Source organism: Lissotriton helveticus, chromosome 9 (genome assembly GCF_964261635.1).
Source record: "Lissotriton helveticus chromosome 9, aLisHel1.1, whole genome shotgun sequence".
Classification (NCBI taxonomy): Eukaryota; Metazoa; Chordata; class Amphibia; order Caudata; family Salamandridae; genus Lissotriton; species Lissotriton helveticus.
The window spans coordinates 993,020,869-993,081,816 of record NC_136070.1 but is presented as its reverse complement, the minus strand read 5'-3'; the positions used below and the strand labels follow the sequence as shown (position 1 = coordinate 993,081,816).

The following is a 60,948-nucleotide window of genomic DNA, read 5'->3' as shown; positions in this document are numbered from 1 at the left end:
TCACCATTAAATCATAGATTAATGCTGTCTCCTCTGCCTGCTTTCTCACTCTGTGCATGCTACATAAGATCTTCAAGTGGCTACCCCTACACACGAGATGTACCCCTGACACAGGCTCTCATCACCAGTCAATTGGACTATGGCAACACCCTCTATGTAGGAATCACCACAGACCTCCCACAGAGACTTCAGGCCATACAGTACACCGCAGCCAGAATCATATTTAGCCTTCCCCAATGAACACACATCACATCCCACCTCAGACAACTTTACAGGCTCCCCGTACAGAAGAGATGCCAATTCAAGCTGCTGACCCACGCACACAAGGCTCTACAAAGCCAAGGACCTGCATACATTAACCAACGCTGAACTTCCACCAACTTTCGAGAAGCCTACGCTCTGCCTCCCTTTCACTAGCCAATACTCTTCGCATCTACCGAAGCAAAAGTGGAGGACGCTCCTTCTCACACCACAACAAAGACCCAAAAAAGCCTCCCCATGTATCTCTGGGCCATCACCTCACTTCTGGAATTCAGAATGGCCCTCAAGACCTGGCTGTTCGAATAAGCCTCCAGGACCTGCAAGCACCAGGATACCCTATCGGGTGATTAGCTGTGCTTTATAAATCCTGATTGATTGATTGATTGATTGTACACGGGAAACATCCTGGAAGGAGGCTAAGGTTGGCAAGTTAATTTTGAGTGGCAATTTGTGACATTAGCACAGGTATATGTAATAACAGATACAAGCAGAGCAAAGGTATAGCACTGGCTTCGTGACCAATTTTCAGACAAGAGAAATCTGGTTTCATGAGATGGCAGAGGAGCTTACAAGTACAGGTAAAACACAGAAAAACACAATTGACTGACATCAAATAAAATAACCAACAAAATACTGCTGCGTTGTATCTGTCTGTGACCTCTTGCAGCTCTAGGAAAGTTGCTATAGTATTTAAGTGACGCTCACTTGGTCAGGGCCACTGACGGAAGTCTAGAGGTGCAGACATCAATTACTGTGTTCCTCTGTCAGGAGATGCAGTTATGGGTGAGGTAAGCTGATGTAACTCAGAAGATGCAGCTGCAGATGGTAAAGTCTGACAAAGATCAAGAGGTGTAGCTGTTTGTCAGGATATACTATGTTATGCCAGGAGATGCCACTGTGTGTCAAGAAAAGCTCGGGGAGGTGAAGAGGTGCTGTTGTAGGTCTGAAGATAGTTCCAAGGATAAAGAGGTGATGATGTCATTCATTAGGAGATCCCACTACTTACCCGGAGTGAGTGTTGGAAGTCTGAATTTACTACACATTGATGATCACCACAAAAATCTTTCATTTTGAATTTTCTTTAGCAATCACCAAATCATAATTTTTCTGTTTTTGTCGAGCATAGTTCATAAGTTCTCATTTACCTAATTTGTCATTCTCTGTCGCATATATGACAATGAAAAGCATAGTCTATATCTCTGCAAATATGAGTGTAAATGACTTCTACGTTTATGGCTTGGAATATGATTTCCACCTGTTACACTAACTGTAATTTTCACCAAAACCACCAGAAAAGCATGTAATTGAGACTGAGGAGGAGTAATTTATTTTATTTATTTATTTATTTATGCAACTTTTATAGCGCAACAAATACCCTAAGGTGTCTCGGCGCTGTGGAGCTACTGAATCAGCCGTCCTATTACTGGTTGAACAACCACGTTTTTAAGAGCCTACGGAAGCTCATCAGGTTCGGAGCGGATTTGATGGCAGGTGGCAAGAGGTTCCACAACTTTGGCGTAGCCACAAGAAAACGCCTGTCTCCCCAAGTGGCCGTTCTTGTGCGGGGCACAGAGAGGAGACAGGTGTTGGCCGATCGCAATTGCCTTCTAGGGACATAAAGTATGAGTAATGTATGAGTATAAGAAAATCTCCAAGCAGAGGTATTACCTCTGCAGTGTTCTGTCATTGAGTGTTGTGAGCACCCATTCATGAACTCATAGGTTGCATTATCCTACATAAATTTAGTTTACAGCCAAACAAAACAGAGATCAGCCCTAAGGCATGTCCACATTCCAAGAAACAGTTCCAGCCAGATGCCTCCCGATGACAAGCCCATGTTACGATGATTGAATCAGACTGGTTGTTGACGCAGTGATAGTTGCATGTATGCGTAACTCAAAGTAAATTGGTAGTGCTGACAGTGATGGGTTCTCCCGCAGCTATAAGTACACATACCTCTATTTCCAAGCAACATATCACAAGGTAAGTCTACCATTTATGGATTGATGTCTCCTTACTAATGTTGATCTTTGAAACTTCCAGTATCTGGCCAAAGTGTCTCAATATCAGGGCTGGAGAGCAGTTCAAGCATTGATGGCATTTGCAACGTCGGTGAAGACGAGGCGGCTGGGCCTCTGCAGCGGACCCTGGCTTGTAAGCAGGATCTGTAAAAAGGTAAGTGGAGAGCATGAGAATGCATATAAATAATGAATCAAATTATATCGACTTACAGCTCAAGTCCTCAAAGTGTGTTTACGATGAATCCTCAGGAAGTCTCACTTTTGTGATCACACCTGCTGCAACACATACCAAAGCAACCAGACACAGCATCACGCCACTATGCTCATCTACAAATCCACGGGTGGCACATGCTCCTTGAGAAAGGCCTAAAGATACCAGGTCTCATGCATACCTTAGAAACACGCGTTCATATGTAGCCAGGTAAATGAGTCATTCACTGCCACAAAAACCTTGAAAGTTTGATCTAATTGTCCTGCCAAAATGCCACTACTTGTAAAAAGGCCACCTCTTCCAAAAAATTTACAACAAGGGGTGGTGATGGACAGAGTCTCTGAATTAAGCAGAATACTCTCACCCAGTCAAGAGATCAGGGCTAGATCCAACACCGTTTTTTAGCTCATTGCACCATCCCAGTTTCAGAACCTGGCTGTATGCAAATTAGTCTGTCCCTGGCCCAGTGCCTCATGGGAACAGGGCAGACCAGACTACAAAAGCCAATTCTTACACTGGGAAGGAAACAAGCTTCCGGGGACCGGTTTCTGGCATTTCAGCCGTCTTCGGCCCGGCTTGCTTGAATCCTGATGGTGCAATGAGCAAGGGACTCACATCTGAGTATACCCTTCCACGCTTAGGGTGGACAAAATTATTTACAACAAGGGGTGGTGATGGACAGAGTCTCTGAATTAAGCAGAATACTCTCACCCAGTCAAGAGATCAGGGCTAGATCCAACACCGTTTTTTAGCTCATTGCACCATCCCAGTTTCAGAACCTGGCTGTATGCAAATTAGTCTGTCCCTGGCCCAGTGCCTCATGGGAACAGGGCAGACCAGACTACAAAAGCCAATTCTTACACTGGGAAGGAAACAAGCTTCCGGGGACCGGTTTCTGGCATTTCAGCCGTCTTCGGCCCGGCTTGCTTGAATCCTGATGGTGCAATGAGCAAGGGACTCACATCTGAGTATACCCTTCCACGCTTAGGGTGGACAAAATTATTTACAACAAGGGGTGGTGATGGACAGAGTCTCTGAATTAAGCAGAATACTCTCACCCAGTCAAGAGATCAGGGCTAGATCCAACACCGTTTTTTAGCTCATTGCACCATCCCAGTTTCAGAACCTGGCTGTATGCAAATTAGTCTGTCCCTGGCCCAGTGCCTCATGGGAACAGGGCAGACCAGACTACAAAAGCCAATTCTTACACTGGGAAGGAAACAAGCTTCCGGGGACCGGTTTCTGGCATTTCAGCCGTCTTCGGCCCGGCTTGCTTGAATCCTGATGGTGCAATGAGCAAGGGACTCACATCTGAGTATACCCTTCCACGCTTAGGGTGGACAAAATTATTTACAACAAGGGGTTGTGATGGACAGAGTCTCTGAATTAAGCAGAATACTCTCACCCAGTCAAGAGATCAGGGCTAGATCCAACACCGTTTTTTAGCTCATTGCACCATCCCAGTTTCAGAACCTGGCTGTATGCAAATTAGTCTGTCCCTGGCCCAGTGCCTCATGGGAACAGGGCAGACCAGACTACAAAAGCCAATTCTTACACTGGGAAGGAAACAAGCTTCCGGGGACCGGTTTCTGGCATTTCAGCCGTCTTCCGCCCGGCTTGCTTGAATCCTGATGGTGCAATGAGCAAGAGCAAGGGACTCACATCTGAGTATACCCTTCCACGCTTAGGGTGGACAAAATTATTTACAACAAGGGGTGGTGATGGACAGAGTCTCTGAATTAAGCAGAATACTCTCACCCAGTCAAGAGATCAGGGCTAGATCCAACACCGTTTTTTAGCTCATTGCACCATCCCAGTTTCAGAACCTGGCTGTATGCAAATTAGTCTGTCCCTGGCCCAGTGCCTCATGGGAACAGGGCAGACCAGACTACAAAAGCCAATTCTTACACTGGGAAGGAAACAAGCTTCCGGGGACCGGTTTCTGGCATTTCAGCCGTCTTCGGCCCGGCTTGCTTGAATCCTGATGGTGCAATGAGCAAGGGACTCACATCTGAGTATACCCTTCCACGCTTAGGGTGGACAAAATTATTTACAACAAGGGGTGGTGATGGACAGAGTCTCTGAATTAAGCAGAATACTCTCACCCAGTCAAGAGATCAGGGCTAGATCCAACACCGTTTTTTAGCTCATTGCACCATCCCAGTTTCAGAACCTGGCTGTATGCAAATTAGTCTGTCCCTGGCCCAGTGCCTCATGGGAACAGGGCAGACCAGACTACAAAAGCCAATTCTTACACTGGGAAGGAAACAAGCTTCCGGGGACCGGTTTCTGGCATTTCAGCCGTCTTCGGCCCGGCTTGCTTGAATCCTGATGGTGCAATGAGCAAGGGACTCACATCTGAGTATACCCTTCCACGCTTAGGGTGGACAAAATTATTTACAACAAGGGGTGGTGATGGCAGAGTCTCTGAATTAAGCAGAATACTCTCACCCAGTCAAGAGATCAGGGCTAGATCCAACACCGCTTTTTAGCTCATTGCACCATCCCAGTTTCAGAACCTGGCTGTATGCAAATTAGTCTGTCCCTGGCCCAGTGCCTCATGGGAACAGGGCAGACCAGACTACAAAAGCCAATTCTTACACTGGGAAGGAAACGAGCTTCCGGGGACCGGTTTCTGGCATTTCAGCCGTCTTCGGCCCGGCTTGCTTGAATCCTGATGGTGCAATGAGCAAGGGACTCACATCTGAGTATACCCTTCCACGCTTAGGGTGGACAAAATTATTTACAACAAGGGGTGGTGATGGACAGAGTCTCTGAATTAAGCAGAATACTCTCACCCAGTCAAGAGATCAGGGCTAGATCCAACACCGTTTTTTAGCTCATTGCACCATCCCAGTTTCAGAACCTGGCTGTATGCAAATTAGTCTGTCCCTGGCCCAGTGCCTCATGGAAACAGGGCAGACCAGACTACAAAAGCCAATTCTTACACTGGGAAGGAAACAAGCTTCCGGGGACCGGTTTCTGGCATTTCAGCCGTCTTCGGCCCGGCTTGCTTGAATCCTGATGGTGCAATGAGCAAGGGACTCACATCTGAGTATACCCTTCCACGCTTAGGGTGGACAAAATTATTTACAACAAGGGGTGGTGATGGCAGAGTCTCTGAATTAAGCAGAATACTCTCACCCAGTCAAGAGATCAGGGCTAGATCCAACACCGCTTTTTAGCTCATTGCACCATCCCAGTTTCAGAACCTGGCTGTATGCAAATTAGTCTGTCCCTGGCCCAGTGCCTCATGGGAACAGGGCAGACCAGACTACAAAAGCCAATTCTTACACTGGGAAGGAAACGAGCTTCCGGGGACCGGTTTCTGGCATTTCAGCCGTCTTCGGCCCGGCTTGCTTGAATCCTGATGGTGCAATGAGCAAGGGACTCACATCTGAGTATACCCTTCCACGCTTAGGGTGGACAAAATTATTTACAACAAGGGGTGGTGATGGACAGAGTCTCTGAATTAAGCAGAATACTCTCACCCAGTCAAGAGATCAGGGCTAGATCCAACACCGTTTTTTAGCTCATTGCACCATCCCAGTTTCAGAACCTGGCTGTATGCAAATTAGTCTGTCCCTGGCCCAGTGCCTCATGGGAACAGGGCAGACCAGACTACAAAAGCCAATTCTTACACTGGGAAGGAAACAAGCTTCCGGGGACCGGTTTCTGGCATTTCAGCCGTCTTCGGCCCGGCTTGCTTGAATCCTGATGGTGCAATGAGCAAGGGACTCACATCTGAGTATACCCTTCCACGCTTAGGGTGGACAAAATTATTTACAACAAGGGGTGGTGATGGACAGAGTCTCTGAATTAAGCAGAATACTCTCACCCAGTCAAGAGATCAGGGCTAGATCCAACACCGTTTTTTAGCTCATTGCACCATCCCAGTTTCAGAACCTGGCTGTATGCAAATTAGTCTGTCTCACTTACACTTAGGAAATATACACTAGTTCATTCTTCAAATCAAGTGGAGCAAGGCAGCAACATGCCCAATTTGTACTGAGAAAATGGCACCGCTTCTGCTTAACATACCTTTTGCTTCGAAAGCAAATAGCCTTGCAAATAGCCTTGCAAGAGGTTGTGCAACTCTGCATGACTTTACATCAGCTCAAAGTCTTAGAACATGTCACCAAGTCTGCCCCCCAATGGTTGTAAGATTGGAGTGAGAATAATAAATATGACCCACTTTTATTTTTTTTATTGTTTTGTTTTTACACTTTTTAAAAAATGTTTATGGTTTACTAATTATATCGTTCATTTTTCAATTGTATTGAGAAATTATTATTCATATTATTGCGTTCCAATACATAATAAAAATTATTTTTTTTAGTAATATGTACTTAATATATGTGTTTTAATTAATCACTTAAGTTCAACAAATATTTAAATATTTTAAAGGTATTTTAAAGTTACATGTATCTGTAGGAATATAATTTCTTTAAAGGTATTAAATAAATGTTAACATGTTTTTAATATATAATATACATATATTACTTTTTTTCCAAGTAATTTAGCTTCGTTTAAAGTTACAATAATGTTAAATGCCTTTAAATGCACTGGAATGGAGTTAAAGTGCAAATGGGGACCTGGGTAAATAGAACTCCTCGTCTATCCACACATGCTCACTTTAAATTCACCTAGATTGGTGACAGAGAGCTGAGAGCACAAGGCTGTCCTACATAATGCGAGAGGCCATGTCTTCTTCGCCATGAGAAGCTGAAGAACAGTGGCATGTAAAGGGATACTGGAAGATAGCAGTTTAAATTAGTTTTCCGCAAGTGTTTCAAAAGATGATTCTGGGTAAATACATATAAAACACACAATGTACTATGATAACTGTCAGGAGGTTGGGCACTTCTTGAAACTTCTGCTAACTATCTGGCATTGACTCTTCTCCTAAGCTTTTTAGAACCCATGCACCTTCTTTTTAAATGTTTCATTGTTTGTCCTAATAACTAAAATACATTTTTCAAACTTTTTTTGCTATGGTAACTGTGAAATAAATTACCAATGAGGCTTTACATCACAACTTATTATTTATTGAGAATTTTTAGTTTTACGTTCTTTATGGTGTCAACCTTTTATAACGGTGTCCTAGCAAGGAATGCCTGGACTACTGGGTTTTAATCTATATAGAAATCCAAAAACAATCTTCAACAGGAGTCAAACAGGGCAAAAACAGATGGCAAGATTCTGCCTCAACATTTTAAAACATGAGCATTGGATACCCTCAGTTCAGCACTCAACTGGCCCCAATTACAGCTGAAAATGAAGTTTGGAATATTACACACAATGTAAAGGGCAGTCTGGATTAGCGTTGAAGGACTGTTACAGAAACTGGTGTCCACCATATCTCGAACTAGAACCTGAGGTTGTGCAACACACTGACAATATGACAAAGTCGAAAGATAAAAAGGAAACAGAAGATTGGAGTGAATGCCCACATCCATGCACACATATTTCTTAAATCATACCTGAATTCTATACCTTTGAAGAACTCCTGAAAATGTTATGGCTCTTACCTGCCTTTAACAAACATTAAGGGGCCGCTTTCGATGTCGGACTGACCTGAGTCCATCCGACATCGATTAAGTTCTGGGACCGGCTGACTTCCTGTCGGGGGTTCCCAAACCAGCCATTGGAATGCAACTGAACACTGTTCGGTTGCACTCCTGTTCTTTACAATGGGAGCACGACCGGAATGCATGCTCTCATTGTAAAAATGTGAGGTGCAGTTCATCCATGCACCCCGTGGCAGCCACCTAAAGGTGCCTGTCTGGGGTGCAGGGATCAACATAGGTACCCCCTCGGCCGCCACCTATGCTAGGGGCCCCCAAAGACGACTTCCGATAGCATTTTTTGTGTCGGAAGAGCTGGAACAGAAAGGCTGTTGGAATCTGAAATTGTAATCCCTCAGGTGGAAAAAGCCCTTGGGATTACTCCCTCATCCCCTTTTGTATCGGATTACTGTAAGTACTCCGACTGGTGGACGGGCTCTTTGAGGCATGCAGAATGTCCGGTTGCATTTCTTTGCAACCGAATTAATCCCATTTGGTCGGTCGGAAAAGAATCCAACCGCCTGATTAGGATGCGGTCAGAACAGCCACCGCATCCTAGTCAGGCCCTTAGTTGCAATGGAAATGAATCATTAGATATCTAGGTAGGGACCTCGCAACCAATAAACACTATCCCAAAGTGTTCATCTTTTTGAAAGGCTTCCAAGCTTTTAAAGCTGTATTAATGATGTTTTATTCTGAATGAGATTGTGGTTGTCAACAACTTTTTTAGTTGGGTTTTTGCCTCTTTTTTTCATCTATATAAAGCTCTTGCTGCTACTAATGTGTTTCACATAATGTATTCACCGTATAGTGTTTGCATATTTTGCACCTGCGGCACAAACTTTTAAGGGTAATATGTTGTTCTTATTCATCAATATTCCTCTTTCTGCTCTTGCTATTGTGTTTTATACATAATGCATTTATTTTATAATGCTTTCGTATTCTGCATCTGTGGCCATTAAGTGCAATACTATTAAGTGCAATACTTTGTAGTATACTGGGATATTGTTTAATTCTATCTGTATTTTAGTGTATACATCTATTTTAAGACTTTATGTGGACCTCTTCGGATATCCGTAACATAAATAAAAATAAACTTGAAACTTATGGCTCTCACACGCTTTTAACAAACATTAAGTGGCAATGGACCAACATCATTAGACGTCTGGTTAGGGATACAATCCAAATGTGTTTATCTTTTTAAAAGGCTTCCAAGCTAAATAGACTATTTTGAAGCTGGGGGTGTAGACATTTAGGAGCTAAATAAAACAAATAAATAAACGCCTGTTTTTGAGAATATTTTCTCTTATTAACCCTGCATTGTCAGCCACATATCCATCTCAAAGTTCATCAATCCAAACAGAACTGCAATGCTATTTGATATTCAATTCTTCATAAAATCCTCAATCACTCTGCACCGGTAGAGTTTTTGTAGGTGTTCATTTGAAGAGCAGTCCCTGAAATGTGGGAGACAGAAAGTTGTGCTATCCATGTGCATCTCAGTACTTCTGAAATACCCAAGCATCCATTATGATGTCCACTTTCACTCCGCCAAATCGCCTAGTACATGGTGCAAACAATCTTTAATTATTTAATTATTACTCCATACATTGACCTGTGTTTGTTCTTTACTAGTACCCTTTTCTGCACTTGTTTATAAACTTGTATAAAAGTAATTCGATTTAATTCACTATAGGCAACTTATTCACAACATTAGTTTCCTTCCATATGCAAGTGATTCGAGTACTAATAGCTCAGAATGGATTTACTCATTCATCTACAGAGTCAAGTACCTGAAATGGGCATGCAGCGCCTAAGAACCACACCAAAAACACGTCAAATTTAACCCTATTATAACCCCCTAAGGCCCACACTAAGTCGGATTATTACGATAGCGTACCATAGCCTGTGACTGAACTACTCATGAATTTTGTAAGTATCTTTACAACTATGACCAATGATTTCCAGGTAGAAATTGATGACAGGGTTTGACAGGGAAGACAGCTTCTGCCAACCCCAATAATAACCTTTTTGACATGGTAGAACTGCTTCTGCCATTCCTAAAAATTACCTTACACGTGTTGGTGGAAATGTGTTTTTTGTGCAATCTTCCACAGTGAAGGCACATGAAGGTTACTGGAAAGGAGACAATCCAGAGTCAAGATGGATGACATTCCTGAAGAGTCAAGTTGGTAGAAACAGGCTGTGCCTGGAGAGACGGAGTACAAAGGACACGAGAGATGGTGTTCCATGCCACGAGGTATTGCACAACATATAATTTTTCACCCATAACAGGTTGTCTCCACATAATGGTTGCCATAGTGCCTAGCATATGTGCTCTGTCAAGCTTGTCTATTACTTGTTTGTCTGAACTTGCTCCTTTTGTTTCCTTGTCCAGCATGCCTTTTCGCCATGCTTTTCTACTGCCATGCCCTAGCAGGTCCCCTGACCAGGTTTCACACCAGGGGCCAAAGGTTGTCTTTTCCACCACCTAGTCTCTTGTCTAGGTACAATATGTTCATCCTTACAGGTTTTATCCTTCAGTTTTTAATTTCTTTTATTTTACAGAGTTTTATATAGCGCAAACTTGACCCGAAAGAATCGGGTATCAGAGCGCTTTGCCAGTTGCGTTACATGAGGACACATTAATTTTTGATAGGCAGGGGGTGATTAAGTGATTTGCCCAGAATCACAGGATGTTCAGCGTCATTGCCTAGACTCGAACCCGGTTCCCCAGATTCGAGGTAAACAGCCATAGCCCTTAGGCCATCTCCTCTCGTTCAATGCTTCCATGCTCACCTTAACCAAAGAGTGTATCCTTTTAAGATTGTCTCATTGTCTAAGCCAATTTCCTGTTATAATCTAGTTTTATCGCAAATCATATACTCCCATCAGTTTGCTACCACCATCCAGCTGCACTGTCCTGCAAATCTTGCATGTTGCTGGAAGGCATATGACAAAAAGCAGATATATAAACAGGTGCCTATGTATGTGTAACTCGTTGTTGTCTCTTACCTTATTCTGAGAAGCCTGGGACGAAGCTGACGCAGCATCCCGGCCATGCTCAAGGAGTTCCTGCTCCAGCTCATCTTGTTCTTCTGCTGGGTCAAAGTTATACATGGGCATCAGCTGGTGACGGAGCTTCTCCAGCCTAAGCGGAAAATACAAGTAGAACAGAATCATAAGAGCAAGTTACTTATCCTCTAGAAGAGACCAGCATTCAGAAAGAAAAACAAAATTCCGTTTAAGGAAGATGAACCAGTGCATTTTAAGACTTGACTACCAATACCATTACCAACAACTGGGCCAAGTGAGCTACATGCTTCGAATATATTGGGGTGCTGAAAAGCAGATATGAGGTTCATCGTTTCAGTTATTTCGGGAATATGCAGAAGATTAGGCAAGAGTTTGCAGATAAAGATGCCTAGCCTACCATGAAAAGTTCACATATTAAAGAAGTTATCCTTGATGCTGTCACAATTTAGAAGCATAAACCATGAATAGCATCTCTACAGCAGGCTTCACAGAGCCTGAAAGATGTATCCATGGACATCATTTGTAAGTCACACAGCATAGCTCTTGCATAGACCAAGCCATCACCTAGGCAACTATATCATCCCAGTCTTGAGCTCCCAACAATTAGTGCATAATTTGTAAAACAATAAGTGCCAGGGTCCTCGTCAGTAGGCAACTGCAGCTCACACAACCTATTGCCCCTGCCAGTACTGTCAACAACAGTACCAACACAACTTCTAACAATCACCCTCCTATAAAAGAGACCGTTCAGACTCTTCCAGCCCCCAAAGCTACAAGAGTAGCTTGGACACAAGGTATTAGTCGTTTGTAATGTATTTTGAACTAATAAACAACTGTTGCTGTGCCCATCTGTAAATTAGACACACAGCGCCTCCATGTGGCAGACAGCCCTAAGTGCCGGTGTCAAGCACAGGAAACCACCTGCACAAATTAAGCACTGCCTACAATGCCTTCCCAATAAGGCCAGAGTCATATTCAAACTGCCTGTCTGGCTCTACTACTTATCTTAAAAAATGACCATCCCTGGTCTGTGGGGTTTAACTGTTCCTAAGGACTGAAGATATACTTTAAACAATACACAAATCTTGAAGTAGATGCTCTTTAGTCGTCACTTTCCAGGAATGCTGTGGTTAGACCTCTATATCTGAAAGCACTCAGCGCACATTTTGCCTGTTTCTCACTTACACTGCCTATCAAGACCCATGCTATGCCAACTTCTAGATTAACACTATGGCCCTGACTCCAAGTAGCACACTAATGGACCGTGTGGTTATTTTGCACCAGATCCATTCCATTAGAACGACACCCCATGGAATGGGGGTAATTTTTTATTTGGGTCGTAAAACCACATAAAATTCCAAAGCAGGCTAAAACAGCATTATATATGGATGATGTTTGGATGCTGTGAGCTAATCTTGTCTTGGTCCTTTTTTCAGATTGTGTCTGGGCTGGAACTGAGTTTTAACAGATGTATTTGTCAAAAAATTGGTAGCTAGGACAACTTAAAATTTCACGCTACAAATTACAGAAGATTCCACCAAAGTTTTGAGAATATTGTTTTGTGAACAAGTACCAAAATGAAGAATACGGTAAAGTTTGGAAAAATTTTAAAACAATGTTGACAACAAGAGTAGCCCTTAGAAAGGATGGCAACTACAATAAAAGCTGTTCTATTATTTTGCTATCCTTGGGGGAGACATTGTTTACAACAAATGTGATACAACGCTTTCCATTACAATGCGGTTGTTATATCGACTGCATTATTACATCACAAACCATTACAACGAGGGGTTGTTACAACGACTTGCTGTAGGGGGCAGAAGGTGTTGGAGTTATACTCCAACACCTTCCCTACTGTTGCACAGACTGGAGTTGGAATTATACTATTCTAATATCCAGCGCCCCCTACAGCAAATGGTTGTAACGACTTGCATTGTAATGGTATGAGATGTAACAACAAAGTCGTTGTAACGACCGCTTTGTATTGGAATGCCTTGTATCACATTCGTTGTAACGTCGCATATTCATTCTTGGTTATGGTACTCCTCCTATATACACTTCCCACACTAAAGTGATTTCAGAAGCTACTTTTCAGCAGTTAGTAAAACTCAAAGAGGAGAAATGACACACTTTTCTACATTAATGTTGTCCAAATTGCTGAATCGTACTGTAAAAAATTTAAGCAATTATACGTCTGTTAATGCTTGTAATACTTTGCTGTGTACATGTTATGGAAATCATACTGTGGGATTCTCCCCCCACCCCACCACTTCGCCTAACCCCACGCCGCCTCGCCACAGGTACCACCGCAGTTCTATTCTTGCCTTCCTGTTATTACCATAGCAACTGATGCAAGAAGGGACTCCGCGAAAGTGTCCAAAAAACCGAAAGACAAATTGTTTTCTTATGAGCAGCTGGTAATTTTGGGCACTTTTTCAGATGAAAAATCAGTAGCGTTATGTTGGAAGGTGGGAGACAGAAGTTTGGCTCACAAACATTGCGATGTAGCATGAATGTCTATTTATGCCTACTAGCCTGCATTTTGTTTTCCAAATCTTGTGATCTGATCCAGTTACCGATGTGTCCAGGAGATGGTTGTGCAGGGGAAGAAACTGTGGTTTACCTTTTTTTGAAACTATCAACATGCAAGCACAGAACCTTTAACAACCGAGGGAATATTTTTTTGAAAGATTTACAAGATCTGACCCTTTTGTCATACGATTTATACTGTTGTGTCAGGACACGGGCCTATGTATAGACCAAAACTTATTGACTTGGAAAATCATAAACTGTGGAAAAAATGTACGGTTTGTAAGAAACATGCTGCTTTTTCACATAAAGCATGTAGAAGCAGTTGTTAAACAGTCATAATGTATGTCTTTACTGACATTCAGGAGCTGTATTGCATAAAGTGCCCCGGCCGCAACAGTCATTTGCACCCCCAGGGCACTTTGGTATTACAAAAGGGGCTGCAGACGCTTGCGCTGCCCCTTCTGTAATACCTATAGTGCTGGCGCACATAATGCGTGCCCCATGCAAATGAGAGAACTCCTTTGCCTCTGCACCCGCGTCGTATTACAGACGTTGGTGCAGAGGCAAAAATTCCCTCAGGAGGCGCACTGAGAGTGTGCCATCTAAAAGGTGGTGCACCGTCAGTGCACCCCCGGATGGCAGCCCTCTGGAGGGGGAAAGGGGATGCCATGTACCCCCCCCCAAATACCCCTTGCAGGGGGGTTGCAGTCACTGACTACACCCGCCTGCAAGGGGATCTCTAATCCCCTTCAAAAGTGCAGGCAGGTTGCCGCCTGCACTGTGAAAACACAGAGTGGCTGTAAAGCAGCCGCTCCGTTTCCACAGGATTGCGCTGCACTAAGGGCAGCATGAGTTCGCTGCTGCCCTGGGGGCAGCGCATTCATGGTAATAGGGTGCACTTTTTTAGGTGTGCCTGGTGCAAACAATGAAAATGCGCATTTACCATAATATGGCCCCTGTTCTCAGGAGTGCAGAGAGAGTTCCATGTGAGAAGAGTGGATATAGATAAACTCTATGCACACATTGCCACCAGGGGTGAATTGATTTACATTTGTGTGCTTTCCTTTCTCTATCTACTGGATTTGAAGGATTGCCTATTATATAGGCCTAAATAAAGATGTTCCTTTTGGAGCTAGATGTTATGGATCTGATTCACAAAGAATGTAACAAATCTGTACCCACAGCTATAGTGTCTGATTCACAAAGATAAGCTTACACTTTCGTGTAAGTTTACGATTGTTTGCTATTCACAAAGGAATTCATCAGTGGTAGTTTTCTATCTTTTTATTTGCGGAAATCCCGCACTTGCAAAGATACTACTCATACAACACTTTGCGAATAGCAAACAATCGTAAACGTACACAAAAATAAATTTACCATTGTGAATCAGGGCATGCACACATACAGGCATGCAGATTTCTACTTTCTGGAATTCACAAACATTCTCAGGCCATATGCATGGAAAGCTCCATCAGGCACAGGCTTCCAGACATATTCCTGAGTAGAAGTGTGACATTCACAGTAGGATCCTGATCCCACTGGGAGAGGTTCTCTAGACCATAGCACATCACACAAAGGGAAGAGGATCTTCTATGCAAAATCACACTTTTTTCTTAGCAGGTGAAATGCTTTCCCCTTCCACTAACCCCCCACCCCAAATCTGTGTGTGATCCTTTTTCTCTCTCACCCTGGAAAGGGATCTGCACCGTCATCAGCTAAAGCTAGAATTTAACTAGGAATGCCAACAAACTGCCATTTTTTGTGTGAATGTTTACAAACTTCTAAGGCTAACCATGCTTTGGAACACCCACTGTCCCACCAAGTCAGTGGGAATTATGGCTGCGGAGCTCACCCCACTAGTGACAGAGATTTCTGCATCCATTCATGGGTTTTAGTGGCGTAGCTGGGGGGGGCGGGTCCGCCCTGGGCAGCACTGCTTTTGGGAGTGGCCGAGGTGAGCAAGTCGTGTCTGTTGACTATCACCCCCCCTCCCAAATAAGTCATCTGTCGGCCGCCACCCCCACCACACCCTGCTTTTACTTGCACTGGGCGGCAAACTTAGGGTCTGCCCCGGGTGGCAGTAGGTCTAACTATGCCACTGATGGGTTTGCGCCTGTAGGAGTAAATTTGTAAATTCATGGTAGTTTTTAAAAAGGTAAATTCGGTCATTAACTTATGCTCATGGCCAAATTTACCTTTGTGAATGTGGCCAATAATTGTCATGATTGTTTCTGAATAAAATAGTTCAATTTCCAACAGGAATCACTTGGTTGTTTTCTGGTTTTCTATATATAATTTCGGATTTAATTCCAAAATGGTAGCATGAAAAATAGATTTTGTTCAAAGTTGCACGTGTTAAATATTGCTTTTTGGATAGAGACTGTGCTATATATGATCAGAATTTAAAAAGTCCTTTATGTGTAATTAACATTAGTGTTTTAGGTAATTTATGATCATGAGCTAACAAGATATTCTAAGATGTTTCGGTTTTAACTGGATTGTACGGGGTAAACTTTTTAAACATATTAAATTATGTATGGAAATATATGTATATTTATAATGTGATTATATCTTTAATTGGTATGTTCTTTAAAGACCTAAGGTCTAAATAAACATTTCCTTGTCTGACTGAATGCTTTAATCTACGTGTTCAGCCGTCTGTCAATAGCCCGCGTGCTCTGATATGGCAAAGGTTGTTGTACTGCACTCTAGGTATTCTGTAAAAGGCCTTTCAAATATAAATAAAAAAATGTTTTTTACAAAACAAAGTAGTGCCAGGCATACACAGGCCAAGCTGTTATTAGTATGTAGACCAATCAGTGGAATGTTGAAATAATTTCAGACGCTGGAGCAAGTGAGGACGGATGGGGAGACATACGGGAGAGCAAGTGGGGACAGGGAGAGAGGGGAGAGGTGGGAAGATGTGAATCAAGAGAGGAAGCTAGAAAAAGCAGGGGTGGTGGTGACCGGTGGAGGTAGAGGAGAAGAGGTGGGATCAGTACTTAATTTGAGCCGGTGGTAGCAGGGGCGAGGGGAAGAGCACTGACTTTTGTGGACTGGGACAAGTTTTTATCATCACACTTTGACCCAGCCCAAGTGACAGAAAGGGAGAAAAGGCACAAAGAAAGACAAAGCCAGTTAGGGATCTGTGCCCTAAAGATAAAGCTCTGCTTATCGTCCCTCGTGTCCGACTGACTCTATGTGGGGGCAGGTCTTTCTCTTACTTGGCCCCATACTATTGGATTGCTTTCCTTATTATTCATGCATATGCCCTGATTACATCAAAGTCAGAAAATTGCGTAAATCAATTAATTTTAATATCATGCGTATGGTTTGTGGGCTTTTATCGCTAGCCCTGAGATACCTCTTCAGAGGTGGTTTGCACGCGCTTTATGAAACTGTATTAACAATTAACAAAGGGAGAAAGAAGGGTTGAAACCCTGCTAGGATGAGAAAACGGGAAACGAGTGCAAGGAAGTAGGTGAAAAAGTAATGAGTGTAATCAAAACTAGTCAATGCTTGAATTACAGACACCCTACTTTGTGGGCTTCTGAGAAAACCTTTGGGCCTTGGTACTCATTCTTTTACAAATGAAGCACAGTGTCGGATGCCGGGGAGTGAGGAAGGTAGACAGAAGTCATTTGAACAGGAGATGGGTCAGCAATACAGTGGGGAGTGATTGAAGTAGGAGGAAGGGATGAGAAGCAAAGATGGAGCGCAAGGGGGACAAGAAAAAGTGCAAGACTACTTGAAGCACGTCATCAAAACAGGGAGTGAATAGTAAGGGGACAATTTAAGCTTCTATGAATGCCATGGACATGAAGGACAGCCCAAGGATGAAAAGGCAAACCACGAAAGGCACATGAAACCCAAAGGCTGAAATGGGGCTAGTCAGACCCCACATCCTCTTTTCAGTTCTCATTATGGGCCCGATGTAGGTAATTTAATTTTATCACTTCTTAAATACCGAATCATACCGATTCGGTGTTTAAGAAGTGGTAAAATGGAGGGGGGGGGGGGGGGGGGGTGAAGGTATTTCAGAATCGGTAAATACCGAATCGTTGAGATTCGGTATTTACCGATTCTGTAAATACCGATTCGGTAATGCCCATTGATTCCTATGGGCATTGAAGCCCATAGGAATCAATGGGCATTACCGAATTGGTATTTACCGATTCGGTAAATACCGATTGCAGCAAGGGTGCAGGGGGTGTCACTTTGACACCCTCTAGCACCCCATATACAGGCATGTGTGCCATGTGGCACACAGACATGCCCTAAGGGCATGTCTGTCTGTCACATGGCACAGGTGTACATGCACAGATGTGCATGTACACCTGTATTCGGTATTTTATCACCGAATAGGATTGGGTGGTAAAATACCGAATTCTGAAGGCCTGTAGCACTGTAAACAGGGCTACCTACGTCTGGAATTTACCGAATCGGTAAAATTACCGATTCGGTATTTTACAGAATCGGTAAATTTACTGATTCGGTAAATTTACAGATTGTGCAAAATATTGCCTCCTAATTCGGCCGTTACCGACCGGTATTTGGTGACCTACATCGGGCCCTAAACTCTTTATGAAATAACAAAGGCTATAGCTTTTTCAAAAACCTAAACAGCAGGAGGAAGGTGGAAAGAAATCTCAAGACACAAAGCTGCCCGAAAGCTTGATTCCAGTGTGGCGCTGTTTCCTAATCTGTCCACTTGAGGGCAGCAGGCTACAAAGAAACGAAATCTTTGCTCCGATGCAAGTAACTGTAGGAGTCTTATGGTTCATTAGTTACACCTTCTGAAATTACTTTCCTCTTCAGCAAAATGGGATGATGAAATACAATAACTCCGCCTTACATCATGGAGGCCTCTAGCCCTCAAGGATCACTACCTCAGCCCTATCACAGCAAGAACAGACCCAAGCGGCACCACCCTCTGCTCAGCTGGAGCTGTAGGCAGCAAGTGTGCTTTCAGTGTGCACCAGAACTAAAACATGTTTACCCACTCAGGAACATCCTACTGAGTACTTACCGCTTTCTTTTCCTGATGTAAAGCACCTGGTGAAGAAAGAGAAAACAAAAGTTAAGAAAGTGTTGAATCCCTGGACACCTCTGTAAACAGAAAAAAATGCTTTTTTTGTAGGATGACCAAAAGAGCAGAAATAGGTAACCAGTGAACACGCTGTGTGGGAACGTGGAGAGCTTATACCACCCTGCCTGTGCCTGTTGTATTTCAAGGGAAGCGTGCAATGCCTGTACTCTACGAAAACTGTGTGGATAGAGGATGCGCTGCTTTTGCTGCATACTAGGAAATCCTACACAGTGTATACTTGTTCTTATAAGGTAGATCAATCAATCAATCAATCATACCATTTGTATAGCGCACTACTCACCCGGGAGGGTCTCAAGGCGCTTGGGGGAGGGGGTATGCTACTGCTCGAACAGCCAGGTCTTGAGTTGTTTTCTGAAGGTGAGATGGTCCTTGGTCAGCCGAAGGTGGATGGGGAGGGAGTTCCACGTCTTGGCAGCCAGGTAAGAGAAGGATCTTCCTCCGGCGGTTGCTCTTCGGATGCGTGGTAGGGCTGCGAGGGCGAGGCTGGTGGACCAAAGCTGGCGGGTGGGCGTGTAGAAGGTCAGGCGGTCGTTGAGGTACTTGGGGCCCAGGTCGTGGAGAGATTTGTGTGCGTGGGTGAGGAGCCGGAACGTGATCCTCTTGTCGACGGGGAGCCAGTGCAGGTTCCTCAGGTGGCTGGAGATGTGGTTGCGTCGGGGGACATCCAGGATGAGTCGGGCGGAGGCGTTCTGGATGCGCTGGAGTCTTTTCTGTAGCTTGGCTGTGGTTCCGGCGTAGAGGGCGTTTCCGTAGTCCAGACGGCTGGTGACGAGTGCCTGGGTGACAGTCTTCCTGGTCTCGGTCGGGATCCAGCGGAAGATCTTGCGAAGCATACGCAGGGTGTTGAAGCACGATGAGGAGACGGCGTTGACTTGTCTGGTCATCGAGAGGGAGGAGTCCAGGATGAAGCCCAGGTTGCGTTCGTGGTAGGTTGGCTTGGGTGCGGTGCCCAGGGCTGGGGGCCACCAGGAGTCGTCCCAGGCGGAGGGCAAAGATCCCATGATGAGGACTTCCGTCTTGTCCGTGTTCAGTTTCAGGCGGCTGTCCTTCATCCACTCGGCGACGTCTTTCATCCCTTCGTGTAGGCAGGTTCTGGCGGTGTCGGGGTCTCTGGTGAGGGAGAGGATCAGCTGGGTGTCGTCGGCGTAAGAGATGATGTTGAGGTTGTGCTCGCGTGCGATGGCTGCAAGAGGTCTCATGTAGACGTTGAAGAGGGTGGGGCTGAGTGAAGATCCTTGCGGGACGCCGCAGATGACTTCGGTGGCCTCGGAGCGAAACGGGGGGAGGCGGAGATCTAGTGATGGCATCACCCATGCAGTAACTGCTGTGTATAAATGCATTAAGCTGAAAGCATAACCTTGGGGTAAGTGGCAGGGCAGAGGGAGGGAGATAAAAACATGCCCTGCATGTGCTTGTGGGTCTGGATGATGACAGAAGAGACGATGGAAATTCCACCGGGGGTCTGCCCGCAAAATAAACAGAAGAGAAATAGAAAGCTTCTGTGTAATGTAGAAAACAGGATAGGAAACAGAAGACATAATACCTGCTGCCTGTGTGAGGGGAATACAAAATGGAGTCCATGACAGAACCAGAATTTACAACCAATCAATAATCTTGCTCTGAATTAGAGGCAGGCACATGGAACTTGCACCAAGAGGAGTTCTATTCAGCCCCATAGATGTTGTAGGAGCGTGGACCCAATACCAGGGACTTCAGAATTTGGGACTTGCCCCAAATTACAATTTTGTGGAAGGAAACAATGGCAGTTTGCCATCTGTTCGCACACATTCCACAGCAACAGAGCCATTTTGAAACCATTTGGTGTAAAATGATATGCTCCTGTACCCGCTTGTGGTACCATAAGTCGCCTGTCTCTAGTGGTCTCTATGTAGCATCACCTTTGTACAAACCCGGTACTTTCTCGCCTCCACAACCACCTCAGTTTTACAGTCCGAGGCAGAAAACAAGACGAGCGCTCAAGATAAATGAAAGAGTTGCAGTTTGAATGTAAAAATATAAGTAGTATATCTAATGGATGCAGTCAAGCTGAACTTAACAAACCTGCCCCACTGAAAGCCTGAAACTAGAAATCTGTCTTAACTGGACCACCTCCATGGCCTAACCTGTTTTTTAATCTGGTGTATTGGCTCCCTTGAGGCTTGAGGTCTAGAATTTGTGAAGAAAGACTTATATTTGTTAAGTCAGAGGAGTCAGTGATATTAAAATATAACTAGAGTGATCTGATTGCCGCACATATCATGAAGAACAACACTTGTGTATTTCTTAATCCAGGTAATTTGAAAAGTTTGATTTAATCATTTTTAACTGTTAATTATCTTTTCTTCCCTTGTCCCTTTTTGTATTGAATTACGCTTGTCTTGCCTCATTTGTTTCAAGAATAATAATCTTATATTGTTATAGGCTTAAGGAAAGTCATTAGGAGTCTGAATTGTAGACATAGTTCCTGCAAAATGTTGGCCTTGATCTGAGCTTACACTCGTGGTCAAACTGACCAAAATGTGTGATTTTGGGCAAATCATTATATTTAGCTGTGTCATATTTTCCATATGTAGGAGCATCTAGAATTATTCAGATCAGAATATGAACTATATAGAAAACCCCTCAATCATAAATAGTTTATTAAACTATTGTTTTGCCCCTATTATGATAAATGGGACAGAGTAACTCCCCTTTTATATTAGTAGAATATTGCAAGTACTGGCTTCTCACTTTCAAGTACAGCAATTTCACATAAACATTTAGCCAAATATTGGGTCCCGTTTTAGCAGGTGCATATATTGTCCACAAATACCATTACAATTCTTTCATTTTTAGTAAAGTCGTGCATGTCAATGTGATAGACCAATCTACCATAGCAAATGCTTGTCATTGACATTATATTCTCAGGTACCCTAAACATTGGAACTCATTTCCATCATATGTTTATCCAAAGACCAAATCGCCAACCATTTAGGCTGCTAAAAATGCCACAAAACAGAGAGTGGAGCAGTCACTCTGTTTCTACGGGAAACAACCTTTACAACGTAGTCATTACACCGCGATACCTTTACAATGCGGCCGTTACAACGACCGGGTTGTTCGCACGCGATGCATTTACATTGCAAATCTTTTCAACGAAGAACTCCACTAGGGGGCACTGAGGTATTGGAAATGAATTCCAACACCTTCCCTACTGTTGCGCAATTTGTAGCAGGAATAGTAAATAATACTATTCATAAGTCCAGCTCACCCACTAGTGGAAGTCATTGTAAAGACTTGCAATGTAAATGCATTGCGTACTAACAACACGGTTGTTGTAACAACCGCATTGTAATAGCACGCGATGTATTGCATTGTGTAGTAAAAGTGCTATATTCCTGTCAGTCCCAGCGCCGGCCCAAAACCGGCACTGCGGCCCACAGGAAGCTGCACCAATAAACACAGAAAAAAGACTCTGTATGTCTATGCCTAGTATAAGTAAATATTGAAAAAGAATATATGAATGAAAAGCCTTTTTGCTTTGGATGCAAATACAAATAGGAGGAGAGGGATAGAGAGAGATAACCAGGCCTCGATTCACAAAAGTCCTCCGCACTCGTGACAGAGGCCCCGGAGTCGTGGCGTAGGGCCTTCACTCGTGGCAGAAGTCCTGGAGACGTGGCATAGGGCCCACATTCGATGTGGAGGCCCCAGAGCTGTGGTGTAGGGCCCCCACTCACGGCGAAGGCCCTGGGGTCGTGGCGTAGGGCCTGCACTCATAGCAGGACCTCTGCAAGGAGAAACTGAAATGCTGAGCTCCCGCCACAACTGCAGGGCCCAGGCCACAAGTGCAGGGGCCCTTTGTAAATCGGGCCCCCAGTGTCTTTTTGAGAGTCTCATAGAGATAACTTGAAACGGGGAACACTGTGTCTCTTTGGTATACAGAGACAGGTCACATACATGCTGTCTGGAAAGCAAACAAAGAGGAGAGGAAGAAAGCAAAAATTACCTTAAAAGCGTGTAAGAGAGTAAGAGATGAAGGGAAAGGAATACCTAGCTTCAGCGAGACAACACGGAAGGAGCACACACGCACACTATCCAACAGCAGGAGCATACATTATTATTATAATTCTTCTTAGCGTTCCTGTTGCCGATATTGATTTTTATTTTTTGTATTTTTACACAATGAAATGTTTGTGCCAGTAAGGGCCAATAGTCTCATTCAAAATGACACTATTAAGTTTTAATCAGCATTTACCCTCTATTTACCTTCATGGTGTTTTTTAAACACTATTCTGTAGGGACTACAAGACAGCCAAACCAGAAAGAAGAGAAGTGAAAGAAAGTCAGAATCAATTCTATCTAGATGAATAAAAGAAGTGAGATGGGAGTAATGCGGCTAATGAAAAGAAGAGGAGTATAGACAGAGGTCCCTGGTGCTAAAACAGAGAGATAAAAAAGAAAAGTGAAATATCTAAGGTCTGTGTGATGGTGATAATGAGAACTGGAGGTAAAGGCAGCATCTAGAGCAAAATGTATGTGATGAAGGCAAAGAGAGGTAGAGGTGGAAGGAAAGAAATATCTGGTTTTGATATCAGAAAGTGTCAAAGAAAATGAGAGAGAAAATGAGTAACTCTTGGGTATGATAGGAATATGTGTGATTGTTTTATGGTAAATGTACCCTTTGCTTTATGTGCCTGGATCTAAGGCTGGCTTAGTGTTTGTGAATTGTGTTGGCCAGTTCTACCTTTCTGCTATAGAGCAAGCTCAAGTCTAGTTAGATGCCTGCTCCCTTCATTGCGGCAGTGAAGCTTTATGCAGTTAGTATATCTGGAAAACCCAAATCTTTCACGCAATCCCATTTTTACCATAGCAACTGCCAGTACAATCAGGGCGATGCTACCAACGGACAGCAGCACTGACCCCATACTCGGCCCAGAACCTTCAGGGCCCGGAGTGCTAGTTGCGTTATGATTGCTTGTGTCGGTCATCACTGTGGTGCCCACAGGCCTGTCCGTGGAAGTCCAAGGGCTGGTACCCCGGCTGAGATCCGTCACCGAGGAGGTGGTATTGGAACTCATCCTTCATGCACGCAGCTGTTGGCCCTGGCATCAGTTCTTTGTTCTGTTGGAAGGCGTCACCAGTGGATCTGGCCACCTACATGTGTTAGATGATTTTCTTGATCCTGGTTCTTCCTTAGCACAATTCTTGTTGTGATTGGTAATGGTGCAATGTGTTGTCAAGTTATCGCTCCTGAAAGACAGACAGACACAGAACAGGAAATGAGTGACAAAGACAAAATCCTTCTTTCAAGTCCTCTCACTGCTCAAGTGTCCCAGAGAGGAAGCTTGGGAAAGTTGAGGAGGTGTTTTTGACAGCCTTCAGTAAATCGGAGGTCTAACCTACAGCAAGGTTAACAAGACTAGATTAGCTGCCCCACAATATCTGACTGAACCAAAGGAAAATGTCAATTCAGATCAATGTTTTAGAAGTGCAACAATATTAGGGCACCTCTTCTCTAACCCATGTAAATGACACTTTGACATAAACAGCACAACTGAAAGCAGCAAAAGACAGATAAAGAATGTCCAACATTTGCAATCCAAAAGTAATTAACATCAGCTGTCCCTAATAATCAAAAGCAATCATTTAGATTAAGCTAAACGGTATTATCAAAATATTGGATGGGAGAGAAATAGATCGAATTGAGACAGTCAAGTAATTTCTCATTGCAGCGTACAAATCGATTGCTTCCCAGTGAGTGATGGAGAATGATAGGTAGATAACCCCAGTTAAGGTATCATCCCTGGACCCAATCACCCTCGGTCCCACTTGAGGTTTGCTTGTAATTTATGGTCCATGCCTGGTTGTTGGGAGCATCCACTAGCTTCTTGATGGGATTAGTATTGTATGAGCTATTTTGTGGAGCTACACATTCTGTATTATTCTTTTTTAAATGTGCTACTGAATATCAACACCAACAATATCGAGATTTAAGAATATCGAGGACAGAATGTTGAAATGTGAGACTTGGGATACAAAATATCGAAAGGTAAGTGCACGTAGAGAAGTATAGATTTACTATTTCTAACTGCACATCTAGGTACCTTGAACATAAAAGTATTGCGCAGGTACATATATGAGGGGTTAGGTACAGAAAATCTTGACTTACACGTTGATATTTTTTTTCTTCGATATTTTGTCCCAGATATTCTGTGCCACCAATATTGTGGGTTTGATATTTAGGGTGCACACCATTATTTTGTATACATTCTTACAATGGTTCAGTTGGGTGACTTCTATTTAAGAAGCCCCTCCTGGGAACTCTTCCCAAACCTCCTTCAATGTGCTCTCTTTGGATCAGTAATGCAGCTATGTATATTCTGCAGCATCACTCCACCTCATGAAATCTCATGAGGCGACTCCCCTGGAAGACTCTTGTTTTAGGTTAAAGGCAAGCTTTTGAATAACATGTTAGCAATTGTATTTTAACAGGTGCCTCATTAAGCCATATTCCAGGAAAAGCTTGGGGATATGCCCGCAATCCATCAAGAGGCAACCATCGCACTTTAGTTGGAATTTAAGGCATACATTTCAGATAAATGTATTTTTAGGCATATTGACCCATTTTAATTATGTTTTTCTCCAAATCACAATAACTTTTACCCCCATCCCAGGGCTCAGATCTCCATGGACTCAGTAAATTACATTATGTAGCGGATGTGTATGAATGAACTACTGGGTTTTTTGCAATGATTTTAAAAATTCGAACAATAAAGAATTATTCTATTATTCTATTCCACCTCTTCACACATGTACACAAGGCATTGACACATGTAGCAATGTAGAAGTTGTCCTGCGGTCGTTCCAAGCACAGAAGACAACTAGAAAGTTTCAAGAAGACATGTGGCTTTTTTCTGGGTTGTTTAGCATCAGGGATCGTCTACTATTCCATGACCAGAAAGGAGGGCCAAAGGATCAGCACGCAATGTTCTTATAGACTCTCATTTTCATTCAATATAATATAATTGACTTACTAAATGTTTTGATTAATAAGTGCATTCAAACACGGCGTACAGTGGAGATACCAAATCACATGACCGCTTTCACTTAGTTGGTCCCTCTTGAACACCTACAGTCCACTACACACATCGTTTACAGCTTCATCCAAGCTATGCTGCACTGGAGAAATACAGTTGGCTTGTTTTTTTTTACAGGATACTGAAAAATTGGAATAAGTAAGGAGTTTCTTTGCAAAATTGCCCGTAAAACGTATAACCTTTGGAGGAACCTTTTCACTAGAGGAGAATAGCTGAGTGTAAGTTGAGCCATGGTCTCTAATTGGGTATGCCTATGAGAATGAAATGTCCTGCTAGCCCACCCTTCCATAAATTATGTGCCATAAAAGGAAGTGACATTGTTGCCTGATGGAGAAACAAGGAGAATCTGCATTATGCATGTACAGAGCCAGGCATGGCTCAGAACGTTTCCAGGAGTGGGGTTTGTGTGCATGCTGGCAGGAGAGGATGTGGTGAGCTTAATGAAGGACTACTGTACAAACAAATCCAGAAACAGGGTAAGAACATGGAAGGACAGGGGGGGTGAGAGTTGAGATTATTCTGGGGGATGTAGACCAGTAAGGTCCTACTTGAGAGATAGGGTGAAACTAAGCACGGATACTCACAGACATTTTTCCAGGGGCCAAAAAGTTTGGTCTGTGATGTGTCCGAGGGCCGCATTGAAGCCAGAAGTGTAGCTGCCGAGGGAGCAGAAGAGATAAGGTGGGTGTAGGGGAGGCGAAGCATGTACATCTAGTGGCTGAATTGCAAAATGGAAAATCTGGATCAGTCCCGGCTTCCCCACCTGATCAAACTGTGTGATCGTAGGCAATTGTCATATTTCATTTTCCCTAATTTTACTTCATTATACCATATAAGGGGAACTCCAAATACAAGACTTCAGGATTTGTGTTGTACAAAACCTTCTGTGTTTGATTTAATAGACTATAATATTGCTTCTGTATAATAGCAGCCCAGGCTGTCCAAAGGGTGCACATGACTGACTTGCCTCTTAGTTCACTACTGGCATTGTTGTCAGAGTGGGTGAAGCATGAATGTTTCTAAATTCATGTTTGAAAACTATCACTTTTGAAAAATACTTATCAAGGCACGATATAACCTAATTTACAAAGGTGAAACAGTTCTGAAGGTTAATGAAATACACTTTTTGAAATTACTTTAGGATATTTTACACGTTTGCTGCAAGATTCAATTAACATTTAAAGAAATGCTTGACCGTTTGTTTAACATCTTTTATACGTTTAGTGGAGTCGAATAAGCAGCATCCAGTGATTATTTGTACAAGGAAGGGGCGCATGGAAGGTCAGGAGTGCCGCATGCAGCCCGAGCCGTACTTTGAGTATCACTGATCTAAGAGATTCAAGGAATGGACTGAGAAGAAGTAAGCTTGCTACCTTCGGTGTCGGTGTCCCCAGACAAACCCAGCACAGGCAAGGTATGCATCAGATATTTTATATATGCATGTGTTTATGTACCTAGGTTTATAAGGGAAAGGGTGGCTGGTGCCTATCAGGGAGCCCATATGTCTCTTCCCTCCCCGTGTTTGGTCAAAGCCATGGAGGGCTAGGGGATGAACCTCATTAAAGTGGTGTTAATTCAGCAAATGCCAGGTTGAAGCAGGATAACTTCGACTCCCCGGCGGAAGGAGGAACCCTGCAGACCGCCAGTGCAGGCTGATGGGCTGACTGCCACAATAAGTTAGTCCATATCTGAGTTCAACTTGCTTGAGCCAGTGGTAGGAATGAAGTAATCATTTGGTGTAAGTTGTAACCTCAGGTCCAATTCACGGATACAGAAAGAGAATAGACACTGACCCTATCACTCCAAAGTAAGATATATTTTAGGTGACAATCTAGGAAGGGATGGAGGGTAACCACTTAACTCCATGCCATCGCAGACAGTGTTTCCAGTCTTGAACTTTTCACCTACAAATCATTGGTGTCAGATGTTTTAGTCTAATCAATTCAGTGGAAGCAAACTAAGACTACTGTGCCCTGAATGCAATATGCTGCACTCACAAGCCCATGACTAGAACCTGAGTGCCTAATGACATGGAGTTAGAGGGTTACCATAAGGGAATGTGGACCATTTTAGCGAGAATATGACGTCTATCGGTGGGAGGTCTACTTCCCCCTCCATTTCTGGCTCAACAGACCTTGCAATCACCCTGTAGCTGTGAGGACCTATCAGCAGCCAGCGGATAGGACTTTGGGCTCATCTGAGGGGGGCTTGATTTGGAGAGGTCCAGCGGCTCGTATATTGTGTCTCTGAGGTCTCTCTGGTTTACTACCATTGTGCTGGAGTGACAACTGCCATCGCTCAAGCTCTCTAACATGAGAGGCCATTGACCAGTCTGCCACTCCAACCCATCCTACATCTAAAATTCCTGCCCCTTTACCTTTGTCCATCCATCAGCTACTGCTAAATTTCAGATAGGAGGAGTGTAAGATTTTGCATATTTGAAAAACCTTTTTCAGTAGACCCAGTGGGGTGTGAACAAGGACTCAGGGGTGATGATCTCACAGGGGACTGACCATCAGCCTTGCCAAAGGCCCTAAGCTGGACAGAATTGCCAGTAGTTTATAACTGGATCTGATAACCTCCCTAGATGAGCCCTCTGTCCATGCCCCTGCAGAAGAGGTGAGGTTGCTACCAGCAGCGAGAACACAAGACAGCAGGGAAAATGTGTTCTCCCTTCCAATTCCCATAATTAAGATAAGGGGATCGGTCCTTAGAATAGAATGCAGATGAATTAAGAGATGGACTTTGAAAAGAAACTTCCTCTGAAGATTATTTCATCAAATTTTAGAAAATGCAAACATTTGAGGCAGAACTGGGGCATGCCATGGGTGGGTCTTGCTGTAAACAATCCTAAATTGAGGCAGCAAGTGTCATTCCAGACATCATGACCAGTCAGCTCCTGAATGACAGCCCTGAAAGGTATGGAACTTAATACCCCGTCCATTTTTACAAGATACTTGCAGAGCTGATCTGCATATAAACTTTATGGGCATGTAATGGTGGCTGTGTTGGCTATGCGGGCATATAGCCATATATAACTGGAGTGTACAATGTGTATGATATTGGCTGCATTGGTGTATGATGGTGGGATTGTTGTTAGTTAATAATGGCTTTGTGGCAAAGATGATGAAGGCGTATGATGCTGTTTGATGCTCGGTTTATAGTCCTATGACGATAGATGTGTAGCTGTGTGGCATTATGATGTGGGTGTGTGGCTGTATATAATGGGTTTGTGGATGTGTGAAAGGTACGTTTGCGGGTGTATTATGTTGATTGTGTGGAAATATGGTAGCAGTGTATTGGCCTATGATACTGTGTGTTTGAGCGTATGTTAGTGGTGAGTATGTATTGATATATGATGGTGTGTGGACATCAGGCGCACAGCGCCCATTGGACTCACAGGGCTTCAGTCCCCCCACCCCCCCACCCCTGTTGGTGTGGCAGCCCGGAATGAGACAACTTCCCGGGCACACACACAGCCACACCCGAGCACTTTACAGGTCTTTAAAAGACCATTTGCATGTTAATGAGGCACTGGTGTTGTTTTACCCCTTCTAAGAGCCCCTGCAGCTCCACTCTGCCTATTGCTTAAAGATTGAGCCCCCGTTTTCTTACATATGGGCAAAGTTGTATGGATTATGATGTTTGTTTGTTTTTTGTACTAATGAGTACAATTGGTGCTATTTTATCAGGGGCTGCTGATGAAGGGTTATCGTAGTGATTTGTTAAACCGTTATCGTCTTTTTAAAAGAATGGGAGGTGAGGTTATCTTCTGTGTTGTGGCCTAGGGGTTTAGGATTAATACAAACTTGGCTTTCTCAATATCGAGAGACAACGTTTTAGTTTCCCTTTTCAAGAAGAAAGAAAGGGAAGTGTGTTAGGTTATAGGTTCGTATTTATGCAGTATTGAGTTATGGCTTTCATGGTCTGATTTGATTGGACATTGTTTGTGGGTCAGAAAAATTGCTTGCGAATGTGTTAATAATTTCCCGGTCAGGGTCTCTGCTGTTTTGGATAAATTATTCTGGGGTAACATATTCATTGTTTGTGGTATGTGGCCTTTGCAGTATGATAGGATAGGGCCTTTTTCTGGGGTTGAGTCCAACTTACTGTCCTTGATGGTGGTTCTAATTACTCGATGGTTGGTTGGTATAGGATGGTGGAAATATAGGAATAAGATGGTTGGTGGGGGATGAATGGTGGTAGGTGCGTTGGTGTCTGATGTTGGGTATGTTGGTGAATGATAGTAGGCAGGCATGATGGTAGGTGTTGGGACATCTGTTCGTGTGTGGGTGTGTGTGTCGGTGTCTGTGTGTGTGTGTGTGAGATGGGAAGGGAGGTGTTTAAACCTGGATGTGTAGCCATATGATCTTGGCTGTGTAGGCAGGGCTTCAAGTGGGCCGAGTCTCACCGGTGCTGAGCACCAGCAGTTTTTTAAAGGGGGCCTCAAAACGGGTCTCTATAGTGCTCTATTTTGTGTCCTGGCGCAGGCAGCCCATTTGTCTCGGACTGCAGTGACAGCAGGCACATCATGAGCGCGTGCTCACTTCTCACTAGTGGAGAAGGTACGACATGACGACATGCCAGGTGAGGTTGGAAGGGAAGGGAAATCCTTTAAAGAGAGTCATTTTCTCTCTAGATTTCCCTTCTCATTTGAAACTCAGGAGCAGCAACATTGTCATGGTGTCACCAGGGTTTTAAGTGGAAACTTTTTCAATATTATATTCAAGACATAGTTGCTGCTTATTTATCTTGAGGCAACTAACAACCATTGACATAGCCAATAGTCCTGACTTCTTGTAGGTATGATATTACTTGCTGTATCATATATCTGGATGCAATGACAGAAACAACAAAATACAAGTTGGGCGGCACACTATGCTAAGCACAGATTTTTAGCTGAAGTGTTTTTAAGCCACGACCTTAATTACACTGGTCACGCCACTTTGAGTGACCCTAAAGTTTCTTCATCCCACTTAAAGCCCTGTGTGTAGGCATCTGATGTTTGGATGTATGATGCCACCATTTTCTCAAAATTTGCTTGTGAATGGTGATTCTCGAACACTCCTGAGGAGGGTCAGGCTTGGTTAACACTCCAAGAAATTACTAAAAAAATTTGAGTAGTGGCCTTTTAAAACCTATGACTTTTAGCTAATTGATGTGGAAGATGTGATTAAAAAAGCATTCTTTAGTCCTATTTTTTAAGATTTTCACCAGAAAAAACCTACCGAAGCCAGTTGGCAGGAAGCTGGACTTGCTTGGTGCAACTTGCGTCAGGTATTTATACCCCATCCCTTTCATATATAACCTGCTACTGCCGCTCTGTTTTCTAAAATGGCATAGGGGCTGCCAATGTAAATTCCAGCCTGCCCTGTTTCCAGTGATTAATTTGATACAGTGTGCCGGTGAGACCCGCCAGCACGCAGTTTTGGGCACCAGCACTTATTTTTCCACGTCAAACTTTTACCCAGAGCAAGAGAGTGAAAAGCACACATGGGTAAAAGAAGGAAAGAGAGCAAGACTGAAACAAATGTGACAACTGGAGAAAGCAGGAACCTGCAAGCGTGAGTTAAAGTGGGCATGTAGTGTCTGGTGGTGGATTACAGCAACGTGAGGTGGAGTCAAGACTACACAGAAATTGTATTTGGTAACAAAATATACAATAGCCCTGGCTTCTGAAAAAAACATTGGGCCATTGCATTTCCTCGTCTATAAATGCAGCACTGCCTGTTACCGGTATTGAGCCAGAATCTGCTCTGATGGAACAATGGGTGTTCACTTCTTTATAATGCATCTCGAGCTGATGAGAAATCTCTTAGTTACTCTGTTCTCTATAATGCCACCGCTTTTTTTTAGCTATACTTCAGGTGTGCTCTAGTCTTAGTGTAGCATATGATCTAGTGAGATATTCTCCAGAGGTGGAGTACGAGGTAGTTCCATATTGATTTAAGCCAAGGACAGATGACGTAGAATTCAAGCCTTCTCAATTCTCTGTATTGGACAGGGCTAAAGAGGTATATTTATGGGATGCTTTGTTCTCTCTAGAAGTCTAGGAGCACAGATGTTTGGGGTGCTGTGTTCGCTGTATTTGTGCAGGATTTGATGAGTTAAATACCAAGGATGACCACATCTCTAGACTATGCCTGGGCGGAGTTCCGCTACGCAGAACTCCACAAAGTGACCAAAAAAACTCCACTGCACAGAGTTCTGCAAGTGATGGAGTGCGCTAGGTTGCGCTTTTCGCGCTCATTTTTAGCGCCAGTTGTTCGCCCCCACAGGAAAATTACTGCGAATAGTACCATGCACAGCACAAGAGGGCGCTGCTTCTGCCTGCCTCTCGAGCGGAAGTACTACTTGAGTGACGGCTTTCTCAATGAGAACGGTAGCAGCCATCCGTGACCACCCACTTTGAGAAATCTTGCCGGGAGGTGGCCTGGAGTAAGACTTAATTTGCTTGTGCTCACCAACGTTAGTAAGCGAGCACAAGCAAGGAAAAAACTCCTCTACACAGAGCAGAGTTTTTGGGGAAAACTTTTTAAAAAACTCAGCAAACTCCACGAGCAGAGCGTATTTCACGCCCAGGCCTATTCTAGACTTGTGCAGGAGTTACTGAGGCCATAACTGTAAACGTAACTCAGGTCATGAGGGCAGCTTTTAAGCAGTTTTTGTTTATTTCCCATCCTACGGTGATAAGCATTAGCATATAGTTCCCAGCAAGCTTAACGTTCTTGATTTAATAACTAACTAAAAGCCACCCTCGCAGAGCCGGATGGCAGCTACGGGTGCCATGTACTATGGTACTGCTCGGCACGTGTTAGGCTGCTCTTTGCCCCGTGTAGGGGTGGGCGAGGCAATCTGCACTGGTCTTTTAGGATCTACAGTAACGTATGTGCTGGCAGGGTGGGGATAGGGGCTGGCAGCCTTTGTGGTAAATTCCACGGGTGTTTTGCTCAGTGTTGTGGTTCTCTAGACACTAAGGCAGGGTTCTCCAACAAGTAGCTTGTGAGCTACTAGTAGCTCCCCAACTACCTAAAAGTAGCTCTCCTGTGTGTAGTCCAGTATGATAACTTAGAAGTTTTTGATTGGTTGAATTACTATTTGCATATCAACAATTATAAGCATGTATTTGAGATGAAAATGTGTGCATTTTCAGAACTCGGAAGCTGATGTTTGGAGACAAATGGCTGAATTTCCAAAATGTATTTAAAGCTGATAATTCGTGGAGCATAGGGGAAAATTATTACTATGATTATTATCATGGCGATAGGGCTATTGCAGCTATAGCGATTATATATTACCCACGAAGTGGTTTACCACATTGACAAAGCATTTTTTACATTACTGCTGGCAACTGCGCCTGACAAACTGAGGTGATCGCTAATGGTAATCTTGTATATGGTGGCCACTAATGTAATCCTAACTGTTACAGTCTTTGTTACAACACTTATATAATTAGTAGTGGTCATTTTCAGTGAACAGAATTAGCTCTTATTACAGAAAAGGTTGGGGACACCTGGACTAAGGTATATTTTCTTGGGGCTATTACATTCTCAATAACAGTTGGGAGTGGGGAAGCAAGTTTCTCAGTGTATTCTATTACGAGATAACAGGAGAGAGTCAGTTTTGAGCAAAATAAATGTGCGCACTCCCGTGTTTTCACGAGGAGCTTGAATATTCCTAACATTGCACATTACCGTGCCACAAAGGCTCCATTTCCTGCTCAGGAGTGTGGGCATCTTTATCTGAATAAACAAAAATGCCGGTTTCTATGGACTAACACGCCTCTTTCCAGCCTACGTACCCTGAAGCCCCAGCCCTGCCAACAGGTGCAGCGGCCACCCCAGTGAGGACATCCCTTACCTCCTCCTGCATGCGTCAGCAGGGCTCCCCTTGTCTGACCCCGACCTCTGACGTGCGGAAGGATGGAGTAGGCAGCGCCCGAGAAGCTTCCTAGGGCGTGAGGAATCCGCAGAGGAACCGCATCCTGACAGCTCCCAGGAATCCGCTGCCTCTGGCGCTTCGGCTGCCAGCCTCTCCCCGGGACGCCCCCTCCCTGCGTGGGTCTCAGGATCGAAGCCAGGCTCCCCCCGCCCCTGAAGGTGGTTTATCCCAGGGGAGAGAGTTGATGTGGAAAAACAGCCCGGGACAGCGCACTGGGGGCTGCTGCCTGGGTGGGAGGTGCCGCCTCTGCAGCTGTCATTGTGTGTGTGCCTCCATTGTATTTTCCAGGATGCTCCGAGAGGCCCGCCCCCAGGCAGGCTACCCTCGATTGCTTCTGATTAATCTCACCCTGCCATTGGCTACGAAGGGTACAGGCTCCGGCTCCCGGTTGGGCACATGGCCTGTCGCTCTCCAGTTGCCTCTGGGGTCAGCCGGCTGGAGCTGGCAATTACAAGCCTACTGCTGCTGCCGCTCCATCTGTCAGAGGAGGGGTAAGGAGCAGCAAGGTTATCATAGATTAAAGGGGGAAGGGTTAGACTGGTGAAACAGCAGCCCCCTCCCTCTTCAGTTCATCCCGGGTCCATTCCTCTCTGACGTTCACCGGGTGACCAAGTTGGCCACCTTCTGATTTCGATGCCCTTCGAAACAATAGCTGCCTTCTCGGTCTTATGAAATGTTAACACATTTCCAAGCATAACAAATGGTGCACCCTCCCTGGGTGCTGGGACTGTCCGTCAGAGGATGCCAGGGTTTGCATTTGCATTTTTGTTTTGTAATGCATGGTTAGTAAGGGACTACTACAACATATTTCAACCCAGGCCCGGTTCTAGCGGGTGGGCCGGGTAGGCCGGGCCCACCCAAACTTTGGCCTGGCCCACCCAAACATAAACCTTGGCTGGCCCTGGCAGTGACGTCAGCAAGGCCAGCAGAATATGGCCACTGCAAGTTAAAACGTTCTTCGAACGTTATCTTTCTTTAGGAGTTGCGTGATTGGGCCTGGGCTCGCACCCCCAATAACGCATCTCCTATTAGGCAGGTGGGCTGTGTCCCCGTCCACTCGTGCAGGTACATTAGGGGCACGGCGAAGGGGACAAATCCTTTCGTTGGAACTGGATTTGTGTACCGTCCTTCTGCGTGGATAATTAATTATTTTCAGCTGGTGAAGAGGAGTTTGTTTTGCCGATTCGTTTTCCTGACCTTCCTGACCCCTTGAGCTGTTTGTTTATCCGATCCGGCTGTGACAGAGTTCGTAAGAAGCAGGTAAGAGAATGTGTGGCTATTGTATTTTTTAAATCTGTGAGAAAGACATACTTAGTCGTGTATTTACATCGTGTGTTTAAATCGTTGGTATCATTCATGAGTGGTTCTGCAAAGATGCACGACAATTAAATGTCCAGATAACCTTGGGGATTGTTGATCTTGCTGGAGAGCGTTCTTTTTTTGGTTTGTAGTATTTAAATGCAATAGAACTGTAGTTAACGTGGATAGCTCAGTGGGTTACTGCCATCGTCACAGAGATCGTTTGATTCAGAAGATACAACCCTAACATAGGACAGTGTGATCAAAGACGTGTATACAAACCAGAATGGTATAATATGATTTTTTTTTTGTATTGCTAGTTAGTTCGAATTTTCCCAGTATTTCATTATTCTAATGTTGCAATTCAGAGTTTGGGCAGATATAATTTCTAATCAGTAGAGCCAACCACTGGGGTATGCTCTAAATCCTGTGTTTGTGGTTCTGAGGTTCCGTGACGATTTTTAGTGATGTTTTCGACTCGCACGAATATGGTCGAGTCTGGTATCTATGAACCGCAAATGACAAGTTCAGTAAATATGCGCAGTTTCGCTGAGCTAACTCAAACCGTTCGTTTGTTATGTGGGTTTTTATTAGTACCCACGGGTTCCATCTTAGATACGGCATCCATTTTGTCTCTTGCCCTCAAGTAGCCAGCGAACGGACGATGTCCGCTTCACGACCCTGAGACTTCCAAGATATTTGTAGAAGACACATGTTCTTTGTAAATGTCTTTATGATGAGGGGGATGATACTGTAAGGCAGATGGCCCCGCTCGAGGCCCATCTTGCCGTGCCGGTTTATTGTCTCAGCCGTGCATCTCATTAGGCACGTCCCTTTGATGCCTGTATTTCGTGTTTCCCGATACCTCCCCTTTTACACCCTTTTCGATTCCCTCACTGTCTCCATCTTCCTCTGCACCTGTCCTTGTTCCTATTTCAATCTGTTTTACTGCCGATTGGAATTCACTAATGTTGGGAAGATGGGTTTTTACAGTTGAGAACCGCCAAATGTTTCCGCACTTATGTTCCGGACCTTATGTGCATCAAAGTGACCAAAGCGACCCCTCTGAGGGATAATTATGGGAACCGGGTTGTAAACTTTGTGTATCATGATGTCCTATGGGTAAAATCTGTATAAAAGGAGCGATCCACAGAACCAATTTGAAGCAGTCTCCCCAAGTTGCACGTGTTGTACTTGCCGTGACTTCTGTGTTCCCTGCAGTAATAAACCTTGAATCTTTGACGCCGAAGGAAGTGTCCCGTGTCTCTGTAGTTTGTGCGCCGAAACAGGTATCCCATGAAGGTTATAGGTGTTGTTCCCTGGCACCGCTGGTACTATTAAAAAGTCCAGTCCTTCAGTTGGCGCCCAACGTGGGGCGACTTCAGTGGTACCGGTCCGGTCCAAAGCCTGATGATCGTGAGGAACTTCGTGTGAAATCTCCGAGGGAAGGTGCACCCCGCTTCATCGATCCTGTTGTCGAAATAAGTGGCCCGAAGTTTTTCCCTGCGAAGATTCCCGCCTCCTGACGGCTGCGACGGACCGATGCCCTGACTGTCGACCTGTTTTCGACGCCCGGCGTAGACCTTATGTACAAGCGAGACGATAGACGGGCCTTCCTGGTGACGCCATTGAAGTCCTGAGTTAAGTATTTGTGGGTCGCTCCCAGTCCTTAGTGGTTGTTTTAGCTTTTTGAAAGCTTTGGTGTTAACCTTTAAGGTTTTTGTTGTAATAGCTCACTGAGCTTTGTAATAGCCTCCTTAGGCTTTGTGATTAGCTCTCCGAGCTTTGTAATAGCCTTACGGCTTTGTTGTATTGCATGGTTCCATTGCATTTGTGGTTCTTAGTATTGGTTCTTAGTATTATTTGACAGTTGCAATTGCCAAAAACCGAGGGTTTTGACTTACACGAGGTTTTATTGCTTCGGTAATCCTTGAAGTTTGATACTAGGTTAGTGTGCACGATGCCTAGCCATAGTGGTTTGTTTCGTATTTTCAAATGTTGCGCAATGGATTCCCGGTTGGAGGACTCATGTCCGATACCTCCAGTTGGAACTCCTATTCATGATCTTTATAGTCGACACGGTGTGGGTCCTATAATCTATAATGATTACTGGATCCACTATACAAAGAAAGACGGTGACCTTAGATGGCCACCACACGGAACTTTTGAACTTTCGATTTTAGATAATCTTGAGGCTAAATTATTTTTAAAGAAAGCTAGGCCAGCTATGTTTGATTCCTTTCGGATATGGCGTAAAGAGGCCAAGCAGAAAGAAATCAAACAACTTAAAAAGGATAAAAAGCAAGAATTTGTTCCGATAATGCAAGCTATAAAAGAATGTAGGCAAGACAAAGAAGAAAAAGATATGGAAATCGCTACTAGATTGCATCACATGAAAATAGATAAATGTTACCCAGTCTTACCGAATAATCTAGAAAAGAAAGAAGAAGATGTAAAGGAGGATTCCTTGTTATCATATTTGATGAAATCACCACCTCCTTATGTACAGGGTGCTACTGCTCCTGTAGTTGCTCCTGTAGTACCTCCTGTTGTACCCCTTGTTGCTCCAGCGGCTGCGGGCCAGCCCGCTGTTAACCCTACGTTTGTTCCTCCATCTGTCATCGTTCCTACTGCTCCTGTACCCGCACCTTCTCAGACTGTTGTTTCTGCTACTCCGACTACCTTGTCTGTTCCTACTATGCCTTCTTTTACCTCTAGTGTTGTTGCTCCTGTTTTTCTTTCCCCATCTGTTCGTAAGCGTGTTCCTAATTCTGTTGCTACCCTTTATTCACCTCTTTCTGGTCCGTTATTTCCGTCGGATTCATCTGATACTCCTCAGAGACGGAGTCAGATCCCTAGTGGTAGGGAGAAAGAGTCATTGATAACCATGGCACGTAGGTGGATAAGACATCCTGCCAATTACACTCCACGTATAGTCTTTGAAACGTTTTCTCAGTTTAATGAGCCTACGCAGAGATTCGTATTTGAGGAGATGTGTAACTTTTTGAGAGAAGAATGGTACAATGATGATGTAGATGATGTACCGTCCGACGTGATTGAACTTCAAAGTCACTTTTCAAACGGTATGATTGTAGGAGACGATGTACGACGTGCCGTGGAACGCTTATTAGCATTCAGACCCACAGCACGTTCTCGAGTGTCATTAGGTGATACCACTGAGAACTGGAAAGCGGTTCCTGGTCAGTATCCTATGAGAGAGGTTCCGCCGCTATGGATACCTGGTGACCCCGGTGCAAACCCTCCGGTTCTGCCGCATTTTCGAAGAGTGTGGATACATCTTCCATGGAAACGATCGGAAGTTTTACAAGTAAAGCAATCCTTGCCCGATCCGCGTAAAAATCCGGCTGGTTATTATAAAGAGTTATCACAGCTGGTAGAAGCTTCGATTATGAACCTTGCCGACATCGATATGTTGTTTGGCAATGTTGTACCACAACCAGTTTGGGCCAAAATTCGTCAAGCCAACCATGCGGTTGAATTAGGGGGTGATTGGGCTGCACTGCTAGCAGCTGATGCATTACAAGTTGGTGGGGCTAAGCCTGACCAATTAATCTTGGACTTGCCGCAGAAAATTATTACGCTCATGAAAACTCTCATGCCCGCGATGAAGGTGAATTGGGATAAGTTATCGGCTTGTAAGCAAAAGAGGGACGAAAGTGTCTCAGATTTCTTTACAAGGTTTGAGGAAGCGTTTATCGACCACAGCGGTCAGGACATGGGCGCTGAGGGAGGTCAGCGTTTATTCGTTGATAAATTCGTGTCGAATTTGTTGCCTGAGCTATGCAATAAATTAAAGAATTCAGAGAGTGCGTGGGCGGTCTCAACCCCTGCGCAAATATTAGCAACGGCCCAGTATTACGAAAATAGGGAAAAGGAAGAAAGTGATCGTGTAGAAAAGAAAACTAAGGAGCTCAAAACGAAGGTTTTGTTGCAGCAAGCATATCCTCCACGATCGAATCAAAATGATTCACAACAACAGTATCGACCGCGAGCACAGACTGATAGGATGCAGCAGCGTTCTGACAACTTTGATTATAGATCTACACTAGGATATAATCAGTGTGCGTATTGTAGGAAAGAAGGACACCTAAAATATGAGTGTCTTGCTTTAAAAGACCGTTTAAATGGTGTGTCAGCTCGAGGAAATCGTGGTGTTGGTCCGCAACAGGTTCCACGTGGTAGAGGCCGTGGTACATTCCCCAATCAGAATGACCGTTATCAAAATCAATCAGATGTGAATAATTGCTTTGACCAGCGAAATACGGGATCAGTCCGGTCTGCACAGTATAATGTGGATGATTATTATGTAGAGCATGACACTGTTGCAAACGACCATTACTAGGACAGCCTAAGACAAAGAGAGGGAGTAGTGTCAGTTCCGGTCGATCAGAGTGGGCCTTACGTTGCAGTAGCTACATCGGGTGTAGTTGAGCCTTTTCTGTTAGACACTGGTGCGACGAAAAGTTCCATCATGCATTCAAAACTCCCTGGCGCACCTTTGTCCGGCTTAACGAATGTTTCCGTTGGATTCTCTGGCGCCCCTGTTAGTAACCCAGTCTCTAACCCTTTGCCTCTTATGATTGGACCACGTAAGCTAACGGCTCCACTGATTCTATCTACAGGTTGTGGTGAAAATCTTTTGGGCCTGGATTTGTTGAAACGATTATATGCAACATTGTATTGTTCCCCTGAAGGAGTGGAGCTTACATTGGGAAGGAGAGTGATCTCTCCCATGTATTTATCGGTTGATAAATTCCCACCGGAATTGAATTCCCTCCCTGCGTCCTTATGGGCCACAGGTCCCAATGATGTGGGCCTGTTAGACATTCCACCCTATGTGATTCAATTGAAACCAAATGCGCGATTACCGCGTTTACCTCAATATCGTATTTCTCTTGAGGGCGAACGAGCGCTGTTAGAAATCGTTCATGATCTCATTGGAAAAGGTGTTGTTGAAGAAACTCGTGGAAACGTGTGCAATAGCCCTGTATTGCCAATTCTGAAACGAACTGACCCAACTAAACCTCCTGTGTATCGTTTTGTTATAGATTTGAGAGAGGTAAACAAAATAGTGGTTCCGCAATTTCCTGTGGTCCCCGATATTACAGCTTTACTAACAATGATTCCAGCATCTGCCTCTTGGTTCACAGTGATCGATTTAAAAAATGCTTTCTTTAGCATCCCAATTGCAGAGGAAAGCAGAGACCTATTCGGATTCTCATTAGGAGGTCGCAGTTTTAGACTGAAACGCACTCCACAGGGCTACTGTGAGAGTCCGTCAATCTACAGCCAAGCACTTAAAGGTCAACTTGATGCCTATGTATTACCTAAAGGTGCAGCTTTGATTCAATATGTGGACGACCTTTTAGTGGCAGCTGATACAGAAGCTATTTGCAAAACGGCCACAGTATCATTGTTACACTATCTACATGAATTACACCACAAGGTATCCCCTTCAAAGCTACAGTATTGTTGTCAAGAAGTTACCTATTTAGGTCACTTATTGTCAAGAGAAGGGAGAAGGTTGACCCCAGAGAGAATTGCAGCGATTTCCCGAATGACTGTGCCAAAATCCCAAAGAGATGTTCGCGCATTTTTAGGTATTACGTCCTATTGCAGACAATGGATTCCAAATTTTTCATTGTTGGCGAAACCATTGATAGCCCTTACACGCAAAGACGTTTCATCCCCAGTACCTTGGTCTGAAGAATGTCAGAAAAGTTTTTCTGAATTGCGTGATGCGTTGTGTTCGGCTCCTGTGTTGGGCACTCCTGACTACAGTAAACCGTTTACACTATACGTTCACGAGAGGGATGGTTGCGCGTTGAGTGTTCTAACACAACCTTTTGGTGGTAAGCAACGCCCATGTGCCTACTTTTCTTCAACTTTAGACCCAGTAGCAAGATCCTTGCCAAGTTGCTTAAGGGCAACAGCGGCAGCTGCGGCGTCCATTCGACAGTCCGCAGGTTTAGTCATGGATAATATGCTTACGGTAATGGTTCCGCATGCAGTTGACACTCTATTGAACCGAACGAAAACTCAACATCTGACGAGCGCAAGATTGTCTGGGTATGAGTTGACGTTGCTGGCCAGTCATATACGGATAAAACGATGTAATGTGTTGAATCCAGCAACATTGCTGCCGATCGACACAGAATCAAGCAGTGAAGCAGTACATGACTGCTACCTCAGAACTGAGGAGGAAACCAAGGGTCGTATTGACCTAAAAGATACTCCATTGACAGATCCCGACGGTACTTTGTATGTGGATGGTTCCTGTTTTAAATTACCGAATGGTGATGTAACAACTGCGTATGCTATAGTTACATTGAAAACGATTGTGGAGAGCGCAAGGTTGAGTCAGAATTCAGCTCAGGCTGCTGAGCTCATTGCCTTGACGAGAGCATGTGTGTTGTCTAGAGATAAACGGGTGAATGTGTTTACAGATAGCCAATATGCGTTTGGCGTTGCACATAGTTTTGGACGGTTATGGAGAGAGAGAGGTTTTCTGACATCGCATGGTACGAAGATTCAGCATGGCCAGCTTGTGAATGATCTTTTGAATGCACTTACGTTGCCTAAGCAAGTGGCAATTGTTAAATGTAGTGCGCATCGTAAGGTGACGGATGATGTTGGTCGTGGTAATGCATTTGCGGATGAAACTGCTAAAGAGACTGCTCGGAACCTTAGCACTCGAATGTATGTGACGAGTTCGGTTAGGTGGCCTGCAGAATCAAGTATGTGTGAAAACACTATCGAGAGTGTGAAAGCAATTCAGAATGAGGCCACCGAGACTGAAAAGACCAAGTGGAGAGAAAGTACGGGGAAGTTGGATGCGAATGGTTGTTGGATTGACTTGTCGGAACAGCAAAGATGGATGTTGCCTGATGCGTATGTGCTGGCTGTTGTGACTATGGCACACGGGTTAGCACATATTAGCGCGAAAGGCATCTGTAAATTACTGTTTCCTGTGTGGAAGAATGATGGTATTACGAAATGTGCTGAACGTTTGGTTAAGAATTGTATGGTGTGTTTGATGCACAATCCTGGTAAGGGCACTCCCACTCCACCTGGCCATTTTGCCCCTCCTGCGTACCCTTTCGAAGTTATCCAGTTAGACTTTATCCACATGGAGAGATGTAATAATCTGAAGTATGTGCTGGTTGTGGTGTGTGCATTTTCTAGGTGGATTGAGGCCTACCCTCTTAAGGATAATACGGCTTTGTCCACGGCGAAAATTTTACTCAAAGAATATTTTTCCCGTTACGGAATGCCTAGAATTGTGTGGTCAGACAACGGAAGTGAGTTTGTTGGGAGCGTGATGAAGAGCGTGTGTCGCGGATTAAGGATTGTTCAAAAATTTCATAGTGCCAACCATCCTCAGTCAGCCGGTTTGGTTGAAGGGTACAATGGCACCCTTAAACTAAAACTAGCAAAGATTCAGGCTACGACAGGTCTTTCGTGGCCTGACGCTTTACCTTTAGCATTACTGTCAACAAGGGCAACTGTACACTCCCGAGTAGGGCTCAGTCCCTATGAAATAGTGTTCGGTCGTCCTGCCAATGTTTGGGGGGTCCCTAGACCGGGTGCCTTTTGTGAACTTGAGTATCCAATGTTAATCGATTATCTTCATGACTTGACTGCTAAACTGAGGTTAATTCACCAACAGGTTCACGAAGCATTGCCAACACAGACGGAGGGTCCAGGCCACCAACTCCAGCCCGGAGATTGGGTGGTGACGCGCAACTTCTCGCGCAAGAACAATTTGGATCCCAGGTTCACTGGACCCTATCAAGTCCTCCTTGCCACGAGAACTGCAGTTCGTCTTGAGGGGCGGAAAAATTGGGTGCATGCCACCCATACCAAAAAAGTCCCCATTCCATCGCCAGCAGACTCGTGGGTGAGGAAAGGCATTGCATCAACTGAAACCGGAGGATTGCCGGCGTTGGTACCTTTCAGCGACGCACAACCTGTCGGAGAATCCTCAGTGCAGCAAAAAGGCATTATTGAACACTTGTCAACAGAAAACTCAAGAGCAGAACATTCAGCTGATCAACAGGGCGTTGTCCCTTCTACAGATCTTTTGTTTAACGAACAAACACGTCCTGGGAAAACCCGGTATTTTTTAAGATCCAGCACTAAAGACTAATAAAAAACCTCGTTCTGTCCCTTGACAAGTGCATTATCCCGTTTTCCATGATCAGTTTGAACACTCATACCATTGTAATTATTTTGTATATATTCATTGAGCTTAGTTCCTTACACTTTTTGTTTCCACAGCTGAGAGACATTTGTTTTTATACATATATATATATATATATTTGTGAAATAAAGGCCGTAGGGCCGCGCGTGTACTTCCTCCTGGTTAGTAGGTCTTGACGCTAGGTTAAAGACCGTCGATTCCTGGGAACTCCTAGGAATTGACTATTGCTACACAGAACGAAGTGCGTCAAGAAACGTTGCGGACGGTCATAGGGAATGGCATTCTCGAAGCTGATGGACTTGGAAAGAGCTCAAGCAAGAAGATTCAAGCTGCAGCAACTCAGTCGTACCAAATGTTTCATATTCCAAATATTCGTACTGTTTATGACTATTTCTGCATTTTTGGTAGGTGCAGTGTATTACACAATGTTTCACTTCTTGTCTTCTATCATACCTACTCCTACCCCTGACCTTAAATTCATCTCCACTGTTTCTCCTCATTCTTTTCACATCCTACCCGAACACGAGCAGGCTAGACGTGCAGAATTCCGCAATAATTCCTTTATTCAGCTCCTTCATCAGCATCAGTTAGTGGTTAACACTACTAATTGTTGGGTGTGTGGGTTGATGCCGCATACTACGAATAAGGGAATTCCATATCTGGTGTTACCATATAGCTCTCAAGGGTCTGCTCGAGCATTTCAAACAATGTTTCGAAGCGCACTGGGTTTCCACCCCATTCGAGAACCACGTTCCCCCTACTCTGGTCCTACTTCGTACCAAAAATCTTTGTCGATAGCAATAGAGGATTTAGATAGCGATATCTATGATCCTTCGCTTATCCCTGAAGAAGAAGTACAAGCCTATAGGGTCCTAAGTAGAGGCGAATATAGTGTGTTCACTAATGAAAAACAGCTTAAAAGTTTACCTCCGATATGGGTTGTACCCCACATTGGTAATTTTTGCCTAATAGGTCGTGGCCGTAGATCGAAAGCCCGACTTGGAGAGAGTGCTTGCACTGAAAATTACATTCTGCCAATGGTTTCCTCCCCTGTGTTCCTGGCTGCCAAGGGTACCTACTTTATTTGTCATGATCGTGCATATGCATGGTTGCCCTCTGACTTTATGGGCTCATGTTTTATTGCCAACTTGTTGCCTCCGACGTTCACTGTAGATGCAGATTATCACAAGACTAGAGTTGTGAGAGGTGTAATTAGCGAAGAGGATACTGCCGGTCAAGAGGCAGGAGACTTTTTCAAGGGTTTCCTCCCGTTTTGGGGACCTATGGTTAATAGTAGGAACCTGAGACAGTTGACTCGAGTGGTAGAATCGACAGCTAATATTACTGCCAGTGCCCTTGGTAATATCACCACAGAACTTCAGGCGGATAGACTTATGACGTTACAAAACCGTATGGTTTTAGATGTGATCTTGGCAGATCGAGGTGGGGTTTGTAAGGTGATCCATTCATCTTGCTGTATTTTCATTCCTGATAACGCTCCGACTGTTTATCAAGCCATCTCAAAGTTGCATAAAATCTCTGAATCCATACACGTGGGTGTAGGGGATTGGACGCTACTTGGATGGTTTTGGGGCCTGATGTCGACTTGGGGTTGGAAAATTCTGATGATCATTGGGGTCGTTGTAGCGTTCCTGTTCACGTGTTGCCTTTGTGTACAGTGTGGTCCTGCCTTATGTGGCCTCTGTGCTACAACCTGTATGAGACAGCCACCTGTTACCAAAGGGACTCGTCTGGATAGAGCTATGCTACAGCAACATCTCGAGGGTCTGATGAATATCGAATATGATTCTGATTAGTGCTTGCCTACATGAGGGCAAAAGGAGCGTCTGAGGTTCCGTGACGATTTTTAGTGATGTTTTCGACTCGCACGAATATGGTCGAGTCTGGTATCTATGAACCGCAAATGACAAGTTCAGTAAATATGCGCAGTTTCGCTGAGCTAACTCAAACCGTTCGTTTGTTATGTGGGTTTTTATTAGTACCCACGGGTTCCATCTTAGATACGGCATCCATTTTGTCTCTTGCCCTCAAGTAGCCAGCGAACGGACGATGTCCGCTTCACGACCCTGAGACTTCCAAGATATTTGTAGAAGACACATGTTCTTTGTAAATGTCTTTATGATGAGGGGGATGATACTGTAAGGCAGATGGCCCCGCTCGAGGCCCATCTTGCCGTGCCGGTTTATTGTCTCAGCCGTGCATCTCATTAGGCACGTCCCTTTGATGCCTGTATTTCGTGTTTCCCGATACCTCCCCTTTTACACCCTTTTCGATTCCCTCACTGTCTCCATCTTCCTCTGCACCTGTCCTTGTTCCTATTTCAATCTGTTTTACTGCCGATTGGAATTCACTAATGTTGGGAAGATGGGTTTTTACAGTTGAGAACCGCCAAATGTTTCCGCACTTATGTTCCGGACCTTATGTGCATCAAAGTGACCAAAGCGACCCCTCTGAGGGATAATTATGGGAACCGGGTTGTAAACTTTGTGTATCATGATGTCCTATGGGTAAAATCTGTATAAAAGGAGCGATCCACAGAACCAATTTGAAGCAGTCTCCCCAAGTTGCACGTGTTGTACTTGCCGTGACTTCTGTGTTCCCTGCAGTAATAAACCTTGAATCTTTGACGCCGAAGGAAGTGTCCCGTGTCTCTGTAGTTTGTGCGCCGAAACAGGTATCCCATGAAGGTTATAGGTGTTGTTCCCTGGCACCGCTGGTACTATTAAAAAGTCCAGTCCTCTCCATTCCCAACCTTCTTAATACATATTGCCCAGCAGCATGGATGAGATGTGATTCCTACACCTGGTAATCCTCATTAGCTTATGTGACATTCCCTATAGGCTGATTTGGATACTTTTATGAATCATTGTATCTGCATAATGTGTGTGTGATGTACAGTGCTGTGATACCCTACACTACGAGTAGCGCTATACAAGAAATAAAATGCATATGAGAGAGGGGCTATGGAATGATGATGGGCTCTGTTGGAGGGTGGCAATGAGGGAATCCGAGGGGGACATCATGAGGGGTGGAGATACGGAGAGATGGGAGGCACTGGTGGAGGTTGTGAGGGAGTCTGAAGAGGAGGTCATGGGGGAGGGGCTTTGGAGTGATGAGAGGCACTGGTGGAGGGTGGTAGGAAGGGCGTCTGAGGAGGAGGTCATAAGGGGGAGTTGCTTTGGAGTGATGAGGGGCACTGGTGGAAGGGTAGGAAGGGAGTCTGAGGAGATCATGAGGGGGAGTTGCTTGGAGTGATGATGGGCACTGGTGGAGGGTGGTAGGGAGGGACTCTGAGGAGGCGGTCATGAGGGGGGTTGCTTTGGAGGGATGGGCACTGGTGGAGGGTGGTAGGGAGGGAGTCTGAGGAGGAGGTCATGAGGGGCACTGGTGGAGGGTGGTAGGGAGGGAGTCTGAGGAGGAGGTCATGAGGGGCACTGGTGGAGGGTGGTAGCGAGGGAGTCTGAGGAGGAGGTCATGAGGGGCACTGGTGGAGGGTGGTAGCGAGGGAGTCTGAGGAGGCGGTCTTGAGGGGGGGTTGCTTTGGAGTGATGGGCACTGGTGGAGGGTGGTAGGGAGGGAGTCTGAGGAGGAGGTCATGAGGCAGAGGGGTTTTGGAGTGATGAGGGGCACTGGTGAAGGGTGGTAGGGAGGGAGTCTGAGGAGGAGGTAAGTGGGAGGGGCTATGGAGCGCTGAGGGGCACTGGTGGAGGGTGGGAGTCTGAGGAGGAGGTCATGAGGGGAAGAGGCTACGGAGAGATGAAGGCCAGTGTTGGAGGATGGCAATGAGGGAATCCGAGGAGGGGGAGGTCATGGGGAGGAGCTCCGGAGAGATGAGGGGCACTGGTGGAGCGTGGTAGTGGGGGAGTCTGGGAGGAGGGTGGCAATGAGGGAATCCGATGAGGTCATGGGGAGGTGCTTTGGAGCGATGAGGGACACTGGTGGAGGGTGGCAGTGAGGGACTCAGGAGGAGGTCAATGGGGGGAGGGGTTATGGAGCGATGAGGGGCACTGGTGGAGGGTATTTGTGTGGGAGTCTGAGGAGGTGGTCATGGGGAGGGAGGGGCTTTGGAGTGATGAGGGACACTGGTGGAGGGTGGTAGGGAGGGAGTCTGATGAAGAGGTCATGACTGAAAGGGGCTAAGGAGAGATGAAGTGCACTGTTGGAGGGTGGTAGTAAAGGTGTCTACCGAGTAAGAGGTCAGTGGTGGGACACCAATAAATTGGTCTTACTTTCAAATAACGCTCCATGTGTACACAGAAGCAATCCGTTGTATCATGCTGCCTGTTTGCAAGTACATATGATGTAATCTAGGGCTTGTAGGCTACCTCCAGAAGCGACACATCGAGCCCGCAGTGGCCCACCCAAATGCGCCCTTGGCCCACCCAAACAAAAATTCCTGGAGCCGGGCCTGTTTCAACCTCTCTTTGGAGCTTTATCGATAGCATTAATGGTATGGGCTTTCTCTGGTAAATTAGGCTTTGTTATGCTTTTTGTGTCTTTTAACTACAGGACAGTAAATAACAACTTCAGTTTTGTGGTATGTTATCCACTGCTTTACCTATTAGGCCCAGATTTGTCAAACCATTCTCAGTGCATCACTACATGCAACTCAGCAGTGAATGGGAAAAAGTTGTGCCGTTTCATATATCTAGTAAGTACGAGTCATGCACCCATGATGTAATCGATTGTGAGTGTGCTAAAACTGCCTTTTTAGAGTTGCCCTAAATTTTGTGCTGTAATGCTATGAGACTCAGTGATGCCTTGTGGGAGATTTATACTCCATGTACACCTTCCAGTACTATTTTCAACGCATGGTTCAGGAGTAGCGTGCTACCTGACGAAAAGTAGCTGCTACATGACGAAAAGTGCTTCAACACCTCATCAGGGGTAGCAAGAGCTATATAAATACAAAACCTTCCATCTTCTATCCCTCCACTATCCTTTTCAATCCAAATAACAGACTAACATGTCCAACACTCAAATTAATTTCATATTTTCCTATACTTATTCACCACTAATCCTGTTTGGTTCCGGAGTAGCGTGCTACTCACCGAAAAAGCACTTTGATGCCTCGTCAGTTGTAGTAAGCACTATAAAAATGCAATTTCAATTACAATCCAAGAGTAAATTGTGTACAACATATAATGTCACAAGAATTACATATCGCATGTGTAGGAATAGCACATGATATTCGACTTGCACCAACTTTGCACCCAGTTTCACTAGCATTTCACGTAAAAGAAGGTAATGCTATTTCAGTATGTCGGACGTGTGAAAACATATAGATGTTTATGTTTCTCCCGCTCAATACGGCTTCATTTGCATAGATAACAGCGGCAATCGGGACTCCACAACACAAAGCTATTTTCTGCTGCAGTCTCCTCAACTATTTGAGTTAAAGTATAATTTGCACTGGAAATTTGAACAGGTCTGTCCTTTTCACAACTTTGCGGCACTTAGACTCGAGTTACAAGTTGCCTTTTAGTTCCAATGGGGCCAGGAACAGTAGTTACCAAACCCACCAGGATTATAGCATCCGCAGATCATCGACAATCTGTCTAACTCAGAGATTTTGATCAATGAAATCATCCTGTGGCAGTCCAGGGGGGAAAAAAGGAAATACCGGAATATTTCACTTGGAATTGCTGATTCCCATATAAATCCTACTTTCTTATTGAACTTTCAGTGTCTAACTCATTTATTTATTTTTTAAACTCAATTGTATTGATTTTATTTCCAGAAACAATACAATCACTTATGGTAGTATTTCACATTACAATAGTCATCCATTAGTACATATCTTTCCCTCTAGTATTACATTCTTGGTTTAACAAATTTTTGTTACAGTTACTAGTAGAGTCCAACGTTTGCCTGCCCATTTTGTTCCATTTTTATGATGGTTGTGTCCATATACAGTTTTGGTGACTTTGTAGTAAGGTAATCTATCACAAAAACGCAATCATCTAACTTAACTCCTCCGTAAACCACCCCGCTCCCCCCGAACTGGCTCACTCTCTTATATTATGTCTTAGGGTCTAGTTGCACAATATTCATGTGGAGTATATCATCTTATCTGCTATGTACATTAAGTATGTTTTTCTTGGACACTATTATATCAGTAGGTGATACTGCTTGGACTCAGTGTCTTGCAGGATAAGGTCCTACACACTCTGGGAACCAGTGGGCTCTAACACTTGGTCCCTCTCCATAGAAATGGGTATTTTACGCATCCCCTTTGTTCTTTCCTTCTAAGGATGGCACTCTCCGCCCTTCCCCAACGGACCATCTCCGTATGCCAAGTGTGCATTTGAGGGGGGAAAATAAGACTTCCACCTCATTGTGATGTCACATTTCGCTAGGAGAATAGCCATATCTGCGAATTTGTATTGTGTTCTCTGACTTTTCGGGCGAGGGTGTAGCGCTAGGAGGCAGCTGTCCGCAGTGTCCCAAACTGAGGTGCCTGACATTTCCTGAGGTACATTGCCTATCTTTAACCAGAATCCTCTCCAGAGTCTAACTCATAATGGGCTCGATTTTTCACACCTCTGGAATTATTAGTACCTACATTATTGGAACCTCAGTGGGTGGGGGAATGCCAGTCAATTTTACAGTCCGCTCATAATGAGGGCCTGAGCATTGTGCAAGTGACCCCACAACAATAATAGCAACCCACTGACTTTGTATTTGTTGCCTCTATGGGCTTATTTACAAGCCCCTTGCATGGCCAGTGTGTCACTTTTAACATAGGAAAACATTGATGCACCAGCGGCGCAAGTTGCTTGTAAAGATGACCCCATGTGTATATGTTCAGGCAGCTCCCCAAGCTCTTGTCCAAGGAGAACCTGAGTGAGTTGCAGTGGAGCTGCAGCCTGATTGATCTACCCTGCTCCTTTCCTTATATTTAAAGAAAGCAATTCCAGGGACATTAGCAGTTTTATTATGGCATAAAGCCACAGGTATTGTACAGAGCAACCCAAAAATGTATTTGTCTGAAATTATGAAGAAACAGGAGGCCTTCTGTTTGTTGTGAAATAGGCTATTCAGACCGAACAAGACTGCTCTGATTATGAGGATAATATTTCAATCAAGTTTTGATAAGGACATAAGAGCTTTAGATACAGTGCTTTAAGCGGACCGGGTCCTGCCGGTGCTCAGCACCGGCAGATCTAAAAGGCAGGTGCTGAGATGGGTCTCTATTGGGCTCTCTCTTTTTGCCCTCATCATCAGGGTGAAAAAAAAAATCTTAACTAAGCAACAGTACCACCCCTCACTGCCTGTGATGTAACTTCAAAGAGACTCATTATAGTTCTTGCCCAGTTTCCTCATTTCAAAACTGAAGCTTGTTCCATATTATATACAAAAAAGCCATAGTTGTTGCTTATATATCTTATGCACCTGACAACCATTGACAAAGCCAATAATCCTGGTTTGTTGTAGGTGTAATGTTACCTGTTGTATTATACATCTGTATGCATTGACAGAAGATGTAAAATACCAGTCAGACGGCACACTATGCTTAGCACTGATTTTTTGCTTACATGTTTTTAAGCCACACCCTTAATTATATCGACCACGCCTCTTTGATTATATAAATGATATATGATGATGAGATAAATCCTGGTGCAAACTGTGCAGGCAAACAGTGTGAAATCTGAATTTCCATACATCACAATGGGGGAAATATGACTGTACAATTTGTCCATCATCCCCATTTTGATTCCTTAAACTCGGAGTGATGACTAAACTGCATGGTATACTGTACACTACGCAGTACCCATATTAACCAATTTGTGCAATGAATAACCGTACTAGAATTATATTTGGTATTAGGCCATTATTGGTATTCAGTTTTTGGCCTGACAAAAATAAAAGGCTGAGTCAGCCTTGCCAGCGTTCACATTTGTGGCCCACAGATCAAATCAGATGTCAACAGAGATTGCTTAACTCGTTGAATCACATTGAAAGTTTATATCATGCATTGGTGTACTCTAATAGGAAATCAATAAAATACACAATCTTCCATAAATCACCCTTTCCTGATTTATGTGAGGCCAACGGGGGATTGAGATCAGCCATGAAATTGAGTCCGAGATCACTTGGTAGAAGTAAAGACGAAACTTTGTCAAAAAGAAATAGAAGTCCAACTACTGGCACGTGTCAATAAAATAATAAGATGTATTAAAAATCACATGAAAATTACAAGTTAATATTGTGAAAATACACAAAGTTCCCAGTAATACTGCCACAATGACACAAAACACCAATCAGAATACATTAGCAAGCAGCAGTCAAATCACAAAAATGTACACTGACATTGGTGCACCTACTCGACAATGTAGAGACAGAGAGCAACTACTTCAACTGTAAAAGACTAAAATCGATGTGCCCAATTCACATTCTTTATTCTGTAGTAGGTAAACTACTATTACATTAGTAGTACTCACATATTACAAAATCCAATTCACAAACCTGCATCGAGAGACCTCTGCATCCATCTCACTTGTCTTTACTCTGTAAAGGGTGAAGATATCTGCACGTGTAGGGTGTATTTTATAGTTGTAAATCTGGGAGGGACCATGGGAGTAGAGTGAAAATAGGGATATCTGCCACTAAACGTGATGCGTTTGAAACATGCTAATACAGACACACAACCAAGCCCAAAAAATATAAGGGCATTGCTATTCATAAACTACACTTCTAAAGTTATTAGAATCCAAAAGATGTCAAAACAAGGGTAGATAAATGTACTCCAACTCAGCTTTGGAGTACATAAAGCATAGAAAATGTCCAATTTAGTGTATTGTAACACATTCCCATAGCAAATAATAGAGGCAATGAACTAAAACGGCACCCTGAGCGAACTGATGTATTAAAAATAAAGATATTATTTTAGTGTTTAAATGATATCTATACACAAAAACACACACATATATTTATTAACCTATATATGTATTATAGATATATATGTATATACATATTATACATTTTTAAATGTTATAATATTCTTAATGAAAATAACCTTTAAAACTTTATTTAACTATTTAAAATATTTTGAATTAATTAAACATCTAACATTTGACAAAATGTAATAAATATTACAAATAAAAATGGTAGTTGTTTTAATTTTTGTTCAAAATGATTATTTATAAATTGGAATCCTATGTTTAACTTAATTCATTAATCATATAAATATTAATAAACTATTAGGGGCAGCTGTGCAAATTGTTTTAGCATTAGCAACCCTCGTAATCAGTAAATCAGAAAAGTATTTCCGAATTGCAAAATGTGTTTAGAAATGGAAACCGATTCCCTATTTAGAGAGGGAGTGTTGTAGGTGTCCCTTTCAAATACCGAACTGGTATGCCATGTATCAATGTATTGCGACCGAAATCTGGTTGAAAAGCATTGATATTTTACCGACATCTCAAATGCTGGGTAACCTATTCTCAAAAGGGAGGGATCCTCTTGTGAATAAAAAAAAACCAGTTTGTTTAAGAGCAAGCAGCAGCCAACAGGACCACTGCCTCCCCTAAAACAAATAAACAAAAAATAAACTTTTCTTTTTAATTTAAATGCTGTGTCGCCTATAGTTTAAGGAAAACTGGCACCTTTAAAAAAAAAATCCTCTATAAAAAAGCCATCACAGATATGGTGGTCTGCTTACCCCAGCTGGCCACCATCCCTTTGAAGGCAGCAAATCAAGGTGGGTCGAAATTTGTAACCTACCGGTCCTCAGAAGCTTGCTTCCTTGTCCAGGGAAGACATGGCTTGGCAGTTCGGGCTGGACTGTTCCCATGAGGCACAGGGTCAGACTGATTTGCATATAGCCTTGTTGTCGTGTCTGGCATCTCTTCTATGCCTGTCTAGTTATCCTGTGGAATGTTATCATTCATGTGATGTCATGGAATGCTAGGTACTGGACTCTAGGAGTCAGTTGATAACTGGGCTGAGCAAGTAACATACTGCTCCTGGTGGGGTTTCTTCCTCCTTGACTTATACCTGTAACCCAAACTTGGAATAAATACCTTAACCTTCCACTTCGTCTGATTCCTGCTTCCTACACCAACACTACAATTTTGGCGACGTTTTTGGTGAACTCCTACTTACTACTCCAAGGACTTCTAAGATTAAAGAAACTTCAAGGTATTGAACTTCCTTTTCTTCAATCTACTAATTCATAAGCAAATTGGCACCCTGCGAGCCCCACCAGTGACCACCCTAACTGTCGCCCACATGCTTTAAGTGCCAGTCTCTGCTGTTAATTGCCTATATACTTCTCCTAAATTCCTTGAAGAATTCTTCTCCCTGATATAACCTGCTACCTGCCTGTTTTGAGGAATACTTCTCCTGCTGCATGTCTGAATTACTGTCCTGAAGCTCTGTTTTACTGCCAATCGAATATTCTAGCTCTTGGAGTGCATCTTCTTTCTTGAGCAATTTGAAATAAAAAAAATGAGACATTCTGCATTCACTGTTGCTGTCTACGTTTTTGGTTCAGCGCTATGATTTCTGCAACTTCAAATTATTTTTTAAAAGAATTCATAAAAAGAAGTCAGCGATTTTTATAACTGAGTCTATCTCTGTTCTTGCCGTTTTGTGTGAAAACATTTACAATTCTCGTTAATTCGAGTGATGGGTCATGATCTCTGTCAGCCTGAACACTTTGTCATTGCCAGCTGTGTGTGTTTACAGAGAGGAAAACTGTCAATTTCAAAACTCTGCTGTTCGTGAGGATTAATTCCTTTTGCCTTTTTCCTTCGATCTCAAGCTTCAGTTAAGCATTTAATTTAATGTCGATCTGTGCACACGTATGTGTTTTCACTTTCAAAATGTCAGTTTACAAAATTCAAACTGCACGAGTCCATACCTGTTCTCGAGCCTAGTAACGTGCTCTTGGATCCTTGTTGATGTCACGGCTTTATTTAAAATGCCAATACACGTTCTGATTAATTGACGTGTTGTGAGCCACCCGGCCTTGCGTCAGGGGACGTGCCGCCATCTTAGGATGTGTCATAGGATCATAGGATGTGTTTGAGTGCCGTCGGAGATGCCGTCGGAGATTTATTACTCACGTCCAGTGAACCTACGTGCAGACTTTGGAGCTATAAAATTAAATCTGATATTATTCACTACCAGTGAACCTACGTGCAGACTTTGGGAGTTATAAAGTAAAACCTGAATAAGGAGACTCGATGATGGCTAAACAGAAGAATTCACTTTATAAATGTTTTGGACTTCGTTTGACGATCCCGTGGACGTTGTGTCTGCACTTCCTCATTCACCTATGGCTGACATTTACTTTCGGATGTTCTTGGTGTCATCATTTGAGAACTATCTTTCTTAACAATCTTCATGAGGAAGGTACTGTTTGCTTACTACACATATTTCCATGGAGATGTTTACAGAGCTGCTGTCCTATTCCATGACTACGGTGGCTACTTTATTTATTTTAATTTATTGTTTTCATGAGACTTGATTATAGCTATGCTTGTCATTCCTTGCTCAAGTTCTATTATTTTTAACTTAATTAATTATACGCTATTTTCCTTTCACAGTGCCATTTATCGGCTACAAATTTTCTGTGTGTTTTTTGAGTTATTTATACTATTTATAACTCTTAACCAAAACACAATGTAGGCAGGGGTTATTTTCTAATGGTATTTTACTTGTTTTCGTTGGCAGGTTAGACTGTTCAAATACTTGATGTAATTTCCATTTCTCTTCTCTTTTATGTGAGTGGAAGTTCATGAGTATCATTTGCAGGTTAGGTACTGCTTAAAGGTACTGCTTTAACTTTGTGATGTAATTCCATATCTCTTTTATGTGAGTGGATGTTCTTGAGTAACTTTTGCAGTTTAGGTAATGTTTAAAATATACTGCTTAAACTTCATGATGTAATTTCCATATCTCTTTTAGGTGAGTGGATGTTCTTGAGTAACTTTTACAGTTTAGGTAATGTTTAAATTATACTGCTTAAGCTTCATGATGTGATTTCCATATCTCTTTTAGGTGAGTGGATGTTCTTTAGTAACTTTTGCAGTTTAAGTAATGTTTAAAAATTACTGCTTATTCTTCATGATGTAACAGTTGGTAGTTGAGTACTGCTTATACTATGTGATGTAATTTCCATTTCTCTTTTATGTGAGTGGGTGTTCATGAGTAGCACTTTTCGTGTTTCATACCTTGTTACTGACATCAGTATGTGCACAGATTTTCTTCCTATAATTCTTTTTCAAAAGTTCTGAAGCACTTTTCATGTTTCATACTTTGTTACTGACATCAGTATGTGCATGGAGCTTCTCCTTGTTATTCTTTCCTAAAGTCCTGTATGAATTTTCTTCAACAGTTCTGAATGTTTTTTTTTTAAATGTTCTGCCAGTTTCTATTTTACCTTGCGCAAGGGTTTCTTTCTAGAAATGTCTGTCTAGAATTGTACTGGCAATTGTTTTTTTTTCTCTCTTTCTATTTGTTCGTATTCCTGTTCGGTGTAATTTTTCACCTTTCTTTATGTTTTCTTTCCGGTAGATTCTTGTGTTTTCTCCTGTTTTAGGTACTTTACTTGTAATCCTTTTTGTGTTTTTCTCCATTGTCTTCCGTTCGCCGGTTCATGTCTTCATACCAGTCTGGCCAATTGGTGTGTTTTACTGTAACCTTGAATGTTTTGAGTACTTCTCTTTTATCCTTGAAAGAGAAGATGTGTCTCTTTTTACTTCTTTTGCCTTTTCTATTCTTTCCATTATATTCTAAATACTTTTGACCTTTTCTATTCTTTCCATTATATTCTACATACTTTTGATTGTCTTCTCTTCTCATTCTTGATGTTCCTTCTTTATAGTTTTCACCATATTCTTTTTCCCATCTATGTTTATATTGTTGTGATTATTCTTTGCATTTTCTATTCCATTATAAAGGGGAAGATGTGTAGTGTCTTCTTCCATTTATGTCTTCTTCCTTTATACCCTTCCTTTTAGTTTCTTACCATATTCTTTCTTCATCGTCCTTTATACCCTTCCTTTTAGTTTCTTACCATATTCTTTCTTCATCGTCCAATCTATGTTTATTTTGTTGTGGTTAAGCTTTGCATTTTCGATTCCATTATAAAGGGGAAGATGTGTCGTGTCTGGCATCTCTTCTATGCCTGTCTAGTTATCCTGTGGAATGTTATCATTCATGTGATGTCATGGAATGCTAGGTACTGGACTCTAGGAGTCAGTTGATAACTGGGCTGAGCAAGTAACATACTGCTCCTGGTGGGGTTTCTTCCTCCTTGACTTATACCTGTAACCCAAACTTGGAATAAATACCTTAACCTTCCACTTCGTGTGATTCCTGCTTCCTACACCAACAGTACACTTGTCTGAACTGGGGTGGCAGAGTGGGCTAAAGAACGGTGATGGATTAAACCCAGATCTTTTGACTGGGTGTGAGTGTTTGATTGATTCAGATGCCCCGTCCATCACCACCCCCTTTTGTACCGCTTTTGGCTGCCATAAGTGTGGCAGGGTATGCTCAGACGTGAGTCCCTTGCTCTCTTTGCCACTGGATTCAAGCAAGCCGGCCTGAAGACGGCTGGACTGCCAGAAACCGGTCCTCGGAAGCTTGTTTCCTGTCCAGGGAAGACATGGCTTGGCAGTTCGGGCTGGACTGTTCCCATGAGGCACAGGGTCAGACTGATTTGCATATAGCCTTGTCTGAACTGGGGTGGCAGAGTGGGCTAAAGAACAGTGATGGATTAAACCCAGATCTTTTGACTGGGTGTGAGTGTTTGATTGATTCAGATGCTCCATCCATCACCACCCCCTTTTGTACCGCTTTTGGTTGCCATAAGTGTGGCAGGGTATGCTCAGACGTGAGTCCCTTGCTCACTTTGCCACTGGATTCAAGCAAGCCGGGCTGAAGACGGCTGGAATGCCAGAAACCGGTCCTCGGAAGCTTGTTTCCTGTCAAGGGAAGACATGGCTTGGCAGTTCGGGCTGGACTGTTCCCATGAGGCACAGGGTCAGACTGATTTGCATATAGCCTTGTCTGAACTGGGGTGGCAGAGTGGGCTAAAGAACGGTGATGGATTAAACCCAGATCTTTTGACTGGGTGTGAGTGTTTGATTGATTCAGATGCACAGGGTCAGACTGATTTGCATATAGCCTTGTCTGAACTGGGGTGGCAGAGTGGGCTAAAGAACGGTGATGGATTAAACCCAGATCTTTTGACTGGGTGTGAGTATTTGATTGATTCAGATGCTCCGTCCATCACCACCCCCTTTTGTACCGCAAATTGTTTTAGCATTAGCAACCCCTCGTAATCAGTAAATCAGAAAAGTGTTTCCGAATTGCTAAATGTGTTTAGAAATGGAAACCGATTCCCTATTTAGAGAGGGAGTGTTGTAGGTGTCCCTTTCAAATACCGAACTGGTATGCCATGTATCAATGTATTGCGACCGAAATCTGGTTGAAAAGCATTGATATTTTACCGACATCTCAAATGCTGGGTAACCTATTCTCAAAAGGGAGGGATCCTCTTGTGAATAAAAAAAAAACCAGTTTGTTTAAGAGCAAGCAGCAGCCAACAGGACCACTGCCTTCCCTAAAACAAATAAACAAAAAATAAACTTTTCTTTTTAATTTAAATGCTGTGTCGCATATAGTTTAAGGAAAACTGGCACCTTTAAAAAAAATCCTCTATAAAAAAGCCATCACAGATATGGTGGTCTGCTTACCCCAGCTGGCCACCATCCCTTTGAAGGCAGCAAATCAAGGTGGGTCGAAATTTGTAACCTACCTGATTAGAAATGGGGGCCTCTAGTTGACAGAAGTAGGTACCTTTGTTCAAATAGGGACCCTTGCTCTGGTCAGGATAAGAGGGATACACACTTTAGATAACCCTTGCTCACCCCCTTGCAAGCTTGGCATGAACAGACAGGCTTATCCCAAAGGCAATGTGTAAAGTATGTGTACTCAAAACACACATTAATACAGTGATAACAGCACAAATGGACACCACACCAGTTTAAGAAAATAAAGTATCTTTATCTAAACTCAACAAGAACAAAACGACAAAACTCCAACACACATGTAATAAGAATAGCACTTAAAAACAGTTGCTTTCAAAATAAAGCATGTTGAAAACAAATAGCTCTACCTGGGGCTATTGCGACGTTGTGACAGCAATAAATCCAAAGTACAGTGCCAACCTGGAGGTGCGCAGCAATGGACACGGAGTCACACAGACCCCCAAACAAACAGTACCTTTGCATAATAAAGTCTGTGATGATGCACAGCGTTGTGGAGGTGAGGCGTTGTTGCCGAGGCATGCTCCCTAGCTGCCACAGGGGATGCGAGGTGTCGTGTCTGCGAGGAGGCGATGTGTCATTCATTCATTCAAAATACTTTATTCGGTTTACATGATAGAAAACCATAAAAAGTCACAATTCATGTTAACAATGTACAAAACACATGTATACATATCTAGACATACTATACAAATATCCCCATTTATATACAAAAATTATGAAAGGATAAGGACACCACATTGTCGGAATATAAAAAGTTAATTCATAAAATACAGCATCCAACTTTTAGGGTTCCAAACAATTTCTGTACCTTAAAGAACATTTCAGGAAACCAACCATAAATGGGATACATTCTGGCTTTAATAATTGTAAAAAACAGAGAGTGGGGCGAACCTGTAAGAAATTTAACTTTTTAAAAGTGGTTTTTAAAAAAAGCTTCCGAGGGGCTTCATAAAAACTACAAAAAAACACAAAGTGCAGCAGATCCTGTGGAGACATACTTTCGCAGCCACAGGGTGCTAACACTTGTCCTTTGTGGCTCCCCTTCGGTACAGCAAGTAAAAGATGGAAATAATCTAATCGGAACCTGATTAGTAAAAAGCGCTCGTGAGCCGACAAAGGCCATGAGAGATATGGCTCCATATCTAGAGTGGATTTAAGCATCATGTGCTTACGGACGCTAATTTTTGACAGTTCCATCTCATCTCTTTTTAATTTCTTTCGCAAAGTAAAAGATTGCTTCACAAAAGCCACATCTGCTCTAGTAATACGATCAGGTATTAAAAAAAGATCCGGACGCCCCAGCTCTCTAAAGCAACTCTTTAAGTACTTTAACCAGGGTATTTCGATCATGTGATCCAGGCTCAAAATCTCTTTCAGTAACTCTTGAGTAAGGCCAAGATCTTCATTCAGCCAACATTTGAGCCAGAAAAGCAATGGGCGCATAGCCAGAATATCGCAAATGAATGTTAGTCCAGTCTCTTCATGAACTATTAAGTTTGATGTCCCTTTAGGAACCCCCAGCAGCTGTTTTAAAAAAAAAATTCTGCCACCTGAATACCCTCCAAACCTGTATAACCCCACAATTCACTGCCATAGCTCGCAATCGATACACTCTTTGCTTGATAAATTTTTAATATTGGCGCTATTGGGCGCTGGCCCATTTTAGTAGCGAAATTAAAAATCGCTGCATTAGTCCTAGACACCTCCCCCCTTTTCTTCTTAAGTAAAGGGCCCCAATCCAGACGATCATCTATTAGGACACCCAGGTAGGAGAAAGTTGATGATATAGGCACTTTTTCTCCGTTCACCTTAAAGGTGTACTGCCTCTTAGGGCGCAACCCGACTTGCATTGCATAGGATTTCGAATTGTTTATGGCAGGATGTATGACATTACAACGCATGCTTTTACCACGCATGCCTTTACAACGCGGTTTTTACAATGCATGCCTTTACAACGCATAGTGCTTTGGGGCGCTGGATAGTGAATAGTTTAATTTACTATTCCAACTCCAGTCCCCGTGGATAGTAGGGAAGGTGTTGGATAGTAAATTAAACCTATTCCCTATCCTAGAGCGCCCCCCAGCGCAATGCGTTGTAATGGTTTGCGTTGTAAAAGTTGCGTCGTAAAGGCACTGCGTGGTAAAAGTTGCGTTGTAAAGGATGTTTCCCTTTATGGCTGTTACAATGCCTTTACAACGCATAGTGCTTTGGGGCGCTGGTGGTGAATAGTTTAATTTACTATTCCAACTCCAGTCCCCGTGGATAGTAGGGAAGGTGTTGGATAGTAAATTAAACCTATTCCCTATCCTAGAGCTCCCCCAGCGCAATGCGTTGTAATGGTTTGCGTTGTAAAAGTTGCGTCATAAAGGCACTGCGTGGTAAAAGTTGCGTTGTAAAGGATGTTTCCCTTTATGGCCAGGTCTCGATCGGCCATAAACCTACGAAAGGTGTCAAGCAAAATCTGTAAGCTTTTAGGGGTACGTGCCAGGAGAACCGCATCATCTGCATAAAGCAAGACGGGCAGGCCCCTGCCTCCCACATATGGGAAGTCAGCCCCAGTTTCTAACAAGGTCTTATCTAAGTCGTTGATGTAAAGGTTAAAGAGAAACGGGGCTAAACTGCACCCCTGCCGTACACCCCTTTCTGTGCTGAAGTCCCTAGTGACCCTCAAGTCCTGAGCGAATCTACTATTTGCCTTGGTGTCTCTATGCAAATCCATCAGTATGTCCACCAGATTTGCCTCCACCCCCATGGCCCTCATGGACTGCGACAGCTACCCCTGATTGACACAGTCAAAAGTGGAGGGGGGAGGAGCTTAGCGCGCAACCAAGATGGCCGCATGAGCTAAGGGCTCCCG

At 43.6% G+C, this 60,948-nt stretch overlaps 1 protein-coding gene across 1 annotated transcript; it reads right to left on the bottom strand.

Annotated features, from left to right (window-relative positions):
* Positions 1-1,582: 1,582 nt before the first annotated feature.
* Positions 1,583-34,038, bottom strand: C9H3orf18 (chromosome 9 C3orf18 homolog). Its single transcript, XM_078661303.1, has 5 exons — positions 33,678-34,038; positions 23,586-23,970; positions 18,658-18,683; positions 11,076-11,211; positions 1,583-2,426 (listed from the first exon to the last, which is right to left on the bottom strand). The coding sequence occupies exons 2-5, from the start codon at positions 23,796-23,798 to the stop codon at positions 2,346-2,348; spliced, it is 456 nt and encodes a 151-aa protein (XP_078517429.1). The 5' UTR covers positions 23,799-23,970; positions 33,678-34,038; the 3' UTR covers positions 1,583-2,345.
* Positions 34,039-60,948: the final 26,910 nt, after the last annotated feature.

What these genes read in the sequence shown, in the direction of transcription:
- C9H3orf18 (XM_078661303.1), bottom strand. Translation starts at nt 23,798, where the DNA reads ATGAGTTCCAATACCACCTCCTCGGTGACGGATCTCAGCCGGGGTACC. An exon ending in TTGTACTGGCAGTTGCTATG is followed by an intron (nt 18,684 to 23,585) that starts GTAAAAATGGGA and finishes TTTCTTCACCAG; the next exon opens with GTGCTTTACATCAGGAAAAG. An exon ending in TACATCAGGAAAAGAAAGCG is followed by an intron (nt 11,212 to 18,657) that starts GTAAGTACTCAG and finishes TTTTCCGCTTAG; the next exon opens with GCTGGAGAAGCTCCGTCACC.